The sequence below is a fragment of the Podarcis muralis genome, chromosome 17 (assembly GCF_964188315.1).
Source record: "Podarcis muralis chromosome 17, rPodMur119.hap1.1, whole genome shotgun sequence".
NCBI lineage: Eukaryota > Metazoa > Chordata > Lepidosauria > Squamata > Lacertidae > Podarcis > Podarcis muralis.
The window spans coordinates 22,956,563-23,028,381 of NC_135671.1; the positions used below are offsets into that span (position 1 = coordinate 22,956,563).

Here is a 71,819-nt window from a genome sequence, read left to right on the forward strand (position 1 = left end):
TCATGGGGAGCCTGTCAATGGAGCCAATGATGTGGCAGAGGTCAGCAAACTTTTTCAGCAGGGGGCCGGTCCACTATCCCTCAGACCTTGTTGGGGGCCGGACTATATTTTTTTTTTTTTGGGGGGGGGGAATGAACGGATTCCTATGCCCCACAAATAACCCAGAGATGCATTTTAAATAAAAACACACATTCTACTCATGTAAAAACACCAGGCAGGCCCCACAAATAACCCAGAGATGCATTTTAAATAAAAGGGCACATTCTACTCATGTAAAAACACGCTGATTCCCGGACCGTCTGCAGGCCAGATTTAGAAAGTGATTTAGAAGGCGATTGGGCCGGATCCGGCCCCCAGGCCTTAGTTTGCCTACCCATGTGCTAGAGGAACCAAAGTTCTGACTCTGTGTAAGGCAGCTTCCTCTGTTCCGATATCCTTAATTTCTACCCCAGCAGGAAAAGGTCTGTGACCTGCTTAGCAGGTGGTTCCATCTGCCCTGTTCGTGTCACACAATCTTTTGTCGCACAAAATCCATCCCCAGGTGACCCTTACCTCCATTCTAATAGCGCAAGCGTGAGGTCCATCCGAAGAAAACAGTTGCGTTGGAGGGAGCGAGAGGAGGAAAGAGAGAAAAAGAGAGGTGAAACGGCCAGTGCAAAATAGATTTGCATCTTTACACCAATAAAACTTGGAAGAGCTCCGTAGCCTTTTTCTTTTAAGTTCTTAGGGAGAAGAAAGAGAATAAAAATACCTTCTGGTAGTGCCGTAGCTGGAGAGGGGGAAGGCAGGGGGGCTAGCCAGGTTTTTATGCCCTGGGTGAAGCCTTCAGAGGGGCACCATTGAGGCTCCCTGCCTGCGTACACAAATGTGCAGGGTATGTGAGCAGGGCCGGATTTTGGTTTGATGAGGCCCTCAGCTACTGAATGTAATGGGGCCCTTTATATGTCCAGCTGTCCTTTGTCAACAACAAATTGTCGGTGTTTTTTGTGTTGAATATATGCTATATGGTAATTTATGGATCTAATAGTTATTTCAAGCCATTTGCACATGTTGCCGTGCAACCAGTCCATGCAGAATGTAGGCACCCTATACATAGAAATGAGCGAACCAGTGATATATTAGGGAGTGGGCTAGCAGGCGGGGCCCATGACTTACATCAGGCATAGGCAAACTCCGGCCCTCCAGATGTTTGGGACTACAATTCCCATCATCCCTAGCTAACAGGACCAGTGGTCATGGATGATGGGAATTGGAGTCCCAAACAACTTGAGGGCCGGAGTTTGCCTATGCCTGACCTACATCATAGGAGCCTACACAACAGAAAACACTGTTGCTGTAGGTAGGTTTTATTTTATTTGTTTTTTAACTTATATTTTGGAAATGTACATCCGTTTTTTTTTCCTTTAAATATTTTTGGGCCCCCCAAGAGAGTGGGGCCCTAAGCTATAGCTTGTTTAGCTTATACGTAAATCTGGCACTGTATATGAGTCAAACTGGGTCTTTCACTTGGGTGAAATGAACCTAGTTTCGCCCCTGCCCTCTGGATAAATTGTTCTCCTGATTTGGTTACAGGCATAGAGGCACAAAAGCAAGCTTCCGAAACAGATCTCTAGCTGGATGAGGAGTCCCATAGGGGCAAAAAACAAAAAAACCCTCCCAAAGCATTTTCTGTATGTCTATTTTCCCCTTCAGTTCACTTCCACAACAGTTTGTGTGATGCCCGCTGAGCAAATCGGAAAATCCACAAAGAGATCCGATTGTCTGTCTCCCACATCAGTTTTGGGAGAAAGGGGCAGAGAATACAGACATTATTAGCCTTGCCTGGTTTAAAGCAGACCAGATTTGTGGGGGGGGGGGGGGGTATTGGACATCAACAAGGCTTTAACCGTGTCTAGAATTGAAACCGAAAAGGGTGGCCTACACAGAAAGCCGCCATGAGCAGAAGCAGCCTGCCATGGGCGGTGAAGGCACTATGCAGAGCCATCTTTCCTATTGGGCTTACTGGCGTGTTGCACCAGGGCGCTGGCCTCTCAGGGGCGCCCCAGCGAGTGGTAAAGCTGTGTGGCTTTGCCAGCGGCCTCCCCTTTCCCTGCACGCCCGTCAGCTGGGCCCCATCAACCATATGGCTGGCGGGTGTGCAGCTTGCCTCCCAGGCCTCTGCAGGAGGAGAGCGATACCCGCAGAGGCTTAGGAAAAGGTCGACAATTCTGGGAAACGGGGGGGAGGGCGGAGGGGTCTTTGAACCACGGCGCCGGATATGCTTAAGACGGCCCTGGCACTATGCTACCTTCCCGTTCCTCACCAGCAGGGAGGTCAGGGTGATACATTTGCACCTTGCCCAGCTCTCTGCTGCCTCACTGCTCCCGGCGGAAGTTAGAGGAGCTATGGAAGTCTTCGTCTTTTATCACTGTTCAGAAAACTATCTGAAGTGGTGCCTCCTCCTATACCAGGGGTCTGCAACCTTTAAGACAAAAAGAGCCACTTGGACCCGTTTCCGAAGAAAAAAAACCTGGGAGCCGCAAAACCATTGCGACATTTAAAGCAAATATATCTCTGGAGCCGCGATCTGACAGCGGGCGGGAAGGTGACGTTGGGACGGTGCGTGACTAACGCACGCACCGCCCCAATGCGATGTCACAGCCAGTACAGCGCCCGCCACAGTGGGGAGTGTCGGGGCGCACAATGTGCCTCCTTCCCTCACTTGTATCCGCCCCAGAGCCGCGGCAAAGGTGTAAAAGAGCCACATGCGGCTCCGGAGCCGTGGGTTGCAGACCCCTGTCCTATACTGAGCTGCATGGGTCAGCAGAGGAGGCCCAGCTATTGATGCTGCCACGCTCTGTGGGTTTGAGCAGGCATGGTCTTCTCTGCGGTGGCCCCTCCAAGTTGTAGACTGCCCTTCCCTCTGAGGTGTGTCTTGCACCATCACTGCATGCTTTTCAGGGACTGGTCAAGACACACCTCTTTAGCCAGGCCTTTGGTCAAGCGGATGTCTTCTCTGCCCCCGCATTGCTGTGCTCTGCAGCTCTGCCTGGTCATTCTGATGTTGGATTTATTTCATTATTTTATTCGGCCTTAAATTGGCATTTGCAGGGGGCAGGGGTGTATGTGTGTGCTACTGGGAGCATTTGGCGAAGTACAAATAATAAATAAATGAAGACCACACACAAGATCAAAGTAATCTTGGTGTGATTTTTGCACCTTGTCATGTTGTACACATTGTGAGTAAAATGGGAAATGGGGGGAGGGGGGGACCACAACATTTTTCCTGAACAATTTGGTATTCCATATACTTTCCTTTGGGACCAACCTGCCCCCGGTTCATGTAAGTAATACTCAAGATGTTTATGCCTCCTTGAACTATTTTCACATGGCTGTTAGGTGATATTAATATAGTGCTTCCTCACAGCTACTTCCTTCTCCTGGATGAGTTTACAGAGTGTCTTGGGACACCGTAACCAGGATGACAGCAAATATGTCGGAAATTATAGCTGTGCCAACCTCTGAAGTGTAATAATATAGGAAGAAACAGCCGGGAATGAGGTGCACTCCTAGATCAAATTTATCCTGCTGCAAATTACAAGGAAGCCAAGCCCTTCAACTTTCTATGAGGTCTCTCTCTGTGTGCGAGCAAAACCCCAGGCAGAAGTTAAAGGACATTTGATTCCCCCACAAGTGCCTCTTTCTCTAAAAGCATACCTGATACATTGATAGTGGCTGCGGCTTTTGCTGTGCCGTAAGTCTCGCTGTGCTTATTTGTAGCTATGCAGGTGAACAAACCCGGCCGGGTGACGTAGACTTGCAACCTGGAATCGATCACTCTGTCTTTGACGGTTTCTACGATGGATCCTGCTGAGACCTAAAACAAATGAGCGACGGTTCAGATGTATTGCGTAAAAACCACAGGTCATCAGAATATAGAAACAAAACAAGTGTAGCTGGTGCAGAATTCAGCGGCCAGGTTGCTGGTTTCAGCATATTACACCAATCCTGGTCCGACTGCACTGGCTACCAATTAGTTTCCGGGCCCAATTCAAAGTGCTGGTTTTGACCTATGAAGTCTTAAATGGCTCAGGACCACAATACCTCAAGGACCGCCTCTTCCCATATGAACCTATGCGGTCCCTGAGATCGTCTTCTGAGGTCCTGAAAGATCTACATTGGCTCCCGGTGCATTTCCGAGCACAATTCAAAGTATTGGTGTTGACCTTTAAAGCCCTAAACAGCCTCGGTCCATTAGACCTGAAGGAGCATCTCCACCCCCATCGCTCAGCCCGGACACTGAGGTCCAGCGCCGAGGGCTTTCTGGTGGTTCCCTCATTGCGAGAAGTGAGGTTACAGGGAACCAGACAGAGGGCCTTCTCAGTGGTGGCGCCCGCCCTGTGGAACGCCCTCCCATCAGATGTCAAGGAAACAGACAACTATCTGACTTTTGGAAGACATCTGAAGGCAGCCCTGTTTAGGGAAGTTTTTAAAGTTTGATGTTTTATTGTATTTTTAATATTTTGTTTAAGACCGCCAAGAGTGGCTAGGGGAAACCCAACCAGATGGGCAGGGTATAAATAAATTATTATTATTATTATTATTGTTATTATTATTATTATCAGCAACTTAAAAAGTCAATAGGGCACAAGACTCTTAATCTCAAGGTCGTGGGTTTGAGTCCTGTGTTGGGTAAAAGATTCCTGCATTGCTGGGGGTTGGACTAGATTACTCTCATGGTCCCTTCATATGTAGCACGGTAGACTACGACTGTTTTTAATTATAAATAACCAACCTGCTTACAAAGGAGGGACATGGACTGTGAGGTTAGGACCAATGATTTAAACCTGTAATATCAGTACATTAATGTGGCTCTCTTGCCTAGGAAACGAATAAGGGAGAAAGTGTTGAAGAGCCAGTGATTTAACGCTGATATTTTATACCCTGCTCTGATTCACACCAGCATTTAGAGCCACTTGTTCGCTTTCATTAGGAGCACATATTTCCTACATTAATAGGCATGCTTGTGCAAACACAGAGAGCAAGCCAGAAGTTGGTCTGGTGAAAAAGGGCCGGTGTCAATTAATCCACAGGGTGTCAGGTTTCCCGTTTCTGACTAAATATTTCGTTGACTGAAATATTTAACCAGGTTGTTCTTTTAGTCAGAAATCACTTCTCTGGATTTAGTGTGCAGAAGCAATTTCCTCAAGGGCATGAACCCAGTTCTGATTGAGTTCATTGAGGTGCTATAGTGTCAGAGGCAAAAGCACCAGATTTAATAAAGTCCCAGGTTTAAACTGTTTTTCCTTATTTGCCATAGGATAAAGGCAGATTTCCCTGCAGTCAAGGAGGAGGTCAATGATGCGCTTTCAGCGAGACGTGTGTGTCAGACTGCATTTCTTAGTGCAGAAAGTATTGATCTCATGTGTAAAGATCTTTCCTATGCTTTCCTATTCTGATTAATTCTAGAAGCTACTAGAAGTTTCTCTGTATGTGAGAAGCAGGGGCAGAAGGGCTAATGATTGTTTGGGTTATACCTTCAGAGAAGCTGAGTACAGCTGCTTTGAATTAGTTTCCTCCCAATTAAGGTCATGATGACTATAAATATAGGCAGAAGGAGCCTGGGTTTTTACCTTTTCTCTTCTCTCTCTCTTCTTTCTGGTGTGGTGCTTCTGTTTCTGTACATAGGATGCTTAGTGCTAAGGTTTAGTCTTATTGTGAGTTAAGTTTATAAATGCTGCAACTGGATTTTGTATTGACTGAGCCAAACCTCATTGTATTGGATTTGATAACCATTACACTACATTTGCCTTCAGCACAATTAAAGCTCTGTTGAATGAAGTACTATTGCCATAGCTGTCAACTTTTCCCTTTTCCTGCGAGGAATCCTATTCGGAATAAGGGAATTTCCCTTTTAAAAAGGGAAACGTTGACAGCTATGACTATTGCCTCTGGTCTATTTTTGGGAACTCTGCTGAACTCTGCAACGTGTTTAAGGTTTTCCTCCACACATATGACAACAAATGACAATGTGGACCAGATCCAGATTTACAGAATCATAGAGTTGGAAGGGACACCGAGGATCATCTAGTCCGACCCCCTGCAATGCAGAAATCTCAGATAAAGCATCGAGGACAGATGTCCATCCAACTGCTACTTAAAAACCTTCAAGGAAGGAGAGTCCACCACCTCCCGAGGGAGACCGTTCCTCTGTCAAACAGCTCTTACTGTCAGAAAGTTCTTCCTGATGTTTAGTCAGAATCTCCTTTCTTGCAACTTTAAGCCATGGGAGTTCTATTCTCCAGAGCAGGAGAAAACAAGCTTGCTCCATCTTCCATGTGACAGCCCTTAAGATATTTGAAGATGGCCCTCATATCTTTAGGTGCATGCCAAAGTGGTGCATGCTCTGGTTATCTCCCGCTTGGACTACTGCAATGTACTCTATGTGGGCCTACCTTTGAAGGTGACCCAGAAAAAGCAAAGGGTGCCCCCCCCATTTAATGTGGGGAGTGGTCATTGTAAAATCAAATAAAAATGATGAAAGAGAGTGAGGGAGGGAGAATTGGGTAGAGAATAATCAGAGGGAGCAATGGAAGTATAGGCCTTCTGACCTTGTTGTTGTTTAGTCTTTTAGTCGTGCCAACTGATTGGTTCAAAATTGGGAAAGGAGTACGACAAGGCTCCCTTCTTATATTGTCTCCCTTCTTATTTAACTTATATGCAGAATTCATCATGCAAAAGGCTGGACTGGATGAATCCCAAGCCAGAATTAAGATTGCTGGAAGAAATATCAACAACCTCAGATATGCAGACGACACAACATTGATGGCAGAAAGTGAGGAGGAATTAAAGGACCTTTTAATGAGTGTGAAGGAGGAGAGCTCAAAATATGGTCTGAAGCTCAACATAAAAAAAAACCCGAAGATCAGGGCCACTGGTCCCATCACCTCCTGGCAAATACAAGGGGAAGAAATGGAGGCAGATTTTACTTCTGACCTTAAAAACCTCTATTCTGCAATGTAATAATTTCTGGGCTTTGGCCCCCTTTTTTTTTTTAACACCTAAGAGCAGCCAGTTGATAGCGCCAACATGGCCCCTCAAACTTCCTTTCCCTTCTGTTCCTCTTCGTCTTAAAGGGACCCTGTCAAGTCAGGGAAATTTTTGTGTGTGTGGCTTTCCGTCCTGGCTGCAGATTTTGGAAAGGAAATGTGAGAACTTGCAAGGCTGAGTCAGAAGGCTTCGCTCTCAGCCTGGACCACACAGCCAAGGAGACTTTCCTTGCCACGTTCGCTGATAGAACTCACAGGGACAGGGAAATAAACGCAGGGAGAATTGAAAAGAGCTTCAGTTCTAGGGGCAAGCTCTGTCGCCAAGCTCCCATTAGGTAATAACAATCCCTTACTGCCTTGGCACGGCTAACTTCAGACCAGCTTGAAAGACAGTTAAGCGCTGCACTCTTTGCCATTTGCACTGTGGAAACGAGGAGAAAATAGCTGCAGGAAGCCTTGTGAACATTGCAAGGGACTGCATTTTTAAGTCCGGGCAGCTTTTCAACTTGAAATGTGAGACCCTGGTAAATTATGACAATTTATTTCGTACAAAAATCCTGTCACTCACTATCAAGAAATTGCTTTTTTTCATCCTTAAAAAAATAAAAATAACTCAATTTAGGAATTAAACTTGAGACCAGATCAAGTATATATTTAGGCTACAAGTTCAGATCCAGTTTTACACCCATTCCACTGACAAAAAGAATGCAGAGAGCGGTACTTTGGCGGGAAAGCTGATACTTCCCTATCATGGGTCCCCATGCACTCAGTTCGTAGCATTCCGAGAGAGAGAGAGCAATGCCTTGTAACTGATAACAAAGTTCAACAAAATTAAGGAAGTGCAAGTGGGGCCTGCAACAAAAGCTTGCAGGGCAAAGTGCTCCTGTTCAGAGTTCCAGCCAGCCATGTTCGCTTTCATTCCATTCAATCCCCATCTCACATTTTCTATTTTCCCACCTCCAATAGACACACGGTGTTCTGCGGCCCCTGGGTATATTCTCATGGGGCTTCTTTATGCCCAGTTAGTTTACCCCTCTCTCAGTTATTGTTTGTACTTCCACACTCCTAGGGGGGTTCCCTGAGCAGGCTGCCCCCCCTCTTGTGGGTGGGTGGTGCAGTTTCAGCTACAGAATGATCAGCACTTGAGCCTGAGCATCACTAACAGAGGGCATATCTTTGCATGCCCAGTCGCAGACCCTCCTCCCCGGGAACTAAGCCCAGATAATTATATTCACGTATTTTTTTATTTTATTTTTCCCCCCCCTTCAATTTTAAAGGTGCGGCTTATATTTGGGTGTGGCTTATATTCGTGCTGTGATAAGAATTTTAAAGTCTTAGATATACAGTGGTAACTCGGGTTACATACGCTTCAGGTTACAGACGCTTCAGGTTACACATTCCGCTAACCCAGAAATAGTGCTTCAGGTTAAGAACCTTGCTTTAGGATAAGAACAGAAATCGGGCTTTGGCAGCGTGGCAGCAGCAGGAGGCCCCATTAGCTAAAGTGGTGCTTCAGGTTAAGAACAGTTTCAGGTTAAGAACAGACCTCCAGAACGAATTAAGTACTTAACCTGAGGTACCACTGTATAATAAATGTTCATAAATGTACCAACCAAGCACGTACATAGATCAGCACAGGAAGACCGACCTGAAACCATTTTTGATTCCCCAACCGACCAAATGTTTTCACTGCAAAGTCAAAGGGAAATGGAAAAGTCTCCCCATTGTCTTTTCCTTCACAAATCCTGTCTTAAGGGTATGTCTGTCTGTGTTTGAATAGGGTGAGCCTGTGACCTGGCTCAGGAACTAAGTATTTATCATTACAAAAGACTGGCCAGGCTCCACAGGGTATCCAATCAAGTGAGCAGTAACAAGTAACCTGTCAGACGAGATAAACAACGCACTCAGATTTCTGCTGTAGACCGCCTTTTCTGTGATGTAGGTATGATGTATCTGGGGGGGGGGTGTGGTCTTGGGTTACACCCTTTCTGTGATGTCTGTATGATGTATGGAGGGGTGGTCTGGAGCTCCAGGGCAGGGAATTTAAAATTTCTATATAAGGGCAGGCACACCTTTGTTCTGGATCCCTCCTCCTCTCCTGCGTGTGAGGGGAGCACCCTGTTGCAACAGATCAATAAAGATCAGGCTTACTAGCTGCTTTGCTTCTCAATATTCTCTGGTTGGCCTCTGTTATTTTCTCCTACCAGTAGGGAACCTATGTAAGGACACTATATGAGCTCTTGGATACCCTATAAGGGGAGAAGGGCAGATTTTTGTTAACAGTGCCAATGCGGTAGCTAACTTGCTCCACAGAGCACATACTTGAGTAAGGATCTCATCCTCTACTGGCTGAACTGGGAGACCACCTGAGTTAAACCTGTGCACACACACACCTTGCAGTGACTCTTTCTAGACATTCATTTATTTTCCCTTAGCCTAATAATTCATAACCTCTGATGTCTTGAGGACCGTTTTCTTAGTTCTTGTTTTGGGTGAGTCACATATTTTCCTGCATTGTAGCTGCTGCAAAACTCAGCAGTCCTATCCAGGTCGCAGACCCTCCAAGTGTCCCTATTTTCCAGGGACAGTCCCAGATTTACAGAAGCTGTTTCCCAGTTTCTGATTTGATCTCAGAATGTCCCGCTTTTCCTTAGGACGTCCCTGTTTTCATCAGAAAAACGTTGGAGGGCATGGAGTTATGGGACCCCAGAGCCAAGGAGATAAGGAACTACACAACCTTTAGAAGCCATCTGAAGGCAGCCCAGTATAGGGAAGTTTTTTTAATTTTTAAAAATGTTTTTATATATGCTGGAAGCCACCCAGGGTGGCTGGGGAAACCCAGTCAGATGGGCGAGGTATAAATAATAAAATTGTTCTTATTATGAAATAGGACGTCCCAAGTTTTCATTGGAGAAATGTTGGAGGGTATGCGGCTGCACTGAACAAGCAAGATGAATGAAAAAGAAGCATGAATGAAAGTGTGAGAGACATTCAGATGTCAAGGAGATAAAGAGCTACACAACTTTTAGAAGACACCTGAAGGCAGCCCTGTATCAGGAAGTTTTATTGTTCGATATTTTGCTGTGTTTTTATATATGCTGTAAGCTACCCAGAGTGGCTGGGGAAACCCAGGCAGATGGGTGGGATATAATAATAATAATAATAATAATAATAATAATAATAATAATAATAATAATAATAGATTCTCATAGGTAGCTGTGTTGGTCTGACGCAGTCGAAATAAATAAAATAAATTGTCCAGTAGCACTTTAGAGACCAACTAAATTTGTTCTGGGTATAAGCTTTTGTGTGCATGCTTATACCCAGAACAAACTTAGTTGGTCTCTAAGGTGCTACTGGACAATTTTTTAATAATTAGTATTATTATTCCAAGTTTTGTGCATGCTTCACATCAACTAGTTACGTGTCAGTCAAAACTGACACAGGGCTGATAAGTCATGCAGTCTAGCTCCGTTGGAAGGTAGAAAGAGTTGAGTTTTCATTCAGGATTGCTATTTACTTTGCAAAAGCCTTTGGCATTTTCTTGCTTGTTTCCTTTTTTACTCCCCGGCCTCCTCAAGGTCCAGCTGACAGCATGTGGCCTGCAGACCTCAGCTGAAGAATCACACATGTTCCCAGCAACTGCAAAGACACTTACGGCTTTTCCATTTTCAAGCCATGTCACTGTAGGGGTTGGAATGCCTGTTGCTGCACATCGCAGTGTCACCACAGAGCCAAAGCTGACGTTGTAGGATTCGGGAGTTTTCAGGATTCGGGCGAAAACTGTATATGGAAGAAGACAAAGTTGTGGTTAATATTCATGGTCAGCCACTGGTCAAAACTCGGGGGATTTCTCTGTCGGAAAGCTCATCAAACAGCTGAAAGTCAAGCTAATCTGAGGTAAAACGAAATCATTACTGAAGGCAAAAAACAAGCATCATAATAATAATAGTTATATGCCACCCATCTGACTGGGTTTCCCAAGCCACTGTGGGCAGTTCCCAACAAAATAATAAAGACACAATACAACATCAACCATTAAAAACTTCCCTAAATAGGGCTGCCTTCAGATGTCTTCTAAAAGTTAAACAGTTGCTTATCTCTTTGACATCTGATAGGGTATTCATCCACAGGGAGGGCGCCACTACCAAGATGTCAGTTTGTTGTACTTTTGCGCATATACAGTGGACCCTCTGGTTACGAATTTAATTCATTCCGGGGGTCCGTGCACACCCTGAAAAATCCATAACCAAAGGCCTGCTTCTGCGCACACGCATAGAGTGCTTCTGCGCACCTACGCGGCACACAGAGCGCTTCTGCGCATGCGCATGCGGCGAAACCCAGAAGAATACATTTCCGGGTTTGCCACGTTTGTAGCCTGAAAGTTACGTAACCAGAGCGGTACGTAACCGGAGGGTCCGCGCGCGCTCTCTCTCTCTCTCTCTCTCTCTCTGTGTGTGTGTGTTTTCTACAGTCCTGTACACAGAATTATGTACACAGAATTATCCATACCCTTCAAAAGAAATACCAAAACTATCTATCATGCTAAAATAAAGGTTTGTGTCAAAACCTGGCTTCTGTTGCATGAATAAATTACTGTATTTTTTGCTCTATAAGACTCACTTTTTCCCTCCTAAAAAGTAAGGGGAAATGTGTGTGCATCTTATGGAGCGAATGCAGGCTGCGCAGTTATCCCAGAAGCCAGAACAGCAAGAGGGATCACTGCTTTCACTGCGCAGCGATCCCTCTTGTTCTGGCTTCTGAGATTCAGAATATTTTTTTCTTGTTTTCCTCCTCCAAAAACTAGGTGCGTCTTGTGGTCTGGTGTGTCTTATAGAGCGAAAAATACGGTGTGCAAATTGCATCCCCAATCATGCCTGGATAGCTCAGCCAGTGAGAGCCTGGTGTTGATAAGGTTGCAAGTTTGATCTCCATATGGGACAGCTGCGTATTCCTGCATTGCAAGCGGTTGGACTCGATGATTCTCAGGGTCATCTAACTCTATGATTCTATTATTCTTTTTACATCTTTTACTGCTTGAGCAGGCAAAGAGGGCCGCCAGAAAAGGCCTCAAGGGCCACATGTGGCCCTCGGGATGTGTGTTGGACTGCCCTGATCTGGAGGAACAGACATTCCCCTTCCCTGCCTTACAGAATCAAGCCAGCCCCTGTAAATCAAATAGGTTGCAGATTCATTTAGCAGCGGGGGGGGGGGGGGAATCATACTGCATGTATTCCACCAGTAGATTATATCAGAAGAAACCTCTTTAGACACATCCATAATACAGAGACCGAAACAAAATGTGAAGAATTTTTGTCTGGCGTCCCTGTAGAAAACCCATGTAATACAACGACTCATTTCTATATTCGCAGCAGCAAATCCCTAAAGGCAAGTGCATGGAAGGATAAGATGTGTTCGAATTACCTTCCTAAGGAAATGAGGGAGGAAGTTCTTTTCATGCCAGACCTTGTTCTGAGCACGTAAAGGAGCCTTTAGCCGCATGTATAAAGTTAAAGGTAAGCCAAGTCTGTTGGCTCAGCTGTCAAGAGCATCTGATGACTCAAGTCCAGGAAATAGTACACCGTAATAATTGTTTCAAAGATGTCTCAAGACTGTGGGCTTCTCCATTCATCCCTTTGGCCCTGCAGTTTCTAGGCACAGGTTTGCACTTTAAAGATCTGAGTCCGAGCGTTGCTGTTGGTTGTTTGTTTGCTTGTTTGTTTTGCCCCGCCCCTTTCCCTAGGAAAACCCACTCTTTAACGCTGTAGCAATTCGGGTTTTCGTGGATTGCTATTTGCTCTGATTCAGCATTAAAGAGCGGGCTTCCATGGGGAAGTTGTTATTATTGCTTAATTTACTTATGACATTTATATACCACCATAGTTTTCCAAGGATCTCCTTGGTTCTCCTCTTCCCCATTCCATCCTCACAACAACCTTGTAAGGTGGGGTAGGCTGAGAGATGGTCACTGGCCCAAGGTCACCCAGTGAGCTTCATGGCTGAGTGGGGATTCGAACCCTGCTCTTCCAGGTCCTGGTCCAACACTCTAACCCAGAGGCTGTCAACCTGCTCCCTACTGCCCACTAGTGGGCGCTTCAGGATTCTAGGTGGGTGATCTAGGTGGGCGATCCACCATCGAGCATTGGTAGGCGGTAAGGAAATTTTACCATCAAGAAAGATGCATTAGTGGGCGGTGGGTATAAAAAGGTTGACTACCCCTGCTCTAACCAATATGCCACGCTGGGACAAAAAATAATAATAATGCTTTATTATATAAAGCACAAAGCTTTAAAGTCCCTTTGTTTAATTCTCCACACTCTGTCCTTTGTAAAGTTTGCCGCGGCAAATATTACAGGACTGACTAAAACCCCTACAGCATTCTGCATCTCCATCAGAGTTTGATAATATGCTTCAGGGAAATAGTAAAGAATAATTAAAATGGCAAAACAACAACCACCGCAAAGTTGTGAAGGGGCCCCAAAGTCTTAAGTGAATCAGTTCAGGAGGTCAAGTTATTGCCTAGTAACTTGTGAAGTTCATGCAGTCAGTCTGGAAGCCTCCTGCTAAAAGAAGTGGAGGCAGGGAAAGGCTTTAATAAAAGAAGGGCTCAGTGGATTGGGCCCGGCATCTGTTGGAGGCCAAAGACACAGGCTGGGCAACGAACCAAATGAAATCTCACTCTGATCGAAACCAAAAATTCATTTGTTCCCAAGGTTCCCACAGACACAGCAACAAAAGGAGATGAACCAAACACTGTGTTTTCCTTGTCTCTCCAATAACATTTAATTTATTTATGACATTTATATACCACTATAGTCTTCCAAGGATCTCCTTGGACAAAGAAAGAACCAGTGCACATTAGGGGATACCAGTTTCCACCAACACTAATTATTCTCCCCTGCAAATGCACCCCAGGCTGTATGGATTTATTTTTCCTTACTGGTCTCCAGCACTGAACTCAAGCCCAGCTGAGGGGGCAAAAATAACAAGATGCAGCCCTTTCGGGGGGAGAACTGGCTCGTGTGGGAAATATTAAGTACCCTCTCACTGCCAACTTCCACATACAAAAAACCTCCCCCTGTTCCAAGCCCAACATTCTGTTATCACAGCAAATGAGGGTTTGGAGATACACTTGGACAACTTGAGAAGCGACTTGCCCTCCAGTTTAATGCGGGCATTTATCTAACTCCCCTAAGCAAGGAATTCGGGGCCGACTTGGGTGCATGAGAAGAAACACGACAGTCAAGAGACATTACGTGGTCCAGAGAAGAGACCGGGAAGCTAAAGAACCTTCTCCTTCCTCTGAGCTTCATTGTGAAAGTTGCAGTTCTTGCATGTCCCCTGCCAAGGACTAATGATTAAGCAGGGGGGCGGGGATGTTTAGCTTTCGAGATCTGCTTTTTTCTTTTTCTTTTTTAAAAAATTTTTTATTAAAGATTTTCTTGTTTTACAGAAGTAAGTGTAATGTCTCTCATATTTTTTCCATGTAACACTTTTACAAATCCGTTTCATTTGTTGAGACATTAGGGGGAGGGGGAAAAAAAAGAAGGGGTGGAGGGAGGGAAGATGGGTGGGGGTGGGGTCGGGTGGCGATGTTTGCGTGGACAGGCGGAGTCCCCAGATCCCCCGCGGTCCCCCCGTCATGTGGAATAACGACTCGAGACAACGTGCTATGGGATTAAATTGGCCACAACTTTATTAAATTTCAAATGTGGGTAGACCTTGGCTCAGGCATTGGGCGTTCTCCCTCCCCAGTCCCCAGCCGGGGACCTAGGGAGCATCAGGGTTATCCAGTGTGGGGGGGGGGATGGGCCGGCTCTGGAGAACATATGTTCAAGCAGAGATAGCCGCCCCCGTTACGCCGCCGCAGCAGCAGGGGAGAGCAATGACAACCTTTCGGCACACGGCCAAAGCCTCCCTTCAGAAACCCCTTTAACGGGGAACCCTGGTATCACCGCCGCAAAGAGGAAGATGGACTAAAGGATTCCGCCCAAGGCCTGATACCGCCAAAGTTGTGACGTTTTGCTACGGGAAAGGCAGGGAAATTCCTTTCCGGCCCTTTAACAGCGACCTTACGTAGCAGCGCCCGCATACCTGTGAAGAAAAGTTAACCTGCAAAATAAGACATTAACTGAGGGTGGGTAGGGTGGGAGAAGCTCTGGAGCCAAGTGAGGATTCCCAGGTAAGATCCTCCCTCTATTGTGTGGGCAGGTAATCCCTCCCCTACCTGGCCTGGTCTCCTTGGCAACGCTTCCCCCAGGTGGGATTGGGCAAATGACTGAGGTAGGCGGAGACCTCCAGGCATCCCACCTGAGGGAAGGCAAGGCCAAGCCTATGCTGTTGGAGCCGCTCCAGATCTAGGGGCTGCACGCGTCCACGCAAAGGGCGCCCCCCGTTTTAAGCGGGGAGCGGTCATTCTGTTATGCTTAATGTATGTAGGGTTTGGTGTCAGCGTTGCTTGTGCTGCTTCACTTGTGTTCCTTTGGTGGTGAGAGAGGTTGGGGTTGGCTCTAGGGTGTGATTGTTTCTTTGTGATTGGCTGTGGTGATCTTTGTTTTCGTGTGTGAGTGGGGTGGGTGGGTGTTTCGGATCAGGTTAGCCATATTGATTTGTATGCTGTTGGTGGATTATTGTCATTGTCTTGTCTTATCACAGTGTATGTGATAAAGGGGAGCCATACCGGGGTAAAAGCGTCTTCTTCTGTTTGTCCCCGTGTCAGTTTCAGTTTATTGGCTAATTTTTCTAGTAGGGCTGTTTCCCATACTATTTGGTACCATTGGTCCATGCTTACTCCTGACAGGTCTCTCCAGTGTCTAGTTATGGTGTTTCTGGCTGCTGAAAGTAGGTGGGTTATGAGTTCTTTGTGGTGTAAATGGGCATTGTTGCCTTGGAAGATGTTTAGTAGGGCCGATTCTGGGGTGATGTCTAATATTTGCTTAGTTATTTTACATATTTCTTGTGTGGCTGTTTTCCAGAATAGATCTGCTGAAGTCATTTAGGTGCCATCATTCATGCCCACATATCAAGTCCTTTTCACACAGATTTTGCTTTTTGTTGCACACTGGACTGAGCCCAACGAGTTCTCTAGTTTCTCTGGATTTTGTAATGTGGAAAGCAGAGTCCTGCAGATGACCGTTAGTTTCTGAGACTGTCACAGCTGCGTGACACCCACATGCATCATCATAATTGTTACAAAGCCCCGTTTAAGACATGCACTTTGTTAAACCATGCAGATTGCGTGTGCGAGAGGGAGCCGTTTCCCAATGAGGTACGCACAGCCATTTATCCTGGCTGACTTCCAAATCATTCAGATAATTGGAAATTTGGATAAATGGGTATGCCAGCCACGCGAGGTTACATTTATACTGCTCTGTGGGGTGAATACACAGTGAACGCACAGAATGAACTTGTGCAACGTGGTGTTTAGATTAAATCGTGTTTGATTAATGGGGCTCTACCGAGTATATAGTGGCTTGCAATATTCGCCCATGCCAAATTTCTCGTATGTTCTCTTTCCTCCATCAGTTCCATTGAGCTGTTGTTAGTGTCATCAACCAAACAGAGTTGACGGGTTGGAATATTGCCACTGCAAAGATAATTAATGCTATAAACACTAAAACACAGCACACATGGTCTGAAAATACCTCCGTCTGTTGCATTTCTCTCATTAAGAACTGCACAACAAAGAAATTGATAAAAGAGATGAATGTTCCAAGTTCTCCAAACAAACAAGCCCTGCATATGTCACAATTTATGAATTATTTTTTTAAAAAAACTACCAAATTACTTACTGCCATGACCGCATCTTAAGTCCAATGCTTAATTTTGATAGGAGGCAGAATTAAAACAGAAGCTGTGTTAAAATATCATAATTCCTTAAGGGGGGAAGCAATGCAAGTTTGGAACATCTGCAGAAGACTTTTAAGGCCTTTAGTCTGTATCCCTTTTGTCATTGTTTATTTAGAATGAGCATTCCAGTACTGCAAGCAGATAAACCCTTCAGGTGAAGCGTCATATTTGTATGATTTTGCAACATAGAGCAGAACAGTCTGTGCATTAATCGGAGTGAATTAAAGAGATTATTTTGAAGCAGACCGTCCCCATTAGTGGCAGTTTTATAAATTAAGAAATCATTTAAGTGCGGGGGAGGAATGTATCAAGGACATAGTGTTCAGAATTTGAATATTTTGGACATTTAGAAGCAAATAAATTGTTGTAAAAGTGCTGCCAACTTCAAATAATAATAAAAATCTATAGGAAAGTATTAAAGAGAGATGGGCAAGGTTAGTTGGTATACTCATTATCAAATATGAATGCTTATGCATAGGGGAAAGTATTCATAGCTCAAAGTATCATAAAAATAAAAACTTTCTTATTTTTGTAAATGTAGGCATATTTATGTTAAGCCTGAAGAAGAAAAGACTAGAGCAGTCGTGGTTGGTTGGGTGGTGATCATAGGCTCCAGCTCCTATGGGGCTGAAGACACCTTACTTCACCTCCCCCCAAAGTATGGGGGAAAGGAGCTGAGCCCCCCCAATCATGAGGGGCTGAACCCCACTGGGCCTCCCTCGGAAGCCCAACCTTGGTTTTCAAATGGTTTCAGGAGTTGAACGGACTCCCAGAACGGATTAAGTTCAAGAACCAAGGTCCCACTGTAGTCGCCAGGGGTCCAACATTGCAGAGTGCCCAAGATGGACCTCAAAATGCTTCCTCCCCAGCTACAGTCAGAAAGTTCTGCCAATTAATATTGGATTGAGGACATGAAGGCTCATTTAGAGAGATAAAAGCCAATGGCTACTGCCTAGAAATTGCTGATTCTGGTTCCACTTATACATTACCCATAAGGTGTGTTTGCTTCTATCTCTGTGATTGTTCTCACAGCATAAAAGGTAAAGGGACCTCTGTCCGTTAGGTCCAGTCGTGGACGACTCTGGGGTTGCAGCGCTCATCTTTACTGGCCGAGGGAACCGGCGTTTGTCCGCAGGCATGTGGCCAGCATGACTAAGCTGCTTCTGGCGAACCAGAGCAGCACACGGAAATGCCGTTTACCTTCCCACCGGAGCGGTACGTATTTATCTACTTGCACTTTGACATGCTTTCGAACTGCTAGGTTGGCAGGAGCTGGGACCGAGCAACAGGAGCTCACCCTGTCGCGGGGGTTCGAACCGCCGACTTTCTGATTGGCAAGCCCTAGGCTCTGTGGTTTAGACCACAGCGCCACCCGCATGTCACAGCATATTCAGTTCTTTTCAGACTGTGTGATTACGTATCATTGCTAATATGATTATGTGGCATGTTAGTGACGTAGAAGGATGGGCTGCTAGTATGGGCTAGTCCACGTGGCTGGAAGATCTAGATTAGGATGGGTAACCTGTAGAACTCCAACTGTCTGCATAACTCCAACTACTATTAGCCAAGACAAGCAGGGCCAGTGGGCAGGGATTATGGGAGTTCTGTTCCAGCTACATTTCAGGAAGGCCACAGATTTCCCCACCCACGTTGTAGATGTTCCTGGAAGCAACGGTGGAGCAGCTTCAGGGCTGACAGTAACCATATAATTTCTGAAGGAAGGCAGAAATTAGGGGATCTAGGGCAGCGTGTACACGCCATAACTTCCTGACGGAACTATTGACATAACTGTTGAGGTACCTTCTCCCCTACCTTTCCTAGGACCTAGGGTACCTAAGACCTGTGTGCCCTGCAAGAGTGCAAAAATGAAGAGGTTCAAGCCAGGGACTTTGTGTCACGAGCTCCTCAAGAGACCATCAGTCAGCCCGAGAGACCTCTGTTGTTCTATCATTTGCAGCATTTCTTTGTTTTCATATTACAAAACTGCTTATCTGCCTCGAGTGCCTTGTCAGAAAGGCAACATATCAGTGGAATCGAAGTGATCTCATTCTCTGGCACCTTCACAGAAGACTCCATTTGGATGTTACCCATCACCCCAAAATATCTTAGAACAGCTCTAATTTAGCAATGGCATGAGAGAAATCCCCAAATGTATGTTCCTAGAAAAGTTTCTTTATTCAGAATTTCCACAGTAACAAAGCTGAGCTTCCCAGAATAGACTGACTGGTTCGCTTTGAGTTCCCTCCTGAAAACTAAGCTAGTCTTTAGGCTCAATATCCCAAGGTCTTTCGTCCAAATGGACATTGGATCCAAAGTTGAGTCTATAGATGGACCTTAAGGTCCATGAATAATCATAGTTTAGAGGTCCTGGGCCCTAAGGAAGCCGGACTATCTTCCACCAGGACCAGAGCCTTCTCAGTGATGGCTCCGACCTGGTGGAACACTCTGTCCTGTAGACTTTAATTTGAATTCAGCCTGATCTTTTATTTCCCTTCTCTTCCCTCCCCCTCCCCTTTTATGAAGATCATCCGCTCTGAGTCTCCACAGCTAATTCTCCCCTGGCCTTCTCACTGGCCCAAGTAGGACCAACTCAGCCAGCTAGCCCTGGGGATTATCTAATTTATTTTTTATTTTTTATTTTTATTGTTATTCGTGTTTTTATACTGTATAAAATTGTTGTTAGCCGCTCTGAGCCCGGTTTTTGAACCGGGAAGGGTGGGGTATAATTAAAAATTATTATTATTATTATTATTATTATTAATCACTCACCTTCCACTTCCAAAGTTACAGGCTTTGAGTACGCTGTCCCAAGGCTGTTCTTTGCCATACACCAATAGTGACCACTGTCTTCTCTTCGAACATTATGAATCCTCAAGTTGCCTGATTCAAGAATAGCAATCCGAGCATTTTCCTGCCACAAAAAAAAAAAAAAAAAAAAGGCCCAGAGTGAGAAAGGAAGGGATTTGCTTTACACCAGGGCTAAGGAGCTTTCAGACGATGGGTCAATAAGGGTCTTTTGGACCCAGAGCCACTACTCTTACCTGAAATGGGTTGCTCACCTTTATAACATTTTCTCCTTTGATCCACGATACTGAAGGTTTGGGGTTCCCCATCGTAGTGCATGGAAGAACAGCCTTCAGCCCTTCTATTACTTTCACATTGGAAGGTGGGCGGGTTATTTTGGGTTCTAAAACGAAAAAGGTCAAAATGAGACGGAGATAGCGATAGCTGCCACCAGTGGCGTAGCGTGGGGGGTGCAGGGGGGGCCGGTCGCACCGGGTGCAACATCTGGGGTTAGGGCAAATCCATAGGTTAGGGGGCGCAAATCCATGGGTTAGGGGGCGCAAATCCACGGGTTAGGGGGCGCAAATTACTTGCCTTGCCCTGGGTGCTGACAACCCACGCTACGCCACTGGCTGCCACATATCCAAAAGTCAAGTAAGACTATTAAAAGGAGGGTGGGGGAGACAACTGCCCTGTTTTCCTCTCACTATTTGTGCTATAGGTATATTCACTTTCTTATAGTTCAGAGCAGAAACAAAGGTTTCCCTAAACCTTTGTCAGGGACTGGGCAGGGGAGGAATGGTGGAGACCGCCTCCCCAGGCTGACCCTTCCAGGGAGGAGGAAGAGGGAGACAGTATAGATTTACAACAGGGGTTTGTGGGAGGTCACAGCTCAGAGGCAGATGAGGGAAAAGTTGGGAAATAATGGGAGACGAGAAGGCAGAACCGGAATGGCAGCTGGCTGACACGGTGCCTTTAGAAAGCATTCCAGACCCTCCTTTCCCTTCCTCCCCCACAACAAACACTCTGTGAGGTGAGTGAGGCTGAGAGACTTCAGAGAATTGTGATTAGCCCAAGGTCACCCAGCAGCTGCATGTGGAGGAGCAGGGAATCGAACCCAGTTCACCAGATTATGAGACAACCGCTCTTAACCACTACACTACACTGGCTCACTGAAAGTTATCCTGACGACACATCCCTGAAATTGGGTTTCTCATGAGGCAACTGCCACAGATACGAGCAATTCATAACCATGTCCCAAATCACAAGGGCAGAAAGAGACTGAAACAAAGGCTGCATCTACACAGCTATAAAAAAACGCTCTGGGGAAAAAACCTTTTAAAGCTCACAATGGAAAATTTCACAGTGCCATTCAGTGTCATGGTGTTATAACACATTTATAACTTTTTTTTTTTTTTACTAGTCTAGTTGAGTCCATATAGTATTAAGGCAAATCATGTATTGTGCCCTGTTTTCTTATGTGAGAACAAAACCAACTTTACGTTCAGTATGGCGTGTGTATACTCACTCATTTTCACCTGCAATGCCCCACATCTTTCTGCCGGTACCCCTATGCCATTGTTTGCAGTGCAGCAATAGACTCCATCATCACTTTCCTCCACACTCAGAATGGTCAGGAGCTGCCCATTTTTCTCTATGCTATACCGTGTGTCAAAGAACCTGAAAAATACATTTAAGTGCATTAAAGGGGGCATTTTAAAAGATGCACGTTACAGACCTGAGCTTATTCACTTGTTGTGAAATGTGGGCTTATCACATTCAGATATGTGAAATAGGCGTACACCTATTTTCTTTTTTTCAAAAATGTGTGGAAATTAATGTGCGGCACCAGCAAATACAAACTGAGGATGGGGAGTAATAACTGGCAGAAAAATAGCTGTGGAGCTTAAGTTGGTTACAAATTTTGGGTGCCTGCCCCTCTCTCTTGCAGTGGCAAGAACCCATGGGGTCCCAGGTAATCACACTGGATCTGTGCTCCTTTGAAGAACTGAAGACACGGCAGAGACCGTCGTGGCATGAAGAAAAAATGGTTTATTCACCCAATTCAAAGTGCTGGCTTTGACCTATGAAACCTTAAATGGCTCAGGACCGCAATACCTCAAGGACTGCCTCTTTCCATGTGAACCTACCTGGACCCTGAGATCGCCTTCTGAGACCCTCCTTCGTGTGCCTCCTCCTCGAGATGTCTGGAGGGTGGCAACACGAGAACGGGGCCTTCTCTGCAGTGGCTCCCCGTCTGTGGAATGCTCTCCCCAGGGAAGTTCGCCTGGCACCTTCAATACACACCTTTAGGCGCCAGGCAAATACATTCCTTTTTAACCAGGCCTGTGGTTGATCTTATTGACATCAAATCTCCTTTTAGAATGTGGCTCTTTTTTTTGGGGGGGGGGCGTTAATTGAGTTATTGTTTTTGGTTTGATGTTATATGTTGTGGTCTTGTTTGTGAACCGCCCTGAGACCTCCGGGCATAGGGTGGTGTATAAATTGAATGAATGAATAAAATATTTATTTTATTTGGAAGGAGTCCAGATCTTACACCATAGTCCTTTCAAGAGGTGCTGGTAACCCGCAAAACAGTGCAGGCACCCTTCAGCCAACCTGCCCAAGATGGCTCTCAGCTCTTCTTCCTCCTCCTTCCTCTCAGCCACCCTTGCTCCCAGAGCAGTTACCCTGGCAACCTTCCAAATCCCCACTCTCTGTTCACACCTCAGGGCTATAGCTATCAACTTTCCCCCTTTTTTAAGGGAAATTCCCTTATTCCGAATAGGATTCCTCACAAGAAAAGGGAAAAGTTGACAGCTATGCTCAGGGCAAGGGAGAAGGAGTTCTCTCGTGTTGTTAATGGATTGTTCTTTTAATCACTGTAGCTCAGTCATGTTGTTTTGCATAAGCTAGGCCAGGATTTCCTCTGCAGCTTGCATTCTGCTTTCATATCCCAAATAACCCGAATCCTAGCATTTATTAATTTCTAGGATTTAGGGAGGGGTCCCCTCCTTAAATCTATAACAGTATTTTTGCATCAGTTTTCGCTAATTCATTTGTGACGATGTCAACATCTTTTGTCCACATAATTTTTACCTGATGGGAATGTTATTGCGAGTCCATGTGATCTCTGCCTGAGGATAAGCCTCGACTACACACTCAAAGATGGCCACCTCTTCGACTTGGGCATCCACTGTTTCAAGAGAAGTGGTGATGATGGGCGCTGCAAACAGAAGGAGGAAAAAGAAAGATGGCTTAAGAACACTAGTAACGTTCATGGTGGACTCTAGTTGCTGTTATTTAGTTGTTTAGTCATGTCCGACTCTTCATGACCCCATCGACCAGAGCACACCAGACACTCCTGTCTTCTGGTAGACTCTTGAGTTCACTCAAAAGAAATATACCCATCTTTTATGCACAAAGCAAGCCCTCAGGGCAAATTAGAAAACAAAACCAGTTACACCCAACTGAAAGTTATCAAGATGAAGGACAAAGAAGAGACAATCAGGTAATTTGGGATGAGGGAGAAATTCCGTTCAGTTCGGTTTTAAAGGCAATCCTACCCAATGCACACTTTACAAAGCAATGTATGAATTGAAAGACAGCCATCCTTCGAAAACCACACTTCTCTGAAAGTGGCACTCCTCCAAATTTTGCAATGCCATTCTCAGTTAATTGCTGATGTGTGCAAAACCTAAAATGGTGGAAATGAGCAAGACCTCATTTAAAAAATATTAAGTGTAGAAGATGAATCTACTGCGGCAGAAGATGCCCCCTAGGCCTAGGCCATTTAGAACTTTAAAGATAAGAACTGGCATCAGCATTTTGATGCAAACATCTCCTAATAAGACATTTTATGCTGTTTTGACTAATAATATGCACCTTTTTTTTGCCTAGTGTTTTTCCCTAATACGATGCGCTCTAGTGACATTTCCTTGAATGTGGGCAATTTTACGTAAACCTTCCTGTGTTTAAATTATTTGGTCGGAGAACTGCACCAGAAAATTAGGAGAATTTCTTACTTGACAGGTAGTCGTATTCCATTTTGCAAGGTTCGAATGAGGTACTTTCTCGTTAAAATGCAAACAAAGTTGACTTTCTCCCCCTTTTCCCAAATACAGGGCGTACTTCACTTCTTTTTCTTTGGAGGTGTAGCAGATTTTGTGATACAGCTGACAAATACATATATATATAACACCCTGTTTAATCCAAGGCCTTGGAGAACTGTAAATACTTTTATATCATGTCACAAAGTTATGATTAATGGAGATCAAAAGGGCGCCTCCTGCGAATTCTTTTTCCTTTTCTTGGCGTACAAAGGCACACAGCAAACAATTCTTTCAATGTATGTTTGCCAAACACATCCATCCAGTACCGGGCGAATTAGATATTGCTGACAGATCCGTTTTGCACTTTCTCTACAGCACACAACAGAGAATGCTACAAGCAGCTGGGAGAATCCCCTGACCATCCAAGGATGCTAAAACACTGCCCTCCTTACAGATAAATTACCAAATGGGCATCATGAGTGAGGCAAGTTTACGCTTGAGAGTCAAAACATCTGTCTCTTAGAAAGCCCTAAGCATGGATGAGACCTGGATCAGGGATGGTCGAACCTAACGGTTGGATTTTTTCTCAGTTTTATCTGTTCCCTGGCATGCATTCAAATGGGTCTAGTAACATGCTGGTTTGGGTCTCCAGCTTCCACCTGAGATCCCACTAATGAAATCCTCAGTAATGAGTGCTAAATTGTGGGTGAACATATCAGATGACACAGCGATTCTTCAAACAGCTCTTGTTTATTCACAGGCCAGAACCGAACTGAACTGAAGGGTTCAGCCAGCCTGCTTATATAGAGCTCCAGTACAACATAACTGTAACAACTTTCTATAACTATCCAATCACTGAACGTCACTTTTGATCCCTTATTTGCATATGTGGACCTGAGTGAAAACTATCTATAGTGTTCCCCTGCTGGCCCAGGGTGAGAACTTCAGTACATAACAATGAGGATTTGTTTTTAAAGATTGCCACTAAAAAAGTCACACAGGCTGTTCGTTGAAGGAAAACTATATGAAAATGATGTACCGTTGGTACCTAACACCGAGTAAAATTGTGAAAATGTATAGAACTAGTTCAAATCTGTGTTGGAAATGTAAAGGGAAAGAGGGTACCTTTTACCATATGTGGTGGTCTTGTGGAGTGGTAAAAGGCTTCTGGGAAATGATACACAATGAGTTAAAGAAAATGTTTAAGAAAACTTTTGTTTAGTTGGACTCCTTGGCAGGTTTTAAATAAACATACACAAATTTATTGAGGGTTAACATAGTAGATAGATAATATAAGAATGTATACAATTTTATAATATGCAGAAGTGAAAATTGGTTGAGAAATCAGAAAGAGGAGCTGAGGGAAGTCGTAGGGGGGAGTGAGGGAGGGTTTGTTGGGGAGGTGGGAGGGAAAAAATGGGGGGGATAATGAAGATGATTTGTTTGAATAATTTGTTAGGTGAAAATTGTCAATAATTTTTTTTTTTTAGAAAAAGAAATAAAACTTTTGTTTAAAAAACCCCAGAAGCTTTTTTGCTAGGTATAATAGGTGAAGAGATACCAAAAGAAGACAAGAGACTGTTTATGTATGCAACGACAGCAGCGAGAATGCTTCTAGCCCAGAGATGGAAGAAGAGAGAAGTGCTGACCAGAGAAGAATGGCAGACTAAACTGATGGAGTATGCAGAAATGGAGAGACCGATGGGAAAGATCAGAAACCAGGAAGATCAAGTATTTTTAAAAGACTGGAATAATCTTTAATATACTTAAAAGACCACTGTAAACAGTTAAAATCATTGGCAGGGATATAATGACACTTGTAATGCGAAATGAACTTTGGAAACTTTGAATATATAACAGGTAAAGGTAAAGGTAAAGGGACCCCTGACCATTAGGTTCAGTCGTGACCGACTCTGGGGTTGCGGCGCTCATCTCGCTTTACTGGCTTTACTCGCTTTACTCCAGGTCATGTGGCCACCATGACTAAGCCGCTTCTGGCGAACCAGAGCAGCGCACAGAAAAGCCGTTTACCTTCCCGCCGGAGCGGTACCTATTTATCTAATTGCACTTTGAGATGCTTTTGAACTGCTAGGTTGGCAGGAGCAGGGACCGAGCAATGGGAGCTCACCCCGTCGCGGGGATTCGAACCGCCAATCTTCTGATCGGCAAGTCCTAGGCTCTGTGGTTTAACCCACAGCGCCACCCGCGCCCCTCTATATAATAGATAGATAACGGTAAAAGGAGAAAGAATATATTTTCTTTGGCAATGAAACAAATGGGGGTGTTAGTTTCTGTTTGCCACTGTGCAGGGCTTTGGAGTCACAAGACTCTGTTTTGCATTCCACACATTCCAGACTGCTGGAAGTCTCACGGAAGACAGGAGACGGATGTGACATTACTGGCTTCCTGTTCCTTTGTTTGTTTCGGTTGCTCTCTGCTCTCACAGAGAGAGGATGATTTCTTTTCTGTCTGCGTAGCTAGCAATAAAACTCTTAGCGATGTAGCCATAAATCTCATCACTTCTGCTGCTTTGATTCTCTGCGTAATGGAACGTGCCTGGAGGACTCATCAAAGGCTCAGGTCGTTAATTATCATCAGAGGGGATTCCGAAGGACTCGACCGGAGGAGCATGAGCTTCATCAGCTCGGTCGTAACGAAGATTCCGACGGGGGGAGGTGAGGTCCAAAGGTTCGATTTGACCATTTTATTTTACTGTTTTGAAATGGTTAAAGTTAAAATGTATAAAGTTTATGCAAAATCAATAAAAAATTATATGTATATATAAAAGAATAGAGCAAAATATGTGATTGCAAAGGCATAACTTGTAGGTTTGCTTATCAGGTGTGGGGTGGGAGCTGCAGCTCCTTGTCATTGCCAGGGATGATGCAAAATGTCCCAGGGACCAGGGGCATCTTACCAATAGAGGCTAATGGCGCGGGGCACCAGGGCACCAAGTTCTGGAGGGCACCAGGGAAGAGGTGAAGGCTGGACGCGGCGCCTCCCGGCATCAGCTTGCCAACCTCGCCCGCCTCCGTCATGCTGCGCCGAAGCAGCGCCGCACCCGGCGCCTCCGTCTGCCGTGGTCACCGTGGCACAAAGCGGCCACATCCAGCCTCCGCCTCTTCCCCGCCAGAGGAGCTGCCCTCCAGCCACTGCCTGCCTACTCCAGCCCCACCCGCAGCGCTGGTTTTTTTACTGTTTAATGTTTTATTATATTTTTATATATGTTGAAAGCCTCCCAGAGTGGCTGGGGCAACCCAGTTAGATGGGTGGGGGTGTTGTTGTTGTTGTTGTTGTTACAGTGGTTACAAATACCTCAGGTTACAAACTCTGCTAACCTGGAAGAGTTACCTCGAGTTGAGAACTTTGCCCCAGGGTGAGAACGAAAATCATGTGCCGGTGGCACAGCAGCAGCAAGAGGCCCCACTAGCAAAAACACGCCTCTAGTTAAGGGAAGTTTCAGGTTAAGAACGGACCTCCGGAATGAATTAAGTTCGTAACTAGAGGTACCACTGTATTATTATTACAGTCAAACTTGAACGCCTCCGTTGCCAAACGTTTCAGTTCCCGAACCCCGAAAAGCCAGAAATAAATGTTCCCGTTTTCAAACATTCCTCAGAACTCGAACGTCTGATGCAGCTTCTGCTTGAGTGCAGAAGCTCTTGCAACCAATCGGAAGCCGTGCCTTGGAACTCGAACATTTTGGAAGTCGAACAGTCTTCCGGAATGGATTACGTTCAAGTTCCAAGGTCTGACTGTATTATTATTATTATTATTATTATTATTATTATTATTATTATTATTATGGAATAGGATGTTCCTATTTTCATCGGATAAATGTTGGAGGATATGTGGGATTTTCTCACTGGAGCTCTGTACTGAGCCAAATTTTTGCAAAAAAAGACATTCCTAGGGTTTTCTTGACAGCTTGTTTGCATCTTAAAAGTCTCGTGTGACACATGATGATCCACATAAGCCTGACATCCTTTTGCTGTCTCAAGAAAAATAATAAAGTGTGGGTGTTTCTCTGAGAGATCACGATTCCTTCGTGCAGAATTAGGGAAAGAATGCCATCCATTTTGGGGGGTTGCATCCAGCTACTAAATCATTTCCACACTCAAAGTGGATTTTCTCCTCTGCTGTACCCAAGGAAGCTGTTCCTTATGCACATCGATTTAGCTGGATACAACTCTTTCTTTCTTTGCGCTTAGACAACAAAAAGTGCCATGGCACTTTTCATGGGCCAGGCAGCTAATTAGGAGCTAATGTTTTCAACTTGTGACTCAGCCTGTTCTATATACAAAAGCTGTTGACAGCATTATGCAGTTGGATTGCGGGCACAATCTTACCGCCAGTATTTTAATTAAGTTCATACAAACACTTCTTTGAAATATTTGTGTAAATCTTCCTCCCAGCACATTTCCCCCCCCCTCCCACCACCATGTGAAAAATAATTTATAAGTAGTGTTCATCCTGAACTGATAAAAACTGTTAGCACAACCCGTGGTCTTAGCGGCCAACCTCTGTGTTATGTGCAATTGAGTATCTGCTTCATCCAGTGCTTTGGGGAATTTTTAAATGAAAATAATAGCTTGGCAGGCAGTAACCAAGAGCGGAAAAGTGGCTGCTAACTCTTTCCCTTTCTGCTATAGGTAAAGGTAAAGGTAAAGGGACCCCTGACCATTAGGTCCAGTCGTGACCGACTCTGGGGTTGCAGCGCTCATCTCGCTTTATTGGCCGAGGGAGCCGGTGTACAGCTTCCGGGTCATGTGGCCAGCATGACTAAGCCGCTTCTGGCAAACCAGAGCGGCGCACGGAAACGCCTTTTACCTTCCCACCGGAGCGGTACCTATTTATCTACTTGCACTTTGACGTGCTTTTGAACTGCTAGGTTGACATGAGCAGGGACCGAGCAACGGGCACTCACCCCGCCGTGGGGATTCGAACCGCTGACCTTCTGATTGGCAAGCCCTAGGCTATGTGGTTTAACCCACAGCGCCACCCGCGTCCCCTTTCTGCTATATGTCCACCCAAAAGTTCACCTGTCAATCTGCTTTCTCAGCTAAGTAGGGAAAGGTACAGGCTCTCCAAATTTCTCTCTCACAGGGGAGAAAGCCATGGGGAGTCGAATATGGGGACGGTGTTGAACAGACAAAGCGGGTTCTCCTTCATGGAGAGCACGTGTTGTGGTGGGAGCAACCATGACATCTCCTGTTGCTGAGCGGCTTAGTTTGGATGGCCAGGAATTTGACTGGACACCTTCAATTGTTGCTGGGGGAAATTTATTGTTGCAATTTTATTTGATTGATGGGGGTGCTATATGTGTTCCCTGCGCGCAGCGTTGAGCTTCCTCTTTTCAGAGGGAGTCAGAGACTGCCTCCCGGTCTCAGCTCACAGAAGACCAACGCTAGCCATTAGAACTGTACAGAAGTCTTTATTGGCATTTAGTTTCCATTTCCAAACACTAGCGTGCGTCTCTACGTCTGAACCCTAGACCAGCGAAGCCTCGTCTGAGTCTCCGCCCCCTGTACACCAGCTTAAGACTCTAGCCTTACTCCACCTTCTACGTTTCTCCTTCCTCCTCTGGGTCCTACTACCCCCCTGGGTGCCTTCTTTCCGGGATGCCTCGGAAGCGGACCCTTCGGACTCCTCCCCTTCTCTCCGGCGGGCTTTGGGACCCGGCTCTCTCTCCGGACTGCCCATTGCGCCCCCCTCCTGTACATTTGAACTTGGCGCGCGCGCGCTGCCCCTGACCTTCCTTTTGACCGTTACCTCGCTCTCTGATGCAGGCGTGGCTAACCCTGACTCATGTCCTTCCGCTGACGGAAGGCTGCCTGCTGCCGATGTTTGGGACTCCTCCCCCTTACTGCCCTCCGGTGGGAAAGTTGGTCCCGATTTCCAGCTGCTGCTCTCTGAGTCCCCTCTGGCCCCTCCTTCCTGGGGTGTTCCCTCTGGCAACCCCCTGGCTCTGACCACTGGGGCCCCTTTCTGTGAATCCTCTGATTCACTGGAGAGACTTAGAGACCTCGGATGGCTACCCTCGCTGACTTCTCCCTCAGATTCCTCTCCCTCGGTCTCTACTTCCTCCCTCTCCTGTCCCTCTGCTCCTGAACCCCTGACATCCATCCCCCCCTCGAAGCCCCCCCTTCCCCCCTCCCCTCCTTCCGGTGCGGGTACTGGGTGCTCCGTCGTCGCGGGGGTGCTTGCCGGATACAGTTCATCCCCCATGTACTCGTCAACGTCGCTCTCCTCTGCTTCCATCTCTCTGTCTTCATGCTCGAACCCCACGTTGTCCCCCAACACGTCCATATCCGTCTCGCCCCTCTCCCCCTCTTCGGGTGGTCCCATCCAAGGACCCCTCAGCCACTTCCTGCGCCACTGCTCCTCTGGTTGATCGTCCCACCAATACGAGTGGTCTGAGGCAGACCCCGGTGGCGAACCCACCTGAGAGCTGGGGACTGGTGCCTGTTCCTTGTCCGAGTCGAACCCCAGGAATGTGCTGGCTGAAAGAGTGGGTGTGAAAAGCCAGTCATCGAAATACTCTGCTGGCATGGGCCTGTGCGGGAAGAGGGCATGAAACTCCTCTTTGAGCAGCGGTTCCTCCAAGGCATAGTCCGGTACCCAGCTGTTGGCACTGGCCGGGGTACCCTCTCTGGCTAGGAAATATTCTACTCCCTCTTCCCCCCATCTGGAGTCCAAAATCTCTGTGACCTCATTGATGTGTCCCTTCCTAGGCGGCCCCCTCACTCTGGGCCCTTCACTGCTCTGGTCTGGTGCTGTGTCTGGCTCCTGAAACCTATGAGGTGCTTTGTAGGGCGTGAGCACCGATCTATGGAACACCGGATGCATTCTGGAACCCTCCGGAAGAGCCAACCGGAAGGCCACTGGATTGACCTGCGCCTGGACTTGGTAAGGTCCTAGCTGCTTATGTCCTAGCTTCTTCTTAGCTAATGATCTGGTCGGCACTGCTTGCGCTGCTAGCCAGACCCAGTCACCCACCTGTATGTCTTCCCCAACTCTTCTGTGTCTGTCGGCCTGCACCTTGTATGCGTGCTTTGCTAGTTCTAGCTGCCTCCTGAGCTGTTCGTGGACTTCCTGCAACTCTGACGCTAAGGCTTCCGCTGCCTGTGGCTCCCCCTCCCCCACTCTCTCTAAACCCGGGAAGGTTCTGGGATGCCTCCCGTTGTTGGCGAAGAACGGTGTCACCCCCGTCGACACGTGCTTCGTATTGTTGTAAGCAAACTCGGCGAGCGGCAGGTAGTCCACCCATGTCGTGGGCTGCTGGTTGGCGTAGCATCTTAGGTACTGCTGCATGACGGCGTTGACCCTCTCCGCTTGTCCGTTGGTCTGCGGGTGTCTCGCCGACGCCAAATTGACCTTGACGTTCAGAATGCCCATCAGCTTCTGCCAGAAGTTCGAGATGAACTGTCGCCCCCGGTCGGAAAGAATAGACCGTGGCAGACCGTGGACCTTGAACACGTGGTCTATGAACAGTTTGGCAGTCTGCTCTGCCGTGGCTACCTTCGCACACGGAATGAAGTGTGCCATCTTAGTAAACATGTCCACCACCACTAGCACTGCTGTCTTTCCCCTCGAGCTGGGCAGATCCGTGACGAAGTCCAGGGCCACCCTCTCCCACGGTTCAGACGGTGTCTGCAGCGGTTCCAGCAATCCCGCCGGCGGTCTGTGAACTGACTTGGCCCTTTGGCAGGTGTCACATCTCGAGACGTAATCCGCTACTTCCCCCCGCATCTTGGGCCACCAAAAGTCTCTGGCTACGAGTTCGACAGTCTTTTCTTTGCCAAAGTGCCCTGCGGTGGGAGCGTCGTGTAGCTGCTGCAGGACCCTTGCGCGGAGGTCGTCTCCCGGCACGTAGAGTGCTCCCTTGTGGAGGAGCAACCCATCGCGGATCTGGAACTCGTCGGCCCTCGCTGTGCCCCTGTGCACCTCCTCCATCTTGGCCCGTGCGAAGGGGTCTTCCCGCAGCGCGCGACGTACGGCGTCCAGGTCCACGGTTGCCGACGCGCATGCCCACGCTTCCGGTGCGAAAATGTGCTTGGCCGCCGACGGTGCCGCCTCCTCCAGGTATTGCGGCTTTCTGGACAATGCATCCGCCATCACGTTGTTGTCGCCTGGGATGTACTCTATCTTGAAGTCGAAGTCCGCGAAGAACTCTGCCCATCTAATGTGTCTCTGGTTGAGGAACCTAGCCGTGCGCCAGTACTCCAGATTCTTGTGGTCCGTGTGGACCTGCACTGTATGTCTGGCTCCGATGAGGAAGTGCCTCCATGCCTTGAATGCTGCATGTATGGCTAGCAACTCCCTGTCCCAGATAGTGTAATTCTGCTCCGACTTGCTGAGCTTCCTCGAGTAGAAGGCGCACGGCCTCCAGTCCCCCTGCTGGTCTTGTTGCAACAGGACAGCTCCCACGGCTCTGTCTGAGGCGTCCGTCTCCACCCTCATGGGTCTGCTGGGATTCACATGCAGCAGCTGCTCTTCGGACGCGAAGAGACGCTTGAGTTTCTGAAAGGACTGCTCCGCTTGCTCCGTCCAGATGAATTTCTTCTTCTTGGAGCTGAGCGTGTCGGTGATGGCCGCTGTCTGCATGGCAAATCCCTTGATGAACTTGCGGTAAAAGTTGGCAAAGCCGACAAACCGCTGGACTTCCTTCCGATTGCGTGGGCTCTTCCAGTCCAAAACTGCGCGAACCTTGGCGCTGTCCATGGCGAGCCCCTTGTCCGACAACTTGTAGCCCAGGAAATCCACCTCCGTCACGTCGAACTGGCACTTCTCCAGTTTGGCGTACAGCCTGTGCTCCTTCAGTCTCTGCAGAACTTCCCTGACATCCCTCTCGTGCGCCTCTCGCGATTCTGAAAAAATCAGGATGTCGTCCAGGAAGCATACGCACTTCTTGTAAAGGAGCCCCGCCAGCACGTGATGCATAAAGGCTTGGAAAGTGTGAGAGCCATTTTGTAATCCGAAGGGCATAACTCTGTATTCGTAGGTGCCCAGTGGCGTGAACATGGCCGTCTTCCACTCGTCTCCGTCGCGCATGCGAATCAGGTTGTACGCGCCACGTAGATCCAGCTTGGTGAAAACGCGTCCTTTCCGCACCGTCGCGAGCAAGTCGTCTATCTTGGGCATGGGGAAAGCTGAGGGCTTGGTTTTCGAATTCAAGATTCTGAAGTCCACCACCAGTCTTTTTTGGGGCGTATCCCGCTTCTTCACAAAGAATACGGGACTGCCTCCCACCGCTTTCGACTCCCGGATGAACCCACGCTTCAAATTGTGATCTATGAACTCCCTGAGTTCTTGCAGCTCATCCTCAGACATGGAGTACAGTTTCCCAGTTGGCAGCGTCGCCCCCGGCAGGAGGTCAATCTTGCAATCATAGGGTCTGTGAGGGGGTAGCTTGTCCGCCTCCTTCTCGCAGAATACCTCCAAAAACTCCGCATACTTGTGGGGTACTGCTTGCAGCGTGCCCAACTGCAACTGCGGGTCCTCCTCTTCCCCTTCCGGGCTGGGTATAATGCAGTGTTCTGCACAGTAGGAGGAGCCAAAAGTCAGGTGGCGCTGGTACCACGCCAATGCTGGGCTGTGCCTGTGCAGCCAACTCATGCCTAATACTATAGGCGTGTCGGACAGCTGGGTGACATTGAAACTGATGACTTCCCGGTGATTCCCAATTTGCATCACCATAGGCGGCGTCTGCTGCACCACCTGCCCCCCTAGCAGTTCCCTGCCATCCACCGTGACAACCTTCAGGGGCAGTGTGGCTGGCAGTAATGCTACGTTGTGTTGTTGAATGAACTCCAATCCTATAAAGTCTGCGTTACTGCCAGAGTCAATTGTAATAGGCACTTCTAAGGTGAGTCCATTGGGCAGCTGAAGCGATGCGGTTAGCTGCACCACTGGCTTGGGCGGGAGGGGGTCTGTGGGCTGCAAAATCTCTGGGGACTTCCTCACTGACTCGTCTGGCTGGGCCCCAGTGCCTCCTCTTCCAGCCAGACCTGGTCGTTTCCCTGCTGTGGTGCTCTCTGCTGAGTTGTTTCCAATACAGTCACTGAAGCTGCAGTGTGCTTGAAACTCCTCTGGGGACACTCTTTCGCCATGTGCTCTGCACTCTCACATATATAACACTTCCTGTTCCTTCTAGGCAGCTTCGATTTTACTGCTCCCGGCGTTAAGGCTCTGGTAGCTGAGTGAGCCCTAGCACCGCCAATCTCCATCTGCTCCTCGCCCCCTCCCTGTGGAGGCGTGGACTGCGCACGCGCTGCCTCTCTGGGCAAGAGGGAGGGCACTCTCGCTGGTGAACGTCCCCAACGCCCTTCTTCTTTGCTCCACGGACGTTCTTCCTGCCTCACCCCAATAGACAACGCTCTTTCAACCACTTGCTGAGTGGTGGTGGGTCTCTCACCCCTTGCCATCTCATCCTTGATCTGTGCATTCAGACCCTCCCAAAAAAGGTCTCTAACCGGCGGAGAATCCTTATCCCAATTCAGCGCGTTGACCAATGCAAAAAACCGGGAATGATACTGCCTTACGCTGGCTTTCCCTTGTCTTAGCCCAAATATGTCCCTCCGGGCAATGTCCAGGTCTATTTTGGATAAGAAACAGGAGTCCATCGCCTTAATGAACGCATCTGCGCTTTGGAGCGCTGGATCCTTATCTCTCCACAGGTTGCGCAGCCATGATTTCGCGTCCCCATGCAAATGAGACAAAATAAACCCCACTTTTTCCCGTTCATCTCTAAAGTCTCTTTCCAGCAGCTGCAGCGCAAACAGCACATCTGCTCGGAAATTGGGGTACTGCTGCAAATTCCCATCAAAATGAGATACAATGCTGCCTCCTCTCTTCCCCAAACCGATCCCCTCGGACCTGGGTGCTGGGATCCCCTGCTTTACAAGCCCTTCCAACCTGGCTTGAAGATCTCTGCATGCAGCTGCCGCTTCTTCCTCTCTCTTCCTGGATGCGATTATTTCAGCGTTGAGTAGCGTCACCGCTTCTTGCAGGGAAGCTATTTTCTGTTCTGTAGTCATCTTGCCTGACTCTTGTGAGCTCGCAAGGCACCAGTCTTCCACCCTCCCTGCCTCGCTGCCTTAGCGATGCTTGAGGCGAAGAAAACCGATGGTAACTGTGAGACGAGGCTTACTGTCAGAGACTGCCTCCCGGTCTCAGCTCACAGAAGACCAACGCTAGCCATTAGAACTGTACAGAAGTCTTTATTGGCATTTAGTTTCCATTTCCAAACACTAGCGTGCGTCTCTACGTCTGAACCCTAGACCAGCGAAGCCTCGTCTGAGTCTCCGCCCCCTGTACACCAGCTTAAGACTCTAGCCTTACTCCACCTTCTACGTTTCTCCTTCCTCCTCTGGGTCCTACTACCCCCCTGGGTGCCTTCTTTCCGGGATGCCTCGGAAGCGGACCCTTCGGACTCCTCCCCTTCTCTCCGGCGGGCTTTGGGACCCGGCTCTCTCTCCGGACTGCCCATTGCGCCCCCCTCCTGTACATTTGAACTTGGCGCGCGCGCGCTGCCCCTGACCTTCCTTTTGACCGTTACCTCGCTCTCTGATGCAGGCGTGGCTAACCCTGACTCATGTCCTTCCGCTGACGGAAGGCTGCCTGCTGCCGATGTTTGGGACTCCTCCCCCTTACTGCCCTCCGGTGGGAAAGTTGGTCCCGATTTCCAGCTGCTGCTCTCTGAGTCCCCTCTGGCCCCTCCTTCCTGGGGTGTTCCCTCTGGCAACCCCCTGGCTCTGACCACTGGGGCCCCTTTCTGTGAATCCTCTGATTCACTGGAGAGACTTAGAGACCTCGGATGGCTACCCTCGCTGACTTCTCCCTCAGATTCCTCTCCCTCGGTCTCTACTTCCTCCCTCTCCTGTCCCTCTGCTCCTGAACCCCTGACAGCTGCACACATCAGATTACTGCCCAACCTCACTTTATTTAGGGTTTGTTTGCGCTGACCTTGCTATGCCTGTCATGGGGTCATTTGCTTTGGAGCAGGGGCCTGTTAGGAATTTTACCATTTGGCTGATTGGCTGGTGCCATTTCGGTTTTGCCTACTGTGTAGCAAATCATCACAACTTGTAAGGTTGCGGTTAAAGGTAAAGGTAAAGGGACCCCTGACCATTAGGTCCAGTCGTGACCAACTCTGGGGTTGCGGCGCTCATCTTGCTTTATGCCGGCTTTATTGGCCGAGGGAGCCGGCATACAGCTTCTGGGTCATGTGGCCAGCATGACTAAGCTGCTTCTGGTGAACCAGAGCAGCGCACGGAAACGCCGTTTACCTTCCCGCCAGAGTGGTACCTATTTATCTACTTGCACTTTGACGTGCTTTCGACCTGCTAGGTTGGCAGGAGCAGCGACCGAGCAACAGGAGCTCACCCCGTCGCGGGGATTCAAACCGCTGACCTTCTGATTGGCAAGCCCTAGGCTCTGTGGTTTAACCCACAGCGTCACCCGCACCCCTACAAGGTTGTGGTTAGGCATTGTTTAATTTTTGGTTGGTGGAAGGGGTATGGTTGGCTGTGCCTGCCCCTCCAATGCTGCTGCTGCAAGGGTATCCCATTAAAGGAATCCAGGGGCTCGCCATGCTTTTGTTCGAACCCCTGGCAAGGTGCTAGGGCCATGCAAGAGCCCCTGGGAGCATTTGGGGAGAGGGGAGAGCCTGGTGCCCAGCTTTATTCTCTCCCCAAAATTGTTTTCCCTTACTGACTTCTGCAGGGGTGCGGTTGTCAGTTCTGTTCCTACCTCCAAGTGGTAACAGATAGTCACTAACCAATGCCTAAGCAACCACTCACATACTGTAATTCAATAAAGTTGTGGCCAAAATTATGCCAAAAACCAAAACAAAAAGGATGTGTGAACCGTGTTTTTATTCAGAGGTGTCTTGGGAGTCCTCAACATGCAAAAGGTGCTGAACAGACAGAAAGTTAAGCAGCCTCCTTTTCTATGACTTGCCCTCCTTCTTCAATGTCAACCTCTCTCAGAGAACAATGGGGGGAGGATCACCAAACCTCCAGAAATGTGTCACTTGGGCCCTAAACAGATCTGTAAAATGTCAGCTGAAGTCATCGTTTACAAACTGAAGTCTGAAAATTAAAAACTGAAGTCCGTCAAAGTTTAAACTGGATCATGCGCCATAGAGGTATGACACTCTATGCAATTGCATATATTTAAGAGATATAGTTACACATCCTCAAATGCATAGGTAGATTTAAAACATACCGTATTTTTCAGTGCATAAGACTTTTCGGTGCATTTACCAAAAAAAATAGGTTTAAAATTGGGGCTCGTCTTATACATGGGTAGAGCTGAGGGGTGTTTTCTTAATTTGGAGTCCCCAAAATAGGTGGCGTCTTATACATGGGGGCGTCTTATACACAGAAAAATACGGTATAAAACAGGAATAGGTCCAACTGAAATTGAATGCTGTTAACTGTTCAGAAGGCTGCAATGAATATTTGGATCTGTGTGCATGAAACATATATAGCCATATGAGAAGATCTGTCTATCGATCTGTATTTCAATGCATCTTTTAAAATGTGTTTTCTCTCTGAATGTGATTTCTATATGGGCTTTCAGAATAAATATTTGACGTATTCTGTTTTGTTTTGTTTTTAGCTGAATCATGCAAGGAGTGCCAAAGTCAGTGGATAAACAGTTGAGGCTACAGTCCCATGCAAACTTAACTAGAGGAAAGCCCTGTTGAACACAGTAGGACTTACAAACATGCAGAGAATTGCACTGTTAAATTCTAATCCACACCTTGGTCTGGGAGATACAAATCACATCAGTTAGCTTGCACTGAATGGGCAAAGATCAAATTCCTCAAGCATCCCTATATCTTCCTATCTGGCACACTTCTGAAGATTTATCGCATGCAGCCTGATAGTCTTATCTATTTACTTACAAGTCGCACAGAGTTCAGTGGGACTTAGTCTCAAGGGATTGCTAGCTGGAGCATATTCCAGCACAGGAAAAAGGTTTCTGTCTTATCACTTGTGTTTAACACGATACGGAGGATAAGCAGCCTTCCCACGCAAATAGCCCAGAGAAATTCCTTCCTCCATCACAGCGCCACTGATACGACAGTTTTGTAAACACAAAAGAGACACCGGTTCTCCTTCGAAGACAATCGCAGGTACAGTGCTGGGAGAAAGGAGTTCCCTCATGAAAATTTCTGCGGCTTGTGTATCAATCACAGGCTTCGGAGCAAGTATAAAACTGGAGGCAAAGAAAACAGAAGATGGACATTAGCTTACACCAACCTTTAGGAGATTTCTCAGCCAAGCTGAAGGCCGCAAGAGTGAAGAAATGGACCAGTGGAATGTTGAGAGCGTCTTTCATGATTAATCCAGGAGGGAGAAAGGGATACGTCTCCTTCAGCCAAAGGCAGGCATATTCCTTCGTGGCGGCTTCCCGTTGAAGCACGGCTTGCTGCAACGTCCCTCTCAGCCACTGTCCCTGCTGTGGGTACTAAGTATAATCAGGAATCCTCGCACTTGCTTGCAGTGATGGACAGGACCAGCTGCTGTGCTTCCACTTAGGTCAGTATCAAAACGTGGGGGCTCATGAAACAAGAGAACACAAATCCCTTTAGAATTCCTTCTAAGCAAACATTCGGCAGCAGACAATGCCCTTGATGCCTTTCTAATATAATAGCTGGAGCCAGGGCGACAGAAAATGCCCGGCCTCTGCTGTGGCCAAGAGCCAACAAACTCAGTGTTCTTCTTTCACGTTTCATTTGTACTTATTAAATTTGTATACCGCCTTTCACGGTGCTGTTTTTTCTAGAAAAAGAGGTGCCGGAACGCGCCCTTGTTCTCTTAGAAGGGCAATGGCGCCCACCTGAGAGGTGCCAGAACTGAATTCCGGCAAGTTCTGGCTGAACAAAATGGGAAAAGTCCCGGCCTTTCATCCAGGGCAGTTCGCAACATGAAAATGCAAAACGAGAACATGAAATACATAATGAAACCAAAACAAACCAAAACAGATTCATAAAAGGTAAAGGGACCCCTGACCATTAGGTCCAGTTGTGGCCGACTCTGGGGTTGCAGCGCTCATCTCGCTTTATTGGCCGAGGGAGCCGGAGTACAGCTTCCGGGCCATGTGGCCAGCATAACTAAGCCACTTCTGGCAAACCAGAGCAGCGCACGGAAACGCCGTTTACCTTCCTATTTATCAACCTGCACTTTGAGGTGCTTTCGAACTGCTAGGTTGGCAGGAGCAGGGACCGAGCAACGAGAGCTCGCCCCATCCAGGGATTCGAACCGCCGACCTTCTGATCGGCAAGCCCTAGGCTCTGTGGTTTAACCCACAGCGCCACCCATGTAGGTTTAAAAGGCTGTTAATCAGTCAAAGGCCTGGTTATAGAGAAACATTTTTGCCTGGTGCCTAAAAATATGGCACCAGGCAGGCTTCCTTGGGGAGAGCATTCCACAAATGGGGAGCCACTACAGAAAAGGCCCTCTCTCGTGGTGCTGCCCTACTGCCCTTACGCAGAGACAGAATAGAATGCACACTCTCCAACATTACTCTGATTAAAATAAAGAAGTCCCATTCCATAATGATAATTTTACTATTCATACCCCACACGTCTAACTCTGGGCAGCTTCCAACATGTATAGAAACATAATAAAACATGAAACTTTTTTTAAAAAAAACCTTCCTTCCCTATACAGGATTGTCTTCAGAGGGCTTGGGGGTTGCATAACTCCATACCCTCCAATATTTCTCCAATGAAAATAGGGACAACCTAATGAAAAGTGGGACATTCCGGGATCAAATAAGAAACGTGAATGGCTTCTCTAAATCAGGGACATCCCTGGAAAATAGGGACACTTGACAGGTCTAAGAGTGGTATTCTGACCAAGGCAGAATAGAGTGGTATTAGTGGTACTATTACTTCCCTTGATCTGGAAACTAAACTTCTATTGAAGCATTGGCCTTTTTTTGCTGCTGCATCACACTGTTGACTTTTGTTAAGCTTGTGGTCCATCAAGACCCCTAGAACCTTTTCACATGTACTGCTAGTAAGCCAAATGTCCCCCATCTTATATTTGTGCAGCTGGTTCTTCCTGTCTAAGTGCAAAAGCTTACATTTTTCCCTGTTGAAATTCATTTTCTTAGCTTGGGCCCACTTTTCCCATCTGTTAAGATCATTTTGAATTCTGATTCTGTCCTCTGCAGCATTAGCTACCCCTCCCAGTTTGGCAGAACCCTGTGGCACCCCAATTGTCACTTTTTCCAGGATGACGAGGAACCATTAATAAGTACTCCTTGGGTTCAGCCAGTCAAGCAGCTACAAATCTGCCTAACAGTTATCTCATTCAACCCACATTTTACCAGCTTCCTCACAAAAATATCGTGGGGGACTTTATCAAGAGCCTTCCTGAAATCAAGATACACTATGTCCGCACCATTCCCCTGATCCACCAAGCTTGTAACTCCATCCCCCCACCCCAAAAAGAAAAATGAGTCATGCAACTAGAAGATCGATAGCTGTAAAGAAACTGCTGGTCAGAAACTGATGCCCAGGGAGAAAGAGCATATTTTGTTTTCATGCCAGCAACAGTCATACAAATTGAGATAACTCAGGTCTGCTATACAGTGGTACCTCGGTTCTCAAATGAAATCCATTCCAGAAGCCCGTTCAGTTTCCAAAATGTTCCAAAATGTTCGAAAACGTGTAAGCAGCCATTTTCAGACAGCTGGTACCAAACCTTTCTTATTTTTGCAATCAAGAAAATGCTTTTTTTAAAAAATGCATTTTTTATCAGACAAAATGCCCAAACAATCAAAATTATTCTGAAACTATATAGAAAGGGCTGGGGAAGGGGGGTACACACAAATTAAAATATGTGAAAAATAAGGAGGATACGAACAGGAATTCTGATGGGGTGAAAGAATGAGGCAACTTAAGGAGATTTTGGGGAGCACGTCAAATGGCGCAAGAGCCACACGTTGCCCACCTGTGCCTTAGAGCAGAGGTAGCCAAGGTGACTGTTAGACTACAAATCCCATCAGCCCCAGGCAGCACAGCCAAGGATGATGGGAGTTGTTGTTCAACAACATCTGCAGGGTGCCACATTGACTGTCTCTGCTTTAAGGGTTTGTGTGAGTTGCCGAACAGAAATCTTAATGAAACATCCAGAAGCACTTTGATGTGAAGCTGGCTATAAAGGCAGGATGGGTTGCCTGCGACTGAAACTGGCGGGCCTGGCAGGACCAGATCTTGCTTGCTTTCGAGTGTGCTGCAGTCACTCCAAAATTTATATATTTTGCAAAGGGGAGTTTGATTACCAGATTGAAGGGTGTGTTGTGCTGGGCTGTGTTCCCAGCCTTTGATGGACCTTATTCTTTCTGGATGCTAATAAATCATCATTGCCTGGGATGGTGAGCATTGCTGAAGCAAATACAAATACTTAGAAAGGACAAGCTGTTTTGCTCTGAGAAAACAGATAACAACAGACTGTCACGTCCCACTGAAATCTGTTCCAAAGGGGGGGGGGGGAGATAAGCTTCCTCACTGTATCTAACCCTGCCCTTACTCTGGGGACCAGCAGCGCCTAGGCAGAATCTGGCCCAAATGTTTAGAGGATAATAGAATTGGGAGTACTGTATTTTTCTGTGTATAAAACAACACCTTTTTTTGGACCCAAAGTTAAGAAACCAATATTTCTTCCGTTGTTGAGCTTTTGGGGGGGAGAGAGCAGGGAGATTGCACAACAGAAATATGTTCTTTCAAAGGGGAAACTGTCCACAGACCTGTCACAAGCAAGGAACACAATGTGACCAGGATATTGTCAATTCTGCCAAATTAACTCGTATTTTAAAAGGAAAAGAGCCCCAAATGGTTGTCGGATCATGTTTAGTGGTACTTTGGTTGTTGAATGGCTTGGCTCCTGAACAAATCAGCTCCCGAACACTGCAAACCTGGAAGTGAGTGTTCCAGTCTGCGAACGTTTTCCGGAAGCTGAACGTTCAACGTGGCTTCCGATTGCAGCCAATCAGAAGCCGCACCTTGGTTTTTGAACCATTCTAGGAGTCGAACGGACTCCCAGAACGGATTAAGTTCGACAACCAAGGTACCACTGTACACTTCCACCAGACTGCTGCAAAGTCCTCTGAGTGGATTGAAGATTCCCTTTGAAAAACAGCTGCCAGTTTGATCTATCAATCCAAGATAGATTATTTCTTTTTCTTTTTAAAATAATTTTGTAATTGGTTTTAGACAGTTGTATACATTTAACTTTGACCATTTCAAACATTAAAGTAAAAGGTTCTTTTGAACCTTCGGAACTCCTTCCCTCCATGGATTTCATATTTAAGATTAAATTCTCTCCATCTTTTACTATAATCCATCTGTTATATTTCCATAGTTACCATAGTTAATTCCACATTACAGGTGTCATTACATTAATAATAATAATAATAATAATAATAATAATAATAATAATAATAATAATAATAATAATAAAAAATTATTTATACCCCGCCCATCTGGCTGAGTTTCCCCAGCCACTCTGGGTGGCTCCCAATCAAGTATTAAAAACAATACAGCGTTAAATATTAAAAACTTCCCTGAACAGGGCTGCCTTCAGATGTCTTAATAAATAAATAAATAAATAAATAAATTACAAGATAGATTATTTCTAAGAGTTACTAATAAAAAGCAACTAAATAAAAGGAAGGAAGGAAGGAAGGAAGGAAGGAAGGAAGGAAGGAAGGAAGGAAGGAAGGAAATTGGCTTCCAATCCATTGGCTTCCAATCCACCATTTGTGATCGTCTCCCATCTTCTCTGACCACAAAGCCATTTATTTCTCCCATCAACAAAAGAACTTTCTTTGTCTGCCTCTGTTTTTCCAGCAGGAGTTACTTTTCTCATCAGGCCATTGCCATAGAAGCATTTTAAGAAAGCTGTTGGCAGCGAGGCTGGCTTATGTTATGCGGACACCTGCCTGGGAGCGAGTACAATGAGATCAGCCACTAACAAAGGCCATGAGCCAGCTGCTAGGCTTTGAGTAGCTAAGGAGACCTCTGCCAAGTCCAAAGAGCAATCTCAAAGTGACACAAGTGTTAGGTCTTTTTATAGCCAGCCTGAGCTTTCCTGAATCGCTCTTCGCTGTAATGAAAGTGAAACAGAATACTTCGATTTCTCTGAACATACAAAGCTGACGCAGACCTTGGGTCCATTTCAGCCAGCATTGCTCTTTGCTGATGGGAGACAACACCTCTCTAGAATTGGGGGCAGAGGTCTTTCCCATCACCTGCTACCTGAACCTCTCAACTGCATATGCCACAGGTTAAACCTGAGACCTTCTGCATGCAAATCAGGGGGTTCTTGAGCTCTTCTTGCCCCGCATCAATAGGAGTATAGCATCTAGATCAAGGGAAGTAATAGTGCCACTGTATTCTGCTCTGGTCAGACCTCACCTGGAGTACTGTGTCCAGTTCTGGGCACCACTGTTCAAGAAGGACACTGACAAACTGGAACGTGTCCAGAGGAGGGCAACCAAAATGGTCAAAGGCCTGGAAACGATGCCTTATGAGGAACGGCTAAGGGAGCTGGGCATGTTTAGCCTGGAGAAGAGGAGGTTAAGGGGTGATATGATAGCCATGTTCAAATATACAAAAGGATGTCACATAGAGGAGGGAGAAAGGCTGTTTTCTGCTGCTCCAGAGAAGCGGACACGGAGCAATGGATCCAAACTACAAGAAAGAAGATTCCACCTAAACATTAGGAAGAACTTCCTGACAGTAAGAGCTGTTCGACAGTGGAATTTGCTGCCAAGGAGTGTGGTGGAGTCTCCGTCTTTGGAGGTCTTTAAGCAGAGGCTTGACAACCATATGTCAGGAGTGCTCTGATGGTGTTTCCTGCTTGGCAGGGGGTTGGACTCGATGGCCCTTGTGGTCTCTTCCAACTCTAGGATTCTATGATTCTCTACTGATTTTGTCCAGCATCTAGTATCTGGAGGTACACTGCCTGGAGCAGAATCTCTCCAAAGGCCCCAAAGCCTCTCCTAGCCCTGATACCCAAGATCCTTTTACACGTGGAGATGCTGTAGTTGAACCTGCAACCTTATGCTTAGAAAATATGAGACCCACCTCTGAACTATGGCCAGAACATTTATCATTTAGCGATCATAAGCAGAAATCCCAGTGGATTCTTCTTGCCTCATCTCACTCCTGCATCGCACAGTTTGCTGGATGTATATGTTTTCGTTTTCTAGCTTCGATTTCCCAACTCCATCAGTATTGACATGTTGTCTTTCACCAAACAATTGATTCCTTGAGTTCAGGCTAAACAGTAAAAGCGACACACTGAATATTAAACCTCTCTTCCTTGCTGGAACTCCCAGCTGAAATCTCTATACCGACGCTGACATCTGCTGGTTGACGTTGTGATCCACAAAGCTTTTCATTGAAAGGGCAAGTCCCTACGTTGCAAGAGAAAATTGCTGCTAACAGAAGGCTGGGTTCAGTTTGAACTTTTGATTGATATGGCCCCAGATACAAGCCTTCTGGAAGCTTCACCAGTTCTCGGGCAGGTCCCATAACAACAATGGGGAGACGTTTTGAAAGATGGGTTGGGATTTTCAGGAATGGCCTGGCAAGGGAAGGTCCCGGGTAGAGTTTGTTTGTGCATCTGTACTCAATTAAGAACTAAGTGTGGATTGATATTACCACTGAGTCTACGGTTGGCTGTTTTTCTTTGGTATGCATTTCCAAATGGAGAATGGGTGGTCTCCCATGGCCCTGGATCATGTTTGGATGCACCATCACTCAAATCATTTGTGGAGGGACACGCCCTGCGATGATGGAACCTCATATGACCTGGTCACTAGGAGCAAGCTAAGAATATAATGTGAGGTTTAGCCAGCCACAAATGGATCATAAGTTGAACTTAAGAAGAGCCTGTAGGATCAGGTCAGTGGTCCATCCATTCCTGCATCCTCTTCTCAAAGTGGCCAAGCAGATGTCCATGGAAAACCTGCAAGCAAGATCTGAGTGCAAGAGCATCTCTCCCTTCCTGTGGCCTCCAGAAACTGGGATTCAGAGGCATGTTATACGCTGAAAGAAAATTATATGAAAATGATGTACTGGTGGTATTTAACTCCTAGTAAATTAGCAAAAATGTACAAAACATGCTCAAATGTACGCTGGAAATGTAAGGAAAAAGAAGGCATCTTTTACCATATCTGGTGGAATTATAAGGTAGAAAACGATTTTGGGAAATGATATATAATGAGTTGAAAAAAATGTTTAAAACAACCTGTCAGGTGCTGTTGCGGTTGCTCGAGAGTAACCAGGCAAGACTCCGACCTGTCTTTTATAGGCTTTATTTTGGTGCAAACTATTTACAGTGAAGAGCGTCATAAGTTCATGTCTGGCTCAATCGCTAGTAGTATCTGGGAGTGGTCTGTTTTTGTACCTCCCCCAACATAAAAGTCTCGTCACCCCCAGCCTTTTCCGCCCCTCCCTGTGCCTCAGACTACTGCGCAGGATGGGAGATGGCAAGGGTGTGCTTCCCGCCTCTCCGGCTTGCTGAAGCTCAGTGTTAAGGCTCTTCCTAGCATCCTCCGGTCCTTTCACCTCTTCTCCCCTGGAGGTGGGGCTTTCCTCCTCGCCGGAAGAGGAACTGCTTTGCAAGATTTTCGGAGGCTCCCTGTAACACAACTACCCTTCTATCTCTCCCCTTTGAGTCGCTGTCAGTTCCCTGACACAACCTTTGCTTTAAAAAAAAAGCCTGAACCCTTCCTTTTAGGAATTCTAGGTGCCAAAATCCCAAAGGAGCAGAAAAAACTATTTATGTACACGATCACGGCTGCACAGATGTTACTGGCCCAGAGATGGAAAGAAGATAAAGTTCCTACCAGAGAAGAATGGCAGATGAAGTTAATGGACTATGCTGAAATCACTAAAATGACCAGAAAAGTCAGAAATCGGGAAGACCAGAACTTTAACAAGGAATGGGGAAAATTGTAAACAGTTAAAATTGTTAGTAGGATTGGAATATCACTTGTAGTTTAAGGCTGAATTCTGGACATAATGGAAGAGGTAAAGGATTTGGAGTATCGTAAAATATGTGGGAGGAAATGATTAATAATAGCACCCACAAATGGGAGGATGGAAGTCCAGAAGCATTGCTGCTGTGGATTTTGGGGGCAGTGCGAGAGGCACAGAAGGTGGGAGACATGATAGGAGAGTCTCCACCCCCATCGTTTTGCCTGGACACTGAGGTCCAGCGCTGAGGGCCTTCTGGCGGTTCCCTCACTGCGAGAAACAAAGCTACAGGGAACCAGGCAGAGGGCCTTCTCTGTAGTGGCACCCGCCCTGTGGAACGCCCTCCCAGCAGATGTCAAAGAGATAAACAACTACCTGGCATTCAGGGAAGTTTTTAATGTATGACATCTTAGTGTATTTTTGGTCTTTGTGGAAGCCGCCCAGAGTGGCTGGGGAAACCCAGCAAGATGGGCGGGGTACAAATAATAAATTATTATTATTATTATTATTATTATTATTATTATTATTATTATTATTATTATGGTACATACAATTCTGCCTGGAGGGGAAAGTGAATAGGGCTCTTGCCTAATACTAGAACCAGGAGTCACTCAATGAAGCTGAAGGTGGGAGATTCAGGACAGGCAAGTAGAAATACTTGTTTTATAGAGTGCATGGTTTAAACTACGGAGTTTGCTATTGCAAGATGTGGCAGTGGCCACCAGCTTAGATGGCTTTAAAAGGGGATTAGACAAACCCATGAACGATAAGGCTTTCAATGGCTACAAGGCATAATGGCTGTATATGCCATCCAGCATCATCATCATCATCATCATCATCATCATCATCATCATCATAATACAGTGGTACCTCGGGTTGCAATCACCTCGGGTTACAGACTCTGCTAACGCAGAAGTAGTACCTCAGGTTAAGAACTTAGGATGCCCCAGGATGAGAACAGAAATTGGGCAGCGGCGGTGTGGCGGCAACGGGAAGCCCCATTAGCTAAAGTGGTGCCTCAGGTTAAGAACAGTTTCAGGTTAAGAACGGACCTCCGGAACAAATTAAGTTTGTAACCAGAGGTACCACTGTAATAATTAATTAATTAATTAATTAATTAATTAATTATACCCCGCCCATCTGGGAGGGTTTCCCCAGCCACTCTGGGCGGTTTTCAACAAAAAGCTTCCCTAAACAGGGCTGCCTTCAGATGTCTTCTAAAAATCAGGTAGTTGTTTTTCTCTTTGACATCTGGTGGGATGGCATTCCACAGGGCTGGTGCCACCACCAAGAAGGCCCTAGTCAAATTACTCTCTCTCAAAAAAAATATAGTATTCCTACAAAATAATTTAAGTTTGTGTCTATTTTTCACTATCATTACTGGGCTATAATGCTCTTCAATCTGAGCAGGCTGAAAGCAAAGAGTAAGGTTACCGTAACTTCCATCATAGAGCATCAGTATGCTGATGACAATGTAGTGTGTGCACGCTCAGAGGATGACCTCCAAACCATCCTAAATATCTTTGCAGAAGCTTAGGAAAAGCTTGGCCTATCACTCAACATCCAAAAAACCAAAGTGCTGCACCAACAAGTACAAAAAAGACCCCTCTGCAGCACCACAAATCCAACTCAATGGTAGGTAATGGTAAAGGGACACCTGACCATTAAGTCCAGTCGTGACCAATTCAGGGATTGCGGCGCTCATCTCGCTTTATTGACTGAGGGAGCCGGCGTACAGCTTCCAGGTCATGTGGCCAGCATGACTAAGCCGCTTCTGGCGAACCAGAGCAGCGCACGGAAATGCCGTTTACCTTCCTGCCGGAGCGGTACCTATTTATCTACTTGCACTTTGACGTGATTTTGAACTGCTAGGTGGGCAGGAGCAGGGACCAAGCAATGGGAGCTCAGCCCAACGCGGGGATTCAAAACGCTGACCTTCTGATCGGCAAGTCCTAGGCTCTGTGGTTTAACCAACCTTGGAAAATGTCGATCACTTCTCCTGCCTTTCCGCAAGGGCCAACACTGATGCCGAAATCCAGCATCGCCTGAGCTCTGCGAGTGCAGCTTTCTCCCGATTGACATTCACAGGGAAACCAAAATGCTTGTTTACAAAGCTATTGTACTACCAACCTTACTATATGCTTGTGAAACATGGACCACTTATAAACACCATCTCCAACTCGTTCAAAGATTCCATGAACAGTGTCTCCAGAAAATTTTACACATCACTTGGGAAGACAGGCAAACTAATATCAGTGTACTGAAAGAAGCAAAGATCACCAGTGTTGGCAATGATTCTTCAACACCAACTTCGTTGGACTGGTGATGTTGTGTGGATGCCTGATTATCGTTTTCCAAAGCAACTACTCTATTCCAAATTTTAAAATGGAAAGCATAATGCTGGTGGTCAACAAAAGAGGTTTCAAGACTATTTCAAGGCAAATCTTTAAAAATGTAGTACAGTGGTACCTCGGGTTACATACGCTTCAGGTTACATACGCTTCAGGTTACAGACTCCACTAACCCAGAAATATTACCTCGGGTTAACAACTTTGCTTCAGGTTGAGAACAGAAATCATGCTCTGGCAGCGCGGCAGCAGTGGGAGGCCCCATTAGCTAAAGTGGTCTTCAGGTTAAGAACGGAACTCCGGAACAAATTAAGTACTTAACCCGAGGTAAAGGTAAAGCTAAAGGGACCCCTGACCATTAGGTCCAGTTGTGACCGACTCTGGGGTTGCGGCGTTCATCTCACTCTATAGGCCGAGGGAGCCGGCGTACAGCCTCTAGGTCATGTGGCCAGCATGACTAAGCCACTTCTGGCGAACCAGAGCAGCGCACGGAAACACCGTTTACCTTCCCGCCGGAGTGCTTTCGAACTGCTAGGTTGGCAGGAGGTACTACTGTAGTAAAATTGTTACAGCTCGTATATTTCCACCGCAGTGCCACTGGAGGGCAGCAAAAACTCAGCACTTGATCCTCATTGCTGATTCTTACAGGGTGGGCTCCTTGGTTTGAAGCCGCCAAGCCCGTTCTAGGATCTTTGAAAGCTTCTGATACGATCTTTAGTTACTGAATTAGTGAACAATTTTAGAATGGATTAAGATTTTGAGGCTGCCCATACCTGAATAACGGACACGAGTGGTGCTGTGGGTTAAACCACTGAGCCTAGGACTTGCCGATCAGAAGGTTGGCGGTTCAAATCCCTGCAACGGGGTGAGCTCCCGTTGCTCGGTCCCTGCTCCTGCCAACCTAGCAGTTCGAAAGCATGTCAAAGTGCAAGTAGATAAATAGGTACCGCTCCGGTGGGAAGGTAAACGGCATTTCCGTGTGCTGCTCTGGTTTGCCAGAAGTGGCTTAGTCATGCTGGCCACATGACCCGGAAGCTGTACGCTGGCTCCCTCGGCCAATAAAGTGAGATGAGCGCCGCAGCCCCAGAGTCAGTCACAACTGGACCTAATGGTCAGGGGTCCCTTTACCTTTGTATACCTGAATAACCATCAGTCATGAGTAATTAATATTGTTACAAAAGTTGGGTGCTTCCCCATCCCTCTGTAGCAAGAGCCCAGGGGGTTCCATGCACTCACCGGGGTCTGTGTTCCTTTGGAGAAATGAGACATGGAAGAGACTGTTGTGGCTTTAAGAAATGTGGTTTATTTACCTATTTACTCCTTCGGTCTGCATGGAGGAAGTCCAGATCTTATGGCACAGTCATTTCAAGAGCGTCTTGTCCCCCCACCCCACCCCCAGCAGTGCAGCAGTGGTGAACCAAAAGAAAAGATATATCTTCTCATTTGTTCTCCACCATTTCAAATAGCCAATGGGGTACTCTCCAGATGTGGCTGGCCTCCAATTCCCATCAGCCCCAGACAGAATGGCCAATGGTCAAGGACGATGGGACTTGTAGTCCGGCAACTTCTAGAACTATTGGCTTCTCCCGGCCTAAAGCTTTAGTTTCTTCATCTATGCCTTGTTCCAACTAAATATTGCAGTCCTAATTTATACATACACACACCCGCTCCAATTTCCAGTTTTCTGTATGTGCTTTGAAAGACTACAGCTGACGGCTTTATTTTTTTAAATCCATCTTGAGCCCGTTTCTTGATACAAGGCAGTCATCCTAAATGACAAATGCCCGGCTCCTTCTGCTAGAAAACAAAGTGGCTTTGAAGTTGATGATGAAGCTTTGACAAGGCCAGGGGTCCAGCTCTGCTGGAAACTCGAAATAACCTCCACTGGAGACTCATGGTTTACTTAAAACAGGGTCCCTGACACCCACATAAGGCCAAGTCCTCCTTCTGTTTATCAAGGAACACATAAACAATGTCAGCAAAGGCAGCATGAAGCCAGGAGACTGAAGTTGACCCCCTGAAATACGGCTCGATGGTCATCAAAGAAGCAAAATGTCCATTCACGGATAATTCTGGAAAGTTTATATTCTGGTTCTTCTTTGAAAGGTTTTCTTACTTATGTTCCTTACTAGCATTATCAGTCTATTTGGACTGGACAACTAATCCAGAATGCAGCAGCCAGACTGGGCACTGGGAGTGGCCACCGAGACCACATAACACCGGTCTTGAAAGACCTACATTGGCTCCCAGTACGTTTCCAAGCACAATTCAAAGTGTTGGTGCTGACCTATAAAGCCCTAAATGGCCTCGGTCCAGTATATCTGAAGGAGTGTCTCCACCTCCATCGTTCTGCCCGGACACTGAGGTCCAGCGCCGAGGGCCTTCTGGCGGTTCCCTCACTGTGAGAAGCAAAGTTACAGGGGACCATGCAGAGGGCCTTCTCAGTGGTGGCACCCACCCTGTGGAACGTCCTCGCATCAGATGTCAAGGAAATAAACAACTACCAGACTTTTAGAAGACAGCTGAAGGCAGCCCTGTTTGAGGAAGCTTTTAATAGCTGATGAATTATTGTATTTTAATGTTTTGTTGGAAGTCGCCCAGAGTGACTGGGGAAACCCAACCAGATGGGTGGGGTATAAATATTATTATTATTATTATTATTATTATTATTATTATTAATAATAATATTGCTGTTGTTGCTGCTGTTATTGTTGTTGTTGTTAAATGCATTCACAGCACAGAGAGGACTGCATTTGCCAGGGGCTGAAGACCAGCAAAGGAATGATATGGCAGAATGCTCCTCATAGAATCATAGGATTGTAGAGTTGGAAGGGACCCCAAGGTCATCTAGTCCAACCCCCTGCAATGCAGGAATATTTAATGTCCTCCGTTCAAGCAAACTCTCTGCGTGAAGAAATCAGCCATGTGAGGGGAAAGGCTAGCTGGGGTTGCCATATGTCCTCTTTTTCAGGATTAAAATTTCTGTCCGGGCAGATTTTGATTTTGGGCAAAATGTCTGGGGTTTTTGTCGTTGTTTTTTGTTGTTTACAGTAACCCAAGATTTTTTAAAAAACAAAAAACATTTTAAAAGCTCCATGTGTCGTGCTCCCACCCCTCGCCATTTTTCATGAATGGAATGAACAGGTTAAACAGTTTAATAAACTGTTCTGTGTGCGCTTATGTTCACAAAGATGTAAACATGAGCCCAAATGCTTTCATGTGGCCAGTGAGGGAGCAATATATATTATTATTATTATTATTATTATTTTCTCGTTGAAAGTTAAGAGCACTGCTATTAGCAATATATCACAGCTTCTATAGCCTACATATAGTAGGGGAATTTAAAATGAGAGCCATCAAAGCAATCTGTAGTTAGAAATTGCCCAATGTTGTCCTCTTTTTTTGCTCTTCAAAGTATGGCAACCCTTCTCCCTAATCTGCGAGTTTTCTATGTGGAAAATGTGGATTAATGGTTGGTTAGTTGAGAGGTGGGGTGACATTTTATCAAATGCCGTTGCCCATTTGCAATCTAAAGCAACAGAACCTAGGCAACGATTTTGCTACCTCTCTGAAGGCCTACTCAGGCGTCACAAAAAGCAGAGCATTTTAGGTGTGTGGAGCTGCACACATCTCCTCCTCCAAGTTGTCTACCTTTAGTGGCAAGGTCTGAAAGGGGATTTGCAAGTGTGTTGGCTTGAACGCACTTACAAGACTCAGAAGCGGACTTTGGGCTCTCAAATTTCAGCAGCGCCGTGTGCAAGGCTGAACTCCAGCAGCCTCCCTCTGCCTCTCATGCTGTGCTTCATATCATTGTTGCAGCACCTCCTACAGCACCTGGTGCAGCTGAACCAATCGTGCTACCCTAAAACCACCTCTGCAAGAGACCCCTGAGCAGAGCCGGATTTAGGTTTGATGAGGCCCTAAGCTACTGAAGGTAACGGAGCCCTTTATATGCCCAGCTGTCCTGCGTCAACAACAAATTGACGCTGTTTTTGGTGTTGAATATATGCTATAAGGTAATTTATGGACCTAATCGGTATCTAAAAGGTAAAGGTAAAGGGACGCCTGACCGTTAAGTCCAGTCACGGACAACACTGGGGTTGAGGCGCTCATCTTGCTTTACTGGCCGAGGGAGCCAGCTTTTGTCCACAGACAGCTTCCATGTCATGTAGCTAGCATGACTAAGCCACTTCTGGTGAACCAGAGCAGCGCACGGAAACACTGTTTACCTTCCCGCTGGAGCAGTACCTATTTATCTCCTTACACTTTGACGTGCTTTCAAACTGCTAGGTTGGCAGGGGCAGGGACCGAACAACAGGAGCTCACCCCATCACGGGGATTCGAACCGCCAACCTTCTGATCTGCAAGCCCTAGGCTCTGTGGTTTAGACCACAGCGCCACCCGCGTCCCATAGGTATCTAAAGCCATTTGTAAATGCAGAATGTAGGCACCCTATATATAGAAATGAGCAAACCAGTGATATTTTAGGGAGCGGGGCCCATTACTTACATCACAGGAGCCTACACAACACAAAACACTGTTGCTGTATGCAGGTTTTATTTTATTTGTTTTTTATCTTATATTTTGGAAATGTACATCCAGTTTTTTCCCCTTTAAATTTTTGGGGGGTCCTCAAGAGAGTGGGGCCCTAAGCTATATATAGCTTGTTTAGCTTATACGTAAATCCGGCACTGATTGCTGCTTGCTGCTGAATGTAGCAAGCAGTCACAGCGACTGAACTCCGTGGAACTGGGGTGATGGCAACCTTGATGCGCTTTGGGTGGCGGTATGCGTGCACCACACTGCAGGCAGAAAAATGTCTAATAATGATAATCTGCCTCTGAAACCCATTCCTGACATATTTTTGCCGTGACTCACACGAGCAGCGGTAGTAACGAAGTAAAGACAATCTTGGCCTGGCAACGTGAACCAGAAACCGGACACCAAACAGACAACATAGCAACAACAAAAGAAGCCAGGGCAGCTGCACACCAGGCAAGGGGGAAAATGTTATTTTACCAAGTTAAAAAAGAAAAGAAACATAAAATAGATTTCAGGAGAGAAAACAAGGAACTTACCATTTATGTAAACATAGAGCAGGCTTTTTCTGGCTGCCAGGTTGTCACAAGCAAGGGGTAATTTCATTATTTCTTCAGGTTTAAATGCATCCTCATCCTAAACAGGCTTGGTTAATGGGAGTTGGGGTCTAAGGGCTCGTCCACACACCCACTTGTCTCAGGAGCGGGTGGCGCTGTGGTCTAAACCACTGAGCCTCTTGGGCTTGCTGATCAGAAGGTTGGCGGTTCAAATCCCCATGAGGGGGTGAGCTCCCATTGCTCTGTCCCAGCTCCTGCTAACATAGCAGTTTGAAAGCACACCAGTGTAAGTAGATAAATAGGTACCGCTGTGGCGGGAAGGTAAATGGCATTTCCGTGCGCTCTGGCTTCTGTCACGGTGTCCTGTTGCACCAGAAGTGGTTTAGTCCTGCTGGCCACATGACCTGGAAAGCTGTCTGTGAACAAACGCCAGCTCTCTCGGGCTGGAAGCGAGATGAGCGCCGCAACCCCATAGTCGCCTTTGACTGGACTTAACCACCCAGGGGTCCTTTACCTTTACCTTTCTTACCACTTGTCCCACCCGTTGTCCCCAAACTTGCTCTTTACCACTGAATCGGAGCAAACACCAATCAGGTTTTCTGCAGATTGACATTTGCTCCAATTGAGTTTTTCTGGGGAAATTGGTGCGACAAGAGGGAAACATCTCAGACCTGTGCTTTATAGGTGTAGGACAAGCACAAGTGTGGAAAAGCCCTAACAACACCCGGTGGGCAGCACACTAGATACCCCCTGGTCTAGTCACTAGGACAGGATACATGGGCTTCCCCATTTTATCCTTTCAACAATGTTGAAGAGTCCATCAATGGTGTCTCCAGAAAATTTTACACATCACTTGGGAAGACAGGTGAATTAATGTCAGTGTACTGGTACTGGAAGAAGCAAAGATCACCATTGTCGAAGCAATGATTCTCCAACATCAATTTTGTTGGACTGGTCATGTTGTGCGGAGGCCTGATTATTGTCTTCCAAAGCAACTACTCTATTCTGAATTTAAAAATGGAAAGTGTAAAGCTGGTGGTCAACAAAAGAGGTTTAAAGAGGTTTAAAAAGGTCTCTCAAGGCAAATCTTTAAAAATGTAATACAGTGGTGCCTCGCAAGACGAAATTAATTCGTTCCGCAAGTTTTTTCTTCTTGCGAGTTTTTCGTCTTGCGAAGCACGGTTTCCCATAGGAATGCATTGAAAATCAATTAATGCGTTCCTATGGAAACCGCCTTCAGACCAGGTCCGGGGACAGTCTGTCCCCCGACCTCTTCTGAAGGCTGGGGGGGGGGACAAGGGTTTTTCTTCCCACCCCCAGCATTTTAAAAAACCCCAGGACAGCGGAGGACTTCTCCGCTGTCTGGGGCAATCTTAAAATGCTGGCGGACGGCATTTTAAAATCGCCCCGGGACAGCGGAGGACTTCTCCGCTGTCCGGGGCGATTTAAAAGCCCCTGGGAAGGCAGGCAGGGGGGACAAAGACTTTTGCCCCCTGCAGGCCTTCAGAAGAGGTCTAGGAAGGCCGGCGGGGGCCGAAAGGCTTTGCTCCCCATCGCCAGCATTTTAAAAGCAGTCCGGGATAGCAGGGAAGCGCTTCCCGCTATCGCGGACGGCTTTTGAAGGCAGGCGGGGGGAGCAAAGACCTTCGCCCCCCGCCTGCCTTCAGAAGAGGTCCTGGACCTCTTCTGAAGGCTGGCACGGGGCGAAAGTCTTTGCTCCCCCCACCTGTCTTCCCGGGAGAGTGGAGAAACGCAGCGTGTTTCTCCGCTGTCCCGGACGGCTTTTGAAGGCAGGCGGGGGGGGGGGGAGCAAAGACTTTCGCCCCGTGCCAGTCTTCAGAAGAGGTCCAGGACGGCTTTTGAAGGCAGGCGGGGGGGAGCAAAGACTTTCGCCCCCCGCCCACATTCAGAAGAGGTCCTGGACCTCTTCTGAAGGCTGGCACGGGGCAAAAGTCTTTGCTCCCCCCCCCCCCCGCCTGCCTTCAAAAGCCATACGGGATAGCGGGAAGCGCTTCCCTGCTATCCTGGACTGCTTTTAAAATGCTGGCGGTGGGGAGCAAAGCCTTTCGGCCCCCACCGGCCTTCCTGGACCTCTTCTGAAGGCCGGAGGGGGGGAAAGGCTTTGCTCCCCACCGCCAGCATTTAAAAGAGGTCCCCGGAGATTTCCCTATGGGCTTTCTTCTTGCGAAGCAAGCCCATAGGGAAATTCGTCTTGCGAAGCAACTCGCAAACGGAAAACCCTTTCGTCTTGCAGGTTTTCCGTCTTGCGAGGCATTCGTCTTGCGGGGCACCACTGTATAAACACCAACAACTGGGAAACACTGGCCTGCAAGTGCTCCCATTAGAGAACAGCCTTTACCAGAGGTGTAAAGGCTTTGAAGATGCTCGAACTTAGGACGAAATGGAGAAATGTGCTAAGAGGAAGGCATATTTGGCAAACCCTCACCATAATCAATTCCTGCCCAGAAACCTATGTCCCCACTGTGGAAGGACGTGTGGATCCAGAACTGGCCTCCAAAGTCACCCAAGGACTCACTGCTAAAGCAGTGTTTGTGGAAGACAATCTTACTTGGCTATGAGAGACCTCTGAAGAAGAAGTGACTGGCCCAAAGAAACCCAGTGAGCTTCACATTTGGCCTTACAGTTCAAGCCTGACATCATCCACTAGGCCACACTGTCTGTCTTGTGGACTTACACGGAAAGCCCATTCGTTTTCAAACTTGAGTGGACAAGGTTACGGCACACAGTATATGAAATCACCCCCTTGTTCTGTTTGGATGCCTGTCAGGAGCCAAGATGGCCGCCGTGTAAGGTTCCTCCCTCCAGTTCTCTCCGACCTCTTCTCCCGATTTGGATTTTACAACCACTGGAGTAAGTTATTTACTTAAGTTTTGCATTTTGCTAGACAAGTAATTGCTGGACTCTCCACTGGTGTGATGCCAGATTTTAATTAAGTTTGACGAAGGAGGATTGCTTTGGATTGATCTGGGATGCGGCTGTAGAAATGGCGACGAGGTAAGACGCATCTGCCGGAGTTCATTTCGAATCCTCCCTAAAATCTGTGTTGCGGCTCCCAGCCTTTCAAGTTCTTGCTGAAGACTGCACCAGGGTGTTGGAGCCCATGCCAGGAGTTCAAATTGCTGATAATCTGTAAAGCCTGCATCGTAAATCAGCTTTAACGAGCAGATAACTGTATCCTCCGGCAGCCTTCGACTCACCGGTTTTCCGCCAGCTCACATCAGCTTGTATTTCTATTTTTACTACCTTTTATTACCTTTTATTACCTTTTAAGCACTGCTATTTTAAAAGACTCACAACGATGGGCCAAGGCAAACGCCTAAGGGACTGTGACGAGGCTTTGCCCTCCCCAAGAGCCAAACAATCAAAAACCGACACACACCCCGTGTCTGGCAAATGGAGTGCCCCCACTGATCATTGCTATAGGGTGAAAACTCAGAACCGTTTTCACCCTCTAATGTCACCAGAAACAACGTCAACACCAGAGGAATTACTTTTACCCCAGATTAAAACTGTGGACGGCAAGCTCGGAGGAAGAGGGAGTGTCCCACTGGGGGTGGAGCAGGACGCCGGTGCCGAGGACTGTGCAAGACAAGAACAACATGAACATCTCCACCTTGTGGTCAGAACCCTTAATTGCATATTCAAGAAGATTGATGTGCTATCCTCCCAGCTATGTAACCTTGAACAGAAAATTGATAACCTCTGGTCAAAGTCTAAACCAACTGTAGTTACGGGGGAAATGAAGTGCCAGAGAGCCTTACCCTCAACCAAAAAAGGAAGTGTGATCCCTAAATATAAACTAAATCCTGCACTGAAACAAGCATTGTCTTTGCAACCTAAGAAAATCTGCCTAAATATCGGGGTAGGGTCAGCAAGGTGGCTCACTCTGGATGGGGTCAAAAAGCATCTAAGCAATCTCCTAAACATAGAAATCACACAATGTGATCTCATTGCAGTATTACCTTTGAACCAGCAACTCAGGCAACAGAAAGTGATGCTTGCGTTTTACTCTCCAAGGATCCCTTCAGCTATCATCAGGCAGAAATCACTCTTGGCTAGGTATGATATCATCCCAACAAGAGTTTTTATGGATAGCATGATCCATCCTCTTCTACTTGCCGGTTACGACACGGAGCGGACCCTGTCGGAGAGGTCGGGAGCAACTCGGGACATTGAGCCTCCTTCCCCGGAGGATATCCATCCGTACCAAAACTGGACTTACCCCACGTCCCCACGAGCTCCAAAGGAACCCACTGGCGCAAGTAATTCTCTGACCCCACCGGAGGAAAGAGAGCTTTTAGCCACCTTTGGCGACCTTCCACCGAGGGAACAACAAGAAATAATTGATAGACTAGAAGTACTTAATCATCAGCTCATACATGTCCAGAAGAACGGAAAAGTCCTGCCCACTTCTCAGGATAACCTTGCCAGCTTTTCGGAGTCGTGTTTTAAGGAAGTAGGAAGTCTTCCATACCTCAGTCCAGCTCCTAAACCCATGCCTCCCCCACTTGTGGGCAAATCCCACCGACGCTTGGCAGACCCAGGTTCTGCCTCACAAGTCGGCCTCTCATCCCAACTCTTGATAAATTTTGACTCGCCCCCCAAGAGTCCCCCGCCGAAGAGTGTAACTCAGAGTCCTTTCCACCAAAACAATTCCTTACCATCCAATCCATCAATGCCGGAACTGGAGTCCTCATATTCCCCTGAGCGGCATAGACCCGACATACAAACAGTACCTGTACGTCAAGCATCCCCAGTACCTTCGCTAGCATCAGGTCAGGGGAGTGTTCCACCTACATCAAAAAATGACCCGGATTGGACTGAAGACCCGGCCGGACATATAAATCAAATGGTTTCATCGGCGACCTTTAGACCTCGCGGTGGGGCAGTCCCAGCAAATTCTGTGGAGCCTCCCACTGAAGTGTCCACCCTTGGGCCAGCCAGCGGGAGACCCGCTCTGTCGCCCCAGTCTGAACACCTCACTACCAACTTCAAGATTAGGTACCTCCAGCAGGTGCCTGCCATGCAAAGTAAAATAACTGACTTTTTTGTGGGGTCTGCCCTGCCTCCAAAGGACTCACTTCTCTCCCTGAATTGACAGCGAATTGAACACAACAGGAACTCCCCCCTATCAGTCCTCAGCTGGAACATCGCGGGCTGGAGGGGAAAAAAACATGAGCCAGAATTCTTGGAGTTTATTAACCTGTTTCATATCATCTTGTTCCAAGAATCGTGGGAAGTAGAGAAAATTGTCCTAAATGGCTTTGAGCTGCTAGAACTCCCTGCCTGCCCCTCCCTGAAAGGAGGCCGCCCTAAAGGGGGCCTAATAATAGGCATCTCCCTCAACCTACATTCTAAATTTACTCTAGTACAGGCCTTGCCTCCCTATGCCCTTACCGGGCTGATTACGGGGGAAAAGATCTCGCTCCTAGTTACAAATGTTTACTTGCCACCTGGGGGTTCTTCCCTCGAACTGGGCTCTAAATGGGGCTCGCTAGAAGAGCATTTGCTCTCATGCTATGTTAAGTTCCCTAACACCCCGGCCATAATAGGTGGAGATTTTAATGCCCGCACAGCAGCAAACTGGGACTCGCTGACCAAAGCCAAATGGTGGGTTACCCCAAACCTTGATAATTACGATCTGGAACATATCATGAGGAGAACTTCTAAAGACCACAGAGCAAATGAGGCTGGGGTACTCCTCTATCAAATGGCCATCCGTTTGAATTTGGTGCCCTTAAATGGCACATGCCTCCCTGATATCCCAGGGGATTTCACTCACCTGAGCGTTAAATCAAACAGCGTCCTCGATTACCTGTTGGTCTCTAGGGATCTACTTAAGTGTATTTCCACTTTTAAGATCGAGAATGTACAATTTAGTGATCATCTTCCCCTTGTAGCTAAGCTTTCCCTGAACTGGCAGCCGGAGGCTCATAGACATGCGACCCAGATGGTAACCAACGAATCTCTCCAAGTAAGAGGAATCAAATGGTCGGAGACCCAGGCTCAAAGGTACCAGGAATTCTTTCAAAAAGAAATCCTCGAGCCCCATTCCAACATAGGCTCTGCCTCAGACGAGCATAGCATAGTGCTGAAGCGCTTCTACCATCATACGACTGATCTTACGTCCTTCTTTAGGTTACCACCCAAAAATTTAAATCGAATCGAGTATACTCACGGTGCCCCCTGGTATAATTCTCAGTGCAAACAAGCAAGACAGCGCCTCCGTGCTATATATAATGTATATAAGACCTCCGATGCATCTACTCTGCCAGCTAGTTATGCCCAAGCCAAGCAAGTCTACAAACGCACGCAGAAAACTGCCAAGCGTGAGTGGCAACATAATCGTTGGCAGGCTTTGATTACTGCTTCAAAACCACACAGGTCCAGGGAATTCTGGTCTTTGATTAACAGAAGGGTGAGGAAATACCCAAGGGCAGTCATCTCTGCACCGACATGGGAAGTGTTCCTGAAGAAATGCTTCTCACAGGCAGATGCTCCCTCCGACCATCTGATGCATCTGTTTACCCACCTACCTATTTGGCCTCCCACCGATCCTGATGAAATAGCCAAGCTAATAGCTCAGCTGAAACCGGGCAAAGCCCCTGGGCCCGACTTGATCCCTGCTGAAGCCATCAAACTACACCCAAAATGGTGGGCCAGCATCTTGGCCAAAACCTTCGATGCAATCAACGCTTCCGGTCTCATCCCCAAAATATGGAAGGAGGCCATTATAGTACCAATTCATAAAAAAGGTTCTCCAACGGAGCCGGAAAACTACCGCAACATCAGCCTCCTTTCGATCATAGGGAAAATTTATGCCAGCTTTTTGCTGACTAAATTATTGCGATGGGTAGAAGAGACTAACCAGATTGGCCACGAACAAGCAGGGTTCAGAACTAAACGTTCTACAACAGATCATGCAATAATTCTTTATCATCTGGCCCGGAAGTACTCCTCCCCTCCCCGGGGCAACCTCTGTGCTGCCTTCTTAGATCTAAAGGCAGCCTTTGACAGCGTTCCTAGAAATATTCTTTGGGAGAAACTTGCGAAACAGGGCATTGATAGAAGACTCTTATGGCTCATAAGTCAGCTCCACGAAGGTACCCTTGCCAGAGTGAGACTTACTCCTGCGGGCGACCTCACAAATTCGATACCAATAAACAAGGGAGTGCGCCAAGGATGTATATTGGCTCCCTGCCTATTCAACCTTTTCATCAGCGACATGCGAGCACCCCTAGTTAACTCATCTCCAAGTACACACGCGCCTAGACTAGCGGATTACCGCTGCCCACTCCTTTTATATGCGGATGACGCGGTAATTCTATCTTATACACGTGTTGGACTAACCAGAGCTCTGAAGATCTTTGCCACGTATTGCCAACTCAACCAATTAACCATCAACCACGCTAAGTCCAAGATTCTGATTTTCTCCAGAAGCCGGAGATTATACAAATGGAAGCTTGGTGGAGCAAAAATAGAGCAAGTCCTAAAATTTCAATATCTAGGAGTTATTTTTCAATACAACTTGGGATGGAAAGCTCAAATTCAACACCTACTCAACAAGGCCAAAACCCTGTCATATGCGCTCCTCCGATTTTTCTTTTCGGACGGAGCTCTGCATGTTCCCTCGGCCCTAAAGGTGTTCAAGGCAAAAGTGGTTGCAGTGCTTGCTTATGCTGCCCCGCTCTGGGCCGTGATGACAGATCTTGCTCCCCTTGAGACTCTGCAAAGCCAATTCCTACGCCGGCTCCTAATGCTCCCCCTGTGCGTAAGCAACGCAGCCATGCGACTAGAATTGAAGATCGCATCCTTAGAAACTTGCCTGTGGAAGCAAGTCTTCAATTACTGGTTATCATTGTGGCATAGATTACCAAATCATTACCTTGTCCAATGCTTATGGCGAGATGAATTCTCCAGCCTTTGGACTAGTAAAATTCATGCCAAACTCCTGAGCTATGGAATCTCTCCCTCAGATTCCCTAAAACTAGATCAAATCACTGCTCAAAGACTGATCTGTCAAAGACTGGATGACATCGACTTGCAGCAAAATTATACGCTGGGGGGAGGTGTTTGTTCGCCCCAGAACATTGGTATCACTTTAACTTATTGCGTTCCATCATACCTCTCCTCCCTTTCGACTGTTGCCCATAGACTGGCCTTCACCAAAGCGAGGTTCAACGTTTTCCCCTCCAATGTCCTGAGACATAGATTCTCAAAGGGCCAAGTCCCTGCCACGTGCGAATGTGATAAGGTGACGCCGGAGTCGCTCCAGCACATTATGTTCACTTGCCCCCTGTTCAATGTGCCACGGGCAAACTTGTTGGGATCAATCATACAGAAACTAGAGGGTACCCCACCAAAATTCCACCTTGCCCAAATCTTGCAGGATAAGGATTCCCACACAACCCTGAAAGTGGCTAGGTTCCTGGTCGCTGTCCTCTCCCAAAAGCGACGCCAAGGAGCGCTACAAGCTAATTAAGGCGTAGCATGCCTTTCCATCTTATAGTATTTATTGTTATAGTGGTATTTTAGCGACTGTTTTTTTTTTTTTTTTTTTTTTCTTTTCCCCAAGGCACAAGCTGTCACTTATGTGTTGTTTTTACCTGTATGGGCCTATGGCCGTAATAAATATTATCGTATCGATGCCTGTCAGGGTCTTCTAAAAGAATTGTACAAAATGTTATTATTTTTTACTCCATGAGTGGAGGCAGCTGTTGTCTCCCACGTCAGGGGCTTGCAATGCATGTGTCCAGAGCATCCATCACCACCGATTAAAGCACAGCAGCCTTGAACTCTCGTGGCGGTCCATGTGTGTGTCATAGACCCCAGCGCATGCACTTAGAGCAGCTGTGCTGCAGCCAAAATATATAGAACTCCAAACTCTGGCTTTACTCCCCGTCCCCCATTTTTCTTACAAGCAGGACTGCGTTGGTTTTAAGAGCACGAGCTGCAGGCCAAAGTTCCAATCTCCCTTCAATCGGGACCTCACTATAGGCAAGCTATTATCCATCTGCATCAGAGAAGGCTTATGTTTCTATTTTGCAGGATAAATGAGATCTCCTGGTCCTGAGGGATGGCTATTTTTCTGAGTCATGCAGAGCAATGGAGTAGCTTCATGCTCAAAGCCCTAGTGATGAAGTAGACTCCATGTGTGGGAATGTTAAAGATCGTAGGAGAGCATATATTGGATAAGCATTATCCTCCCTTCACTCACGCTAGTAAGTGATGTAGCAGAGCAAATTCCCCTCAATATAGCTGGAAGCTAGTTTGAAGATTTGTTCGAATCTCTTAGTTAAGTTTATCTCTGGTGTCCCCTTTTGATCCCTCTTAATGGCATAAAGACACAAGAGTCTTTCTGAGTAAAGTAGCAAAAAGTTTACTCACATTTCAGTTCACGGTTTGATCCCTGAAAGGCAGGCTTTACTTAGTGGTTTCACAAACTGAGAGTTCATTTCATATGGAGACTGAACTCATGTGCTGCTGGCTGAGAGCCAGAAGACAGCAAAATTACATTAAGACAACAAAATGGCTGCAGGAGAGCAGCATGGCAGCAAAAGATCAGCAAGCAAGATGAGAAAAACAATAAGTGAGAAAATGGCTGTGTGACTCGACTCTTTTATGGAGTCAGCCAGACCCACACCCATCTCCCAGGTCACATGCAGGGGGGAGATGCTCCAGACCAGTGGAACAGGAAGTTACACTGACTGGATGTCCCCCTGCGTGTGCCCACTCTAGGAAAATAAGGAATATTGCACTTGACTGTACCAATGGATTACATCCCACACCATGCACAAGACTTTGAAGATAACTCTTTACTTGCAGGATGGCAACTATTAACAAGCAATTGCATTGATATGCATTGATATGCATTGATATGCATTGATGCATATCAAGTCCAATACAATGCGTTTCTCTCACTTGAGCCCAAGAGAGGGTTTTCTAGCTTCTAAAAGTCCTTCAAAACAGTCAATACATTATAGCTTGTCTCTCTTCACCCAATCCTCCAGACACAGCATCTCCACACTGAGCGAAACAATGGCAAAACAACCAGCCAACCCTCCTATCCCTACTGAAGAAACACACAGGCTCACTTTTATAGCGAGTTAACCAATTGACAAGGCAATGATTCCGCATTCCGGTGACCTTAATTGGAGTCATAAGATTTTGCAGTTGTTACATTACATTACATAGGTTTTCTTTTTCCCAATACAATTTATTATTTGTAGTAAGGTTAAGGCTTACTAGGGACACAGGTGGCACTGTGGGTTAAACCACTTAGCCTTGGGCTTGCCGATCGGAAGGTCGGCGGTTCGAATCCCCGCGATGGGGTGAGCTCCCGTTGTTCGGTCCCTGCTCCTGCCAACCTAGCAGTTCGAAAGCATGTCAAAGTGCAAGTAGATCAATAGGTACTGCTCTGGTGGGAAGGTAAATGGTGTTTCCGTGTGCTGCTCTGGTTTCGCCAGAAGCAGCTTAGTCATGCTGGCCACATGACCCGGGAAAACTGTCTGCGGACAAACGTCGGCTCCCTGGGCCAGTAAAGCAAGGTGAGTGCTGCAACCCCAGAGTCGTTTGTAACTGGACTTAATTGTCAGGGGTCCTTTACCTTTACCTTTAAGGCTTATTGGGAAATGATATACAATGAAATGAAAAGAATGTTTAAAATAACGTTAGTAAAAAAAAAAAACAACCCAGAAGCCTTTCTCTTGGGAATTATAGGGATAGAACTACCTAAATTGTATAGAAATTTATTCATTTATGCAACTACAGCGGCAAGAATGTTACTTGCCCCAAAATGGAAAGAAGCAGCAGTCCCAGAAAAGGAAGAATGGATACAAAAACCTATGGAACATGCAGAAATGGCGAAACTTACCGGAAGAATAAGAAATCAAGATAACAAATATTTATAAAAGAATGTAAATGGTTTATTGAATATTTACAGATAAATTGTAAACACTGGTAGGATTATTGTAATAACCTGCAGCTACATCAGAGTATATATACATAAAGAAGATAAATAAATAAGTTAATGTAGAGATGCAGAATATATTAAAAATAAATATAAGGAACCGCAGAAAGAAGGGGAAGGAAGTCAAGTTTTGAAATGTAGAAATGATTGTAAAATCTGTGAAATGTATGTATCTGAAAAGTATAAATAATTTTTTTTTAAAAAAAAACAATTTATTCTTTGTAAAATACATTTCCTAACAAATACAGTGCAATTACTAACACTAAGGCAGTGGACCTTTGAATACAAGTTGTTGGAGACAAGCAACGGAAGGGAACTCTTCATTCTTCCCAGGCACCTTGTTGTTGTTTAGTTGTTTAGTCATGTCTGACTCTTCATGACCCCATGGACCAGAGCATGCCAGGCACTCCTGTCTTCCACTGCCTCCCGCAGTTGGTCAAACTCATGTTACTCGCTTCAAGAACACTGTCCAGCCATCTCGTCCTCTGTCGTCCCCTTCTCCTTGTGCCTTCCATCTTTCCCAACATCAGGGTCTTTTCCAGGAAGTCTTCTCTTCTCATGAGGTGGCCAAAGTATTGGAGCCTCAGCGTCACGATCTGTCCTTCCAGTGAGCACTCAGGGCTGATTTCCTTCAGAACGGATCGGTTTGATCTTCTTGCAGTCCATGGGACTCTCAAGAGTCTCCTCCAGCACCAAACAATTGGAAAGAGGAAGTTGAACTAGGCAGACCTTTGATCTAATCCAGCAGGGCATTCTAAGCCCCTGAGGAGCTCACAGAGAGGTCAGGGAGAAGGGAGGGCCATAAAGAAAGAAGAGAGCTGGTGTGGTGTAGTGGCTAGAGCCCTGGACGAGGACCTGGGAGACAGGGGTGCAAATCCCCCCCCCACTCACCTCACCGGGTGACCTTGGGCCAGTCACCTTCTCGCAGCCTATCCTACCTCACAGGGTTGTTGTTGAGGATAAAATGTGAAGAGGGAGAATCGCGTACCTTGAGCTCCTTGAGAAAAGTTGGGGGTATGAATGTAATAATAAACGAAAACATAAATGTCAGCCAAATCTCTTACAAGTACTGAGCAATTCATTGCAGTAGGGAACAAAGATTAAGGGGAGAAGCAACCCAAGTAGTATTATAAGAAATATTTATAAAGGCACAATCAAAGTGGGACACAATGTGGACCCCATTATCCCTTTCAATGGTGGGGTGCAACCTGCAGACAACATATTTGCATGAGCTTATCCTTAATTGCATCATAGTGTCACATTGCAAGAGGTTCTGGGGCACACCTCTCAGGTGTTGTGATTATGTGGAGACAAATATACCTTTAATGGGCTCTTATCAGAATCTCCTATGTGATACAGTGGTAGCTTGGTTCTCAAACTTAATCCGTTTCGGAAGTCCGTTCCAAAACCAAAGCGTTCCCAAACCAAGGCGCGCTTTCCCATAGAAAGTAATGCAAAATGGATCAATCCGTTCCAGACTTTTAAAAACAACCCCTAAAACAGCAATTTCACATGAATTTTACTATCTAATGAGACCATTGATCCATAAAATGAAAGCAATAAACAATGTCACACAATCAATCAGTAGCTGAACTGGGTTCCACACAATTACAAAATTACAAAAAACAAACAAACTGCAAAAACAAAAATGCAAAATAAATAGCAAAAACAGACAGACCTCAGCATAACACTCAAATTGGAAATGTAACACTCAAAACGGAGCATGTTCAACTTCCAAAAAATGTTTGCAAACCAGAACACTTACTTCTCTATTTGCAGTGTTTGGGTTCCAAGTTGTTTGAGTACCAAGGCATTTGAGAACCACTGTATAGGGGAATAATAGCATTGGCCTGTATTGTCATGATAACTACTCAGAAAAAGCACTGTAGGCATCATCGCCATGCTCACCAAATTAAAGCTCTGAAATAAATAAAAACAAATTAAACCTATGCTTTTAGAGATAACTTTGAAACTTGAGACAGTCCTCTGGGTACCTCTTCTGTGCAAACTGAAATGGATGGATGGATGGAAGCAAGAAGACCACGGCTGAATTCTTGTAGAAAGCCTATTTATTTCAGTGTGGTTTGCACAGTTGAGGTCCTTGGGGAAACCCAAAGATTCCAAAGTTAGCATTAAAGCAAAAATGATTGTAAACTTTATATTATGTTTTGAGAATGCTTAAGGAGGCCTAATCAATTTGAAAAAGAAGGGGATATGCCATCTTATTAAAAAACAAAATCATAAGGTAAAGGTAAAGGTACCCCTGCCCGTACGGGCCAGTCTTGACAGACTCTAGGGTTGTGCGCCCATCTCACTCAAGAGGCCGGGGGCCAGCGCTGTCCGGAGACACTTCCGGGTCATGTGGCCAGCGTGACAAGCTGCATCTGGCGAGCCAGAGCCGCACACGAAAACGCCGTTTACCTTCCCGCTAGTAAGCGGTCCCTATTTATCTACTTGCACCCGGGGGTGCTTTCGAACTGCTAGGTTGGCAGGCGCTGGGACCGAACAACAGGAGCGCACCCCGCTGCGGGGATTCGAACCGCCGACCTTTCGATCGGCAAGCCCTAGACACTGAGGGTTTTACCCACAGCGCCACCCGCGTCCCTATATATATATATATATATATATATATATATATATATATATAATGTGAACAGTAAATGGGTTTGATACAAATTATGAAGCCAGTCAAACATAATTTGACAGAAATTATGAAGCCAGTCAAACTGTAAACATGTCAGGGAAACGCAATAATCCAAAAACCCACATTTGGCATGAAGAACGGCTTCAACTATGTCAAATGCTATGCAGCCATGCTCCGGTTCCATTTTAAGAGCCTGGCAATAAGAACATCCTGTTAATTTCATGTGTGGTTTATCGGTCTGGGCGACAGCATGACTCAGGACCACTTTTGAAGTTGCTTTTAAGATACGTACAAATGCCCCATAGGAAAGATTGTGTATGTGCCTATGGCAGGAGTTGCCAACCTGGCACCCCCCAGGTCATCCATGAAGGCCTTTGTTGGTGCCCACAGGCAAGCGCCTAAGGCTTTGGGCTTTCGTTGAGAAAAATAATCTCTAGTCCTCCTAGAAAGTTAGGAATCAAAATGTGCAGGCAACCCCTTCTGAGCAGTCAACCTGGCTGTTCCCACCTCTCAGTATTTTTAGCCAATGAGTGAAGTCAGAATTGTGCTGATTGAGTTGTTTGGACACCAGGCAATGGGAATCCCCAAGGTCCTAAATAACTGCTCCTTCTCCCTCCCCTGTACCACACTTTTTCTGTCTTATTCTCTAGTACAGGGGTCAGCAAACTTTTTCAGCAGGGGGCTGGTCCACTGTCCCTCAGACCTTGTGGGGAGCAGGACTATATTTTCTGGGGGGAAATGAATGTATTCCTATGCCCCACAAATAACCCAGAGATGCATTTTAAATAAAAGGACACATTCTACTCATGTAAAAGCATGCTGATTCCCAGACCATCCACGGGCCGGATTTAGAAGGCGATTGGGCCGGATCCAGGCCCCGGGCCTTAGTTTGCCTACCCATGCTCTAGTAGTCCGTGGACTCTTCCGAGTTTCGCCTTCCTTTCCCCCCTTGCAACCAACTTCCCCCCTTCATCTTTCCAGAGGTGTGTTCGCCTTACATCAAGTACTCCCTAGAACTGAATTTCCTGCAAAGAGCACAACACAATGTTAAAATCTTCTCCCCACCCCAAGAAATGGCAAATTCAAAATGTAAAACATATGCAAAGCGGGTCTGTTGAGTACAAGATGGCAGCCTAAGCTATGGTTAAGGATTGGCGCTGGGGAAAAGAGGGTCAGATTCAAAGAACTCTCGAGTTGGAAGGGACCACGAGGGTCATTTAGACCAACCCCCTGCAATGTAAGAATCTTTTGCCCAACACAGGACTCGAACCCATGACCCTAAGTCTCTCGCTCTACTGACTGAGCTAGCAGGACGTGTGTGACTTCACAAGGTAAATATGAGGTAGAACGGGCAGACTCTAATTTTGCTTTATGCCATGCCTCCTCATGGAAACCATTTTGTGTTATGCCCTGTCCCCCATTTTGTGACTGGTGCCCATAGTACTCTATCAAAATTTGGAATGTGCCCACTGGTCCAAGGAGATTGGCAGCCCCTGGCCTATGTCCCTATAGAAGCACTGAACAACATTAAGAAACGTCTGGGTTTGGATTGGTACAAGTATTTTAAATGTGCCCCCCGCCATGGGTGGTGGGTTGTTGTTGTTGTTTGCCATTCCAAAGTGATCCTCATTCACTCTCTTCCCCCACCCCCCACCCCGCAGTTAACTGAAGCCAGATGGCACAATTTTAATAGGCATTGCCATGTTTAGGCACTAAGTATGAAGATGTGAAAAGCCACCCATAGCAATTCTGGTACCAGGGAAGTGAGTCACAAACTCATTTGCATTTTAGGAATTACACTACATCAGTTCTCTGGAGTGCCGTTTCAAAACAGATTTGACATCATCTTTGCAACCCAGAACAAACTGGTTTTTTTAAGGTCTGTACTACTTTTTGTGGCTTTGAACACATCAAGTACACCCCCCCCCCCTTTACTGTAAAATTAAGCTCCAAATAAATGCACTTTATATCGTGACTGAAAATAACCTCCCCTCTCATGCAAGAACAAGCTTGCAGTTATGCAGTTTTCATTTGCATGGAATGTCTCCGGTTAATTTGGTGACTACTTTAATTAAAGGGACGCGGGTGGCCATAGAGGGACTGGTGCTCACAGAGCCTAGGACTTGCCAGTCAGAAGGTCGGCGGTTTGAATCCCCACCACGGGATGAGCTCCCGTTGCTCAGTCCCTGCTCCTGACAACCTAGCAGTTTGAAAGCACATCAAAGTGCAAGTAGATAAATAGGTACTGCTCCAGCAGGAAGGTAAACGGCATTTCCGTGCGCTGCTCTGGTTCACCAGAAGCGGCTTAGTCATGCTGGCCACATGACCTGGAAGCTGTACGCCGGCTCCCTCGGCCAATAAAGCAAGATGAGTGCTGCAACCCCAGAATTGGCCACAACTGGACCTGATGGTTTACCTTTATTTTAATTAAATGACAAAGCAATGACAAACCTAGACAGCATCTTAAAAAGCAGAGACATCACCTTGCCAACAAAGGTCCGTATAGTTAAAGCTATGGTTTTCCCGGTAGTGATGTATGAAAGTGAGAGCTGGACCATAAAGAAGGCTGATTGCCGAAGAATTAATGCTTTTGAATTATGGTGCTGGAGGAGACTCTTGAGAGTTCCATGGACTGCAAGAAGATCAAACCAATCCATTCTGAAGGAAATCAGCCCTGAGTGCTCACTGGAAGGACAGGTCCTGAAGCTGAGGCTCCAAGACTTTGGCCACCTCATGAGAAGCGAAGACTCCCTGGAAAAGACCCTGATGTTGAGAAAGATTGAGGGCACAAGGAGAAGGGGACGACAGAGGACGAAATGGTTGGACAGCAGTGGCGTAGTGTGGGGGGTGCAGGGGGGGCCGGCCGCACCGGGCACAACATCTGGGGTTAGGGCAAATCCACAGGTTAGGGGGCGCAAATTACTTGCCTTGCCCCGGGTGCTGACAACCCACGCTACGCCACTGTTGGACAGTGTTCTCGAAACTACGAACATGAGTTCGACCAAGCTGCCAAGCTGCCGAGCTTGGTTTGCAACACCCCTCCCAATGAAGTTTTTTATGAAATTGGCCAAAAAATCTACACTTCTTATATGGCTTGCCACATGCCCGGGTTTTTGGCGGGCGAATCCTGGCTATGTCCCGGAAATTCCAGATGTATGGCAACCCTAATACCCCACCTTTTCTCCCAAGGAGCTCAAGTTCTTCATGCCTTAAGTCCCTGACACCCCATTTTCTCTTTTCAAAAACAACCTTATAATAAGGTAGATTAGTCTGAAAGATGTTGGCTGGCCCAAGGTCACCCAGTGAGCTTAAGGGCTGAGTGGGGATTTCAGCCAGTGGTCTCCCAGGACTTAGTCTACCACGCTAACTACTACACCACTCTGGCTTAGATATGCCAGTCTCCAAATATAGAGTAACACAGTATGCCAACCCTAAATGTTTCTGATTGGAAGTAGGTCCCATGGCTTCTAGTGAAATTTGCTTCTATGTAAGTGAGCTCTGGGACGCAGGTGGTGCTGCGGTCTAAAACCACTGAGCCTCTTGGACTTGTCGATCAGAAGGTAGGCGGTTCGAATCCCCGCGACGGGGTAAGCTCCCATTGCTCGGTCCCAGCTCCTGCCAACCTAGCAGTTCAAAAGCACGCCAAAAAGTGCAAGTAGATAAATAGGAGTCTCCGTCTTTGGAGGTCTTTAAGCAGAGGCTTGACAACCATATATCAGGAGTGCTCTGATGGTGTTTCCTGCTTGGCAGGGGGTTGAACTCGATGGCCCTTGTGGTCTCTTCCAACTCTATGATTCTATGATTCTATGATTCTAGGTACCTCCAGCGGGAAGTTAAACAGCATTTCCGTGCGCTGCTCTGGTTTTGCCAGAAGCGGCTTAGTCATGCTGGCCACATGACTTGGAAAGCTGTCTGCGGACAAACGCCGGTTCCTTTGGCCTGTAAAGCAAGATGAATGCCGCAACCCAAGTCGTCTGCGACTGGAATTAACTGCCAGGGGTCCTTTACCTTTAAGTGAGCTCTGGAACTTAGCTTTTAGGATTATTTTCTGGACTGAGGATTTTTCTAGTGTCACCATACTGATTTATTGCACCCAAGATATGGAAGGGAATCTGGAATTTAATGCAAAGCATGATTGGAGTGGGGGGGTTGGGGGGGAGAATTCAGTGCAATTGGAAGAATTTAGAAAATAAAGTATTCAAGATCTGTTATTTAGATGTACGTCCAGTGGGTTAAAAGTCATTATTTTTTCATATCATTATCCTCTCCCAACTTCTAGTTTGGCTTTTTCCCACAATGCATAGAGCCAAAGTATACTGCTGTACAAAAATCTGATATTAAACAGTTGAGTGCCTAAACGTGTGTAACTAAATCATTGTGCCTGAATGATGTTGGCAATGTTTGGCAATGACACTATTGCCTAAGTCAAATTGCAAATGATGGGGGTAGATCTGTGTGTTTAAATCTGATTCTGAGCCAATCACTGAGAAACCAGGGGGTTTTATTTATAAAAAGTATTTTGGGTTGCCTTTCACAGTAATTACCCTCACAAGGCTGATTGTAATATAGAAAATATCATTAAAACGTGTAAGATAAAATCAAGTCATTTTCGACAAAACAAATTGTCATTAGATAAAAACGTATCATTATGCCCAGCTATAAATATATATATATATAATAATTTCAACTGAAGCATCCTAACACCATCAAGAAAAAGCAAGGTAGAATAGTTGAGCTTTTATAGTCCACTTAAAAACTTGAATTGAAAGGAAAGACCATATCTCAATGTGTAGCATTCTAAAGATGTGGAGCCACCACCGAAAAGGCCCTCTCTAGTGAGTGCCAACCTAATTGATATTATTTGTGGGCATTCAAGGGTGGTCTCTGCAGTAGATTTCAATACAAGGGCAACTTGATGTAGGTGTAAGTAGTCCTTCCAGTAACCGGTTCCTGAAGTGGGGGGGGGGAGCAGCTCTTCAAGTTGAGCGCAAAAAAAAATACGCCAGTTGTGACGTT

General features: G+C 46.5%; 1 protein-coding gene across 2 annotated transcripts; it reads right to left on the minus strand.

Moving 5' to 3' along the window:
• Positions 1-3,631: 3,631 nt before the first annotated feature.
• Positions 3,632-38,430, minus strand: LOC114587541 (muscle, skeletal receptor tyrosine protein kinase-like). Of its 2 annotated transcripts, XM_028711929.2 has the most exons (7): positions 37,987-38,370; positions 22,761-22,887; positions 21,190-21,341; positions 19,937-20,064; positions 19,647-19,788; positions 10,687-10,811; positions 3,632-3,856 (listed from the first exon to the last, which is right to left on the minus strand). In XM_028711929.2, the coding sequence occupies exons 1-7, from the start codon at positions 38,063-38,065 to the stop codon at positions 3,647-3,649; spliced, it is 963 nt and encodes a 320-aa protein (XP_028567762.2). In that variant the 5' UTR covers positions 38,066-38,370; the 3' UTR covers positions 3,632-3,646. The 2 variants fall into 2 exon arrangements, with proteins under 2 accessions (XP_028567762.2, XP_077777654.1); XM_077921528.1 differs by lacking the exons at positions 3,632-3,856; positions 10,687-10,811 and adding an exon at positions 16,415-16,702 and having other exon boundaries at positions 37,987-38,430.
• Positions 38,431-71,819: the final 33,389 nt, after the last annotated feature.

Coding starts and splice junctions, on each gene's coding strand:
- LOC114587541 (XM_028711929.2), bottom strand. CDS start 38,065: ATGAAAGACGCTCTCAACATTCCACTGGTCCATTTCTTCACTCTTGCG. Junction 21,342..22,760: donor CGCAATAACATTCCCATCAG/GTAAAAATTATG, acceptor TGTATTTTTCAG/GTTCTTTGACACACGGTATA. Junction 3,857..10,686: donor GGCTTGAAAATGGAAAAGCC/GTAAGTGTCTTT, acceptor CATTTGTTTTAG/GTCTCAGCAGGATCCATCGT.